The sequence below is a fragment of the Telopea speciosissima genome, chromosome 6 (genome assembly GCF_018873765.1).
Source record: "Telopea speciosissima isolate NSW1024214 ecotype Mountain lineage chromosome 6, Tspe_v1, whole genome shotgun sequence".
Lineage (NCBI taxonomy): Eukaryota > Viridiplantae > Streptophyta > Magnoliopsida > Proteales > Proteaceae > Telopea > Telopea speciosissima.
Window position 1 is genome coordinate 13300927 of NC_057921.1, and position 72089 is coordinate 13373015.

Sequence of the window (72089 nt, forward strand, 5' to 3'; positions counted from 1 at the left end):
TTGCATGGGTAGATAATTGAGCCATATTTGGAAACTCAATATATCATAACCATGTGAGCTTGTTTTTGGGATTTTGTGAGATGCTAATATATAATTAGTGGGATTGCAAAATCATACAATAAGGGACACCAAAAACCCAAAAACGTTGAGCTCTCCCTCCTCTCCAAAAACCGTTCTCCCCTCTCTCTCTTCTTTGGTGCTTGATCCTAGAAGAAGATCACTTGGTGGTGTGATCCTTGGTATTATGGAGGAGATACACAGCTTGACCGTGGGAATGCAAAGCTTACCTGGTGCGTGGAACGATCGAGAAAGGGCTATCATCGATTAGAGGTCTTGTACTTGTGAGGTTTAGGTAATAATCGATCCCTACTTCGTTCTGTTATTGAATTACTTCTACCATCGATATTGTGATCTTGTTTATGCTTCCGTTGTGATCGCACGTGCGATGCCTTCAGTGGTATCAGAGCCTTTTTATCGATGGGGTTGTTTTCAATTTATTTTTTTTTCTATTATTATGTGATGCTCATAAAAATTTTATTCAGCTTTTTATTTATTAAAAAAAAAAAATTGGGATGAGATGCATGCGACCAAGGGGCCACGGGTTGGCTGCCTGCGCGTGCCCCACCTGGTGCATGCACCCCAGCCCCATGCCGTGCCATACCCCCCTTGTTTGCGTACCTGGCTGCCTACCGCGTGGGTGTGTGGCTGGCTGTTGCGTGCGTGCGTGGGCAGCCTTGTTGCGTGCGGTGCTGCCTTATGCCTTTGTGCACTTGGTTTCATGATTTTCCCTTTCTTTTGCTATATTTTGTGTAGTAGTTTTTTATTTTTTTTTTAAAAAAATTCTGTTTTACTTGTTGAAGGGAATTTCATTAGAAAAGATGGGTGGAGAGATTCCTCCCTTCACCTACCTTTCCTAATAGGCATAATGGCTTATTATAATTTTATGGTTATTAATTTTATTTTAAGCATGTATGTGATAGCTTTGTGGGGGTATGTGTCATAACCATTATGACATAAGTTGTCATGGTAATGGCTATGTGATGTACATGATCATAGTGACATTGGATTGTCATGGTAATGGTCATGTAATGCACATAACCATTATGATATAAGTTATCATGGTAATGGTTGCATGATGGATGCATTGGATGTATATGATCATAATGACTTGGATTGTCATGGTAATGATGATTTTATGTGTTTTTGGGCAATTTTCACATAAAATATTGGAATATTATTTTAGAGCATCATATATGTAATGAGAACCATGGTTATGGGATTTAAAAATTACATGCATTAGATGTAAGTGTGTGCTAGGCATGGCATGGATGTGATTTTATATGTAATTTCCTTCTTTTCTCTAGGTAGTCCAATTTTGGTGGACTAGTTTCCTGTTATGTAATTTTAATTATTTGGAAAGAATTGTAATATTTTTGGAATTAATTTAAATTTATTCATTGTAACCCCTTGGAGACCATTGTGGATTATGGATCGTGGATCATGGATCGTGGATCGTGGACCATGGATCGTGGATCATGGATCTTGTCGGTTCATTGGAGAGAAGATTGAAGGATGGACTTGCTCACTTGGAGTGTCCAAATTTATTACAGTTTTGGAATTTTCCTGTAATAGTTAGTTGCATATGCATTATCACACTAATTTTGCCATGTGTGGGAGTAACATATGAGGCTATGATTGCTCCCATCCATCTTTTAATCAAAGTGAGTTTGTCTTGGATATGAACTCATGTTGATTAAAGATGTTATCCCATAACCATTGGTGTTTATATGTGTATAGTTTTTCTTGGATGGATGTGCTATTGTGTTTATACATTGGATGTATGGTTGTGGATTATATACGTTCCCATTTTTCCTCATTTTCAATACAAGTGTGATATGAAAAACCCTGGTTGGTGGGATTTTCATGGCCTCCCTTAGTTGGTGAGTGTAGAATTTTCATTGATCCACCCTTGTAGATGCCGATAGGATAATATTTGGGTGAATTGCTGAAATTGTCTGCACTCATCTCACATGTGATAGGTAAAGAAAGTGGTCAGTGGTATATGTACTATGATAATAGGCATTAACCCACAAATACCATAGTTTCCTCCAAAATTAAGGGTAAACACTTGACTTGAGTGTGTGTCAGCCAATAGGAATGGGCATGACACTCAGGTGGCCAAATTACATTGGAAGTCTAAGTGACAGAAAGAATAGTCCACCCAACCAAGATGCGAATGATGAACTCCGATAGGCTAAGTCAGGAGCATGAGGGTTGCTCGTTTCCAATTCGTGCCCTATAAGCTAGAGGGAAGCTTAGGGTATGATTGACCATTGATTGTTCTTACCCCATTTATTTCAATGGTTGTAGATCATGCTAATTATTAATTTTTATACATCATGTAAATTTTAAAAATGTCAACCCAAATGAACTATGCCGCCCTTATCAAAAATCATATTTTGATCTGCCCAAACTATGTTGACTGGAGGAGGAACATCAAGTTACTCCTATCTGCAGAAGGTCTAATGTCTATCCTAGATGAAGAAGAGCCTGAATTCCCTAATGAGGAGAACCCTGATTCTAAGCCAGCCTATGAGTTGTTTTGACAGAAAAACTCTAAGGTAAAACTTCTCGTGTTGAGTTCTCTGGAGAAGACCATCGATGATTCGGTCAAGGGTCTGTACTTGACCAAGGACATGATGGAGGAGTTGAAGGAGATGTATGGGAGAGAAGAAAGACATGCCCATCGTCAACTGGTGACACTCCATAGCACGAAGATGGCTCAAGGTACTCTGGTTATTGACCATGGCATGAAAATGTGGAACTTGTTCCAAGAACTAGAGAACCTTGGGACGTCCTTCAAGCTGAATTATAAAACGGATGTCATCATCTACTCTTTGCCTCAGGAGATCTACGGATCGTTTATTGTTAATTATAACATGAATAAACTTTCTGTGGAACTCCCTGAGCTGGGCAACATGTTGCAAGAAGTGGAACCTGCATCCAAGAAGCAGAAAGTGGAGGTCTTGACTATAGAGGACAAGTCTTCCTCCTCAAAGCCCAAGGGCAAGAAGAAGAAGAAGAAGGCTGACAAAGGCAAAAACCCTAAGGTTGGCAACAAGGGAATTCAGAATAACAAGGGCAAGGGGACTTTTTTCTATTGTAAGAAGGACGGACATTGGAAGAAGGAATGTCGTGCTTTCTTGGCTGCTCAGAAAAAGAAACAGGAGAAACAAAAAGAAGGTATTTCTGAAACCTTAGTCCTTTATGAGTCTAATTTGTCAGAGGAACCTACTAACACATGGTTGGTGGACTTGGGGTCTACCGCCCATATTTGTAACTTGTTGTAGGGGTTCAAGCTGACAAGAAGACTGAGTAAGGATGAAGTTCGTTTGCGAACGGGTACGGGTGCTGAGGCCGTTGGAGATTTTACTTTAGTTTTTGATAATAGTACTTTAATTTTGAGAGATTGTTTTTATGTTTCTCATTTTAGGAGGAACATTATTTCTGTTAGTAGGCTTGTTTTGGATGGTTACACTTTCCTTTTTGGTAATGAGTTAACTATTCAGCTTAATAATTCATTTATTACTTCTGGCCTACTAGATAACGGATTATATCTCTTAAAACTGGTACTAGAGGTTAATGGGATCTCTAATAATTCTTTGAAAAGAAAATCAGCCCAAGATAATTCAACATATCTTTGGCACTTGAGGTTAGGTCATATTAGAGTAGAAAGGATAAACAGGCTGGTGAAGGATGGGCCTTTGGAATCATTAAAGGTAGAACCTTATCCAACCTGTGAGTCATGTCTATAAGGAAAGATGACCAAGAAACCCTTCTCTAACAAGGGAAGAAGAGCCGAAGCTGTGCTAGAATTGATACACTCAGATGTATGTGGACCCATCAACGTTCAGGCGAGGTATGGTTACGAATACTTCATAACCTTCACTGATGACTACTCTCATTATGGTTATATATACTTGATACACCACAAGTCAGAAACCTTTGAGAAATTCAAGGAATTCCGAGCAGAGGTTGAAAAACCAGTTGGGTAATAGCATCAAGTGCCTCCGATCTGATTGAGGAGGAAAGTACTTATCAGATGAGTTCAGGGATTATTTGAAGGAAGCTAGGATTATAACTCAGTTGACTGCCCTAGGAACACCTCAACAGAACAAAGTTTCAGAAAGGAGGAACCGAACCTTGTTGGACATGGTTCGGTCCATGTTGAGTTATTCAGAATTGTCATTGAGTTTTTGGGGTTTCACACTAGAAACTGCCATCTATATACTGAACAGGGTGCCAACAAAGTCTGTGACCAAAAAACCTTTTGAGTTGTGATATCGGCATAAGCCTAGTCTTCAACATCTTAAGGTGTGGGGTTGCATAGCACATGTAAGGAAACAACAAACAGATAAGTTGGAATCCTGAATAGATAGATGCTATTTCTTGGGATACCCTAGGACTACAATAGGCTACTACTTCTATGACCCTGTCAATCAGAAAGTCATAGTTAGTAAGCATACGACGTTTCTTGAGGATGATATGATCTCACCAAGATCAGATCCAGTGGTCATTAAAGAAATAACTGATGACCAAGTACCCTCTGCATCGACAGAGGTTCCAGTTGACGTACCCACAGTTGAGCAACAACCTCAAGAGCCTAGGAGGAGTGGAAGGTATATCAGGCCACCAACTCGTTTGAACCTTCTCACAAAGGAGGATCACAAGGTGGAAGAATTCCACATGGTGTCTGATTGTTCGGACACAGATCCTTATACTTACACTGAGGCTCTTAAGAACTTAACTAGGTGAAATGGCAGGAAGCTATGCGCAGTGAAATAGATTCTATGATTCTAACCATGTCTGGACTCTTGAAGATCTGCCAGAAGGGGTAAACCCCATTGGCTGTAAATGGATCTACAAGAGGAAGAAAGGTGTGGATTGAAAGGTGGAACGTTTCAAGCCAAGACTGGTGGCAAAGGGATACACTCAGAAAGAAGGTGTTGACTATGATGAAACCTTCTCACCGGTAGTGATGATTAAATCCATTCGGATTCTATTGTCGATTGTTGCATACCATGATTATGAGATCGGGTAGATGGATGGACAGACCGCTTTCCTCAATGGTTATCTTGATGAGGTCATATACATGAATCAGCTAGAGGGTTTTATCTTCCCAGGGGAGGAAAACAAAGTATGTAGGTTGTTGAGGTCCATTTATGGACTAAAACAAGCTTTCAGATCATAGAACATCTGTTTTGATCAAACTATCAAGGAATTTGAGTTTGAACAAAACATTGATGAACCATGTGTGTATAAGAAAATCTGTGGGGGTACCATCTGTTTCCTTGTCCTTTATGTGGATGATATACTGCTCATTGGGAATGATGTGGAGTTACTTTCATCTGTAAAGATGTGGTTATCCAAAACATTCTCAATGAAAGATTTGGGTGAAGCCAGCTACATCCTAGGAATTAAGCTTGTGAGAGATCGCAAGAAGAGGATGTTGGGATTGTCACAATCTACCTACATTGACAAAGTGCTTGAGAGGTTCAACATGCAGGATTCTAAGAGAGGTAATGTACCTCTTAGACATGGAATCGGTTTATCCAAGTCACAATGTCCTCAAACTCCTAAGGAAATTGAGACTATGAAAAGAGTTCCTTATGCTTCGGCAGTAGGAAGTCTGATGTACGTCATGTTGTGTACCAGGCCAGATATTTGTCATGTTGTAGGGATTGTGAGTCGATATCAATCCAATCCAGGACAAGAACACTGGACAGCTATCAAGGGGATCCTCAAGTATCTAAGGAGGACCAAAGATTACTTCCTTGTTTATGGTTGTGATCAGTTGTCAGTGGTTGGATATACGGATTTGGATTTTCAAACTGACAAGGATGACAGAAAGTCTACCTCTGGGATGGTTTTTGTGATTGGTAGGGGTGCAATGATTTGGAGGAGTACCAAACAGAAGTCAACAGCTGATTCCATGATAGAAGCTGAGTACTTGGCAGCTAGTGAAGCAGCCAAGGAAGGTGTCTGGCTCAAGAAATTCTTGATAGACCTAGGGATGGTCCCTGAGCTAGTGGAGTGACCCATACAACTGTTATGTGACAACAGGGGAGCTATAGCACAAGCGAAGGAGCCAAGGGCTCATCAGAGGAACAAGCATGTGGAGCGAAAATATCACTTGATTCGTGAGATTATTGAGCGTGGTGATGTAGCCATAGCTAAGGTTGACACTGCAGATAATCTATCGGACCCCATGACTAAGGCATTGCCTCCTAGTGTTTTTGAGAAACATGTTGGGAATATGGGGGTGAAGTCCATGGGTGACTGGCACTGAGGTACAAAACTCCTTCTATTGAATTAATGAATTTTGTTTTTGATTAGCATGATCAGTTGTTGAGCTCAGTTATTGTCCTTAGGTATTCATACCTAAAACTGTTCACCACTGGGGATGGGACTGGACATCCCATCCGGCATGGTGGTCACATTGTGTGTGCTTAGGGAGGATATTTTCCCAAGACACAAGTGTGAGTGTACATTTGGTGTGTACATTGGACTGGATCACTTGAGAATTTCACATGTGGTGTACTGTCAGTTTATAAAGAAAATGAGATTCTCTTAAGTAGTTCATGATTGGTCCCTTGACCTGAGGGGTCCTTATCGACGCATTCATATGTTGAGAGTTTTGGTGTACTAATGGTTGATGTCTTTCTCTGACTATATATCGATGCACTAGATTCTCAATGTCTGACAGTATTCGAAAGAGATGCCCAACATGAAACCCACAGCCCATACATTGGGAGTATGTTGAGGAGAGTATTCTATATAGGATTGGACCCAAATCCGGATCCGACAGCATCTTCAAAATGTTTTTAAAATATTTTAGTTATACGTATAAAAAATAATCTATTTTCTTAAACATTTTATTTGAAATGTTTTCTCTCAGTCCAATCAAGGTAATTGAATCTCTCGATCGGTGTATCGGTTCATTGAGGATTGACAATCTTGTACACATGCCTTATATTGAACCATGCAACATTATTTTGTGGGGGAATGATGTGTGTTTTAACTACTTACCTTGGGCATAGGTTATTACATCTGCTTAGCATCTTCAATGTTGCATTTCTTAGAAGCTGAGTGGAATCTCATTACGATCCTACCCCTTTCCTTTCGGTTCCATTCATCTACGCTATAATGGTTGATCATGGTTTCCTTTTCATGATCCTCTTGTAAGATTGGATCTTATAGTAGGATGGAGGAGATTGTTAGAAAAGGAAAGCCAATGGGGGAATAGTGGATATTCCACCCAAGATCGGATTCTTCTAGCAATGTAAATCTTTCTTCATTGAGGAAGATTGCATGGGTAGATAATTGAGCCATATTTGGAAACTCAATATATCATAACCATGTGAGCTAGTTTTTGGGATTTTGTGAGATGCTACTATATAATTAGTGGGATTACAAAATCACACAATAAGGGACACCAAAAACCCAAAAACGTTGAGCTCTCCCTCCTCTCCAAAAACCGTTCTCCCCTCTCTCTCTTCTTTGGTGTTTGATCCTAGAAGAAGATCACTTGGTGGTGTGATCCTTGGTGTTGTGGAGGAGATACACAGCTTGACCGTGGGAACGCAAAGCTTGCATGGTGCGTGGAACGATCAAGAAAGGGCTATCATCGATTGGAGGTCTTGCACTTGGGAGGCTTAGGTAATAATCGATCCCTGCTTCGTTTTGTTATTGAATTTCTTCTCCCATCGATATTGTGATCTTGTTTACGCTTCCGTTGCGATCACACGTGCGATGCTTTCACCCTAGTTGCACTTATACAAGGGGCATTTCACCCTTTGTTCCAACAACTACAACATCAAATACCATCCCATGCCCAACCTCAAACCCAATCATCACTTCCTCCCCCTCAACTACTTCAAATGATCCAAGTTCTCTTCAATCAATTAATCTGGTTGTTGATTTACCAATTGCAGAACCAACAGGAAATCAACATCCCATAGCAACTCGCACAAAGGAAGGCACTCGAAACCCCAAAACCTTTCTTACACTTACCAAACCAGTTAACCCTAACACCACTGAAGCTACAAACTTTGCCCAAGCAAATCGTTATGCCCATTGGCGTCAGGCTATGGATTCTGAATTCAATGCCCTTATCAAAAATGGGACTTGGACTCTTGTTCCATTCTTTCCATCTCGAAATGTAGTAGGTTGCAAATGGATCTTTCGAATCAAGCATAAGGCTGATGGAAGTATAGACCGCTAAAAAGCCTGACTTGTGGCCAAAGGCTACAATAAAAAAGAAGGGCTTGATTACAATGAGACATTTAGCCGTGTCGTAGAGCCCACAGTGATTCGTCTGATTCTATCCATTGCTCTCACAAGATCTTTGCCTATTCGACAACTAGACATCCAGAATGCCTTCCTACATGGCATTCTAAATGAGGAAGTCTTCACGACTCAACCATCTGGTTTTACTAATTCAAATTTTCCTTCCCATGTTTGCAGGTTACATAAATCTCTCTATGGCCTAAAATAGGCTCCAAGGGCTTGTTTTGATAGACTCAATTCCTTCTTTCTTGAAAATGATTTTGTGAGTTCAAAGATAGATACTTCTTTATTCATTTACCACACAAATGAAGGAACAATATACATTCTAATTCATGTAGATGACATCATCTTAACCGGTACAAGTGATGCTATTCTAAAAAATTTTCTATCAAAAATAGGCAGCGCATTTGCTATCAAAGATATGGTCCCTTTACATTACATCCTTGGTATAAGTGTTGAACAAATGGTTACTAGTATGCATCTTTCACAATGACAGTATGTCTTAGATCTATTAGCAAGAGTGACAATGGCCGACTGTAAGCCAATTTCAACACCAATGTCCCCCTCAACAAAGCTCACCAAACTCTCAGGGACACCAATGGAATACCCTACATTATGTCGAAGTACTATGGATGCCCTACAATATGCAACACTTACAAGACTGGATATTCAGTATGCTGCCAACAAAGTTTTCCAATATATGCATAACCCAACAATAGATCATTGGATAGCCATAAAGAGAATACTTCGCTATTTAAAAGGCACTGTATCTCATGGACTAATGCTCTACATGTGCTCTAACTTAGCCTTTTTTGCTTATTCTGACGCTGATTGGGCTGAGTGCCCCGATGATCAAAAATTGACAGGACGGTTTTCCATATTCATTGGTAAAACTTTAATTTTATGGAGCTCACGCAAACAAGTAATGATTTCAAGGTCAAGCACACAATCCGAATATCGAGCCATTGCAAATTCAACGACAGAACAAACATGGCTCCACTCTCTGCTCAAATAACTTTGCATATTCATTCCGTCTATTCTAACCTTGTGGTGTGACAATGTGGGTGCAACTTATCTTATTGTCAATCCAGTATTTCATGTGCGCACCAAACATGTTGAGATAGATTTTCATTTCGTCAGAGACAAGGTGGCCAAAGGACTTCTTGATGTGCGGTTCATCTCTACCAAAGATCATTTGGTAGATATTTTTACAAAGCCTCTATCAACTCAACGGTTCAACACCTTACTCACCAACCTCAATGTGACTGCAGCCCCCTTGAGATTGACGGGGAGTATAAGGGAGAACCTTTCTCCAACGTTTCTCTCTACCAACCACCAGCTGGAAGATAAGAGCCTTGCTCTAACGGCTATCTTAGCCAACCTAGAAGATAGGAATCCAATCAAGGAAACCCAATATAGTAGGTGGATAATACCTTACTCCAAGGAAATCAATCCTAATCTCACTCAATATCAAATTACCTTGTATAGAGGGATTATTACCTCAATCACTCCACCTATTCCTAAGGGATTATTGAAAGTTTCTCCGAGCCATGGTTTGAGATGTCGGTATCGTATCGCCCAGTACCGGTTTTGCAAGTGACTGATCCTGATACTGTGTCGATACCGCATCGGTGACATAGTATGGCAAAGGGTAAAATGGTAAAAAGAACCTATTTTTATAGGAGAATTAGGGGCAAATTTGTCCAATACGGCTAATCAGTGCTGATACCAATCCGATACCATATCGGTTTCTAGATTGACTGATACCCGTTCCGATACCATGCACTAAAACCATGCTTGGAGCAGATATATGAGAGGACAGAAATTGAGGTTTCTAATATTGTGGAGGGGTAAAATTGGTATAGGAAGATGTGGACGACCATACAATGAACGGTTCTTATGGTTCCTCCCATATTCACAAGAGAAATGAATGCTTTTTAGCTACTAGAACTAGTTGGTTGGATCGATGTCATCTTTGTCTAACTTTAGAAACTTGGATAATGAAGTTATAATTTATAGCTAGAAACCCATTGGATTGGATTTCATCTTTGTCTAAACTTAGATATTTCTAGTTTGAGTTAGTCCTACAAATTATGTTTCTTAGAATGCAAAGCATATCGAAAGCTTTTTAAAGAATAATAATGGGTTCGTGTTGGAGAGATATGCTACTTGTTTTAGGTTTAACCCTCTTCAGCCTTTCACCTTCACGGGCAACTGAAGTTTCTTATGACAAGGGTCAGCTTCTGATCAATGGAGAGCCAAGAATTCTGCTTTCTGGGTCAATCCATTATCCACGCAGCACGGTGGAGGTAAAGTGATTGATTGATGGGGTTGTTTTCTTATTATTAATTTGTGAGAAAAAAAACTTTGTTCGGGAGTGCGCCCTACACCAGCACTCCCATAAGTTTATCTCTCTCTTCCCTATATGAATAAACACCTTTACCTATTGTTTTGAGGAAGAGAGAGATTGACACGAGAGTGGTGGCGTGGATAGGAAACTACTTCCCTTAATTTGTTGTTCAAATCATACTTTTCGCCATAAGAAGCAAGTTACAAATCCATCTCTTTCAATGGTTCAGATGTGGCCAGATCTAATTCAGAAGGCCAAGGAAGGTGGACTTGATACCATTGAGACTTACGTGTTTTGGAATGCCCATGAGCCCCATCGTCGCGAGGTTTTCATCACTCACTCAAAACTATAATTAATTAGTATATCTTAAATAATGTACACAACCTTACCCTTGCTTTTGTGGAGAGGCTGTTTTCTGACCTAATCAGTATATCTTCTTCTATTAAAAATGCTAACCATTTTCTTCTTCTCTGTGTCCTTCTTAATTAATTGTTTCTACACAGTACAATTTCAAAGGGAACCTAGATCTCGTCAGATTTTTGAAGACAGTCCAGGAAGCAGGCCTCTACGCAATTTTATGCATCGGTCCTTATGCGTGTGCTGAATGGAACTACGGGTAATTATTACATATATGTATTTGTAAGTGAATGTCTGAATGACATTTTATAGCTTATAGGTGCGTTTAGAACTTGACACCTTTTAATTGCTCCTTATCTTATTCCCAAAAATTCTTTAAGGAAATGGTATAAAAGGATTTTCAAAAATTATTTGAAAGTGACATATAGTTGTCATTATTAAAAGGTGTTATTTCACATATTTCAAGTACAAATGTGAAATGAAAATATTTATCCTTGTTGAAAAAATAGTGTGGACTAAAAGGACAAAAAAAAAAGTAAAGTTACAAATTATTTGACACCTTGATAGGTGTCGAAAAGAAAATCCCATTCACCAAGGGGCACGATGGGAATGGATATTTTGGAACATACTAAAACCCTAGGAGGGGTTTGTGAACCCTAAGATGGGTGGAAGAAAACTTTGTCCTTTCTATTATTCCAAAAGTTTCATCCAAACATCAGAACCCAAGAGTGGAGAGATTACTAAATTAAAGAATCACCAAAAGCTTAAGGCCTCCAAAAAGAGACAAGGAAAGAATGATGAAATTCATATAAAATTCAGATAACCCAACAAAATTTGATATATAACAAATCCAAGGAGCTGGTGGCTCAATCCAGGCTACCCATCCTCCCATGCCAAACAACACAATTAAGAAATTTAACCTTTAACATTTACCCTTCCATTGTTTAGCCTTTCAAGTATACTAATTAGATCCCATTTTTCTTGCCAGAGGATTCCCTGTGTGGTTGCACAATCTACCAGGAGTCAAGTTCAGGACAGATAATCAAGTGTTCAAGGTTCAGATATGCATTTTTTTTTTTTGTTTCCTTAAATCACTGTCACTGTTTTTCTATGTGGAGTTGATGATATTAAAACAACCTTTTTTTTCCCCTTCTTAATTACAGGATGAGATACAAAACTTCACTACCTTAATAGTTGATATGATTAAAAAGGAGAAGCTCCTTGCCCCTCAAGGAGGACCCATAATCCTTACACAGGTCTGTCTATACTACTACTATTTTTTTTTTGCTAACGAGAAAACCCATGAACCAGCTTGGCTTTACGGTTCAAGCCTTAGGATAAACCCCGATTACACGAAGCCTCCCCCCACACCGTGTAATACTTCATTCGAGGAGATTTGAACCTGAGACCCCATGACTGAAGCACATCGTCCTAAACCAGTCAACTTATTATGATATTTCTTTGTTTCACAACAGATTGAGAACAAATATGGCAATATAATGGGCCCCTATGGAGAAGAAGGGCAAAGATACATCCAATGGTGTGCAAAAATGGCTGAATCCCAAAATACTGGCATCCCATGGCTCATGTGTCAACAAGGAAATGCACCACAACCAATGGTATATATATTAGAAACTATTTTTATGAACATATAAATCTATCTATTTATATATATATTTTTCAATTCTTGCTTCTGATCATAGTACATAAACTTCTTCAGTTCTTATTCTTTTTCTTCTGATCATGGCTGATTGCTCATTAATCTTTCAGATTAACACGTGCAATGGATTTTATTGTGACTGGAATTTCAAGCCAAATAACCCAAAGAGTCCCAAAATGTGGACTGAGAATTGGACTGGGTGGTGAGTATACTTCATTCCAAACAATATAGACTGAAAGAAGAAAGAAAAGCTTGGAAAATTAAAGGGAAGCAAATTGAAATTAAATCAAAACTAAAATAGAAACTTTTGTAATAACTACTTAACATGATTGTCTAAATAACATTAAATCATTCCAAATATAGCTATTACATTTTACTTTACTCTGCAATCAAATCCCTTGGATTTCACTTCCCTTCACTTCCTTGGAATCAAACCTTCTGATATTTCTTCCCTGTATATAGTCTGAAGCTAAATGGACATTCTTTCAGGTTCATTGGTTGGGGTCTCCCATTCCACCAGAGAGTGGCTGAAGATGTGGCCTTCGCTGTTGCCCGTTTCTTCCATAGCGGTGGTGTTCTTCAAAACTATTACATGGTTAGTTTCCACTCTTGAAACCACAGAGAAAGATTCTTTAGAAACAAAATATATGTAGGAGAAGACACTGATATTTTCATGACTTGGTTTCAGTACCATGGAGGAACCAATTTTGGTTGTACATCAGGTGGCCCATATATCACAACATCTTATGATTATGATGCACCACTTGATGAATAGGGTAATCTTTAATTTTATGTTAAGATTAAATGTCAAATTGCACAGTCATTATATGTACAAATTTGATTAGTTCCATCTCCTTTACTTAATAAATCTAACTCTTCAGGGCTTTTGAATCAACCTAAGTGGGGACATCTGAAGAGACTCCATGAAGTCATTAAATCGGCTGAAAGGATTCTTGTCCAACAGTTAGTGACACACAAAGACATTGGAAGCAATGTGGTGGTTAGTTGCAATATGTCCTTCCAATTCTTGTAACCTTTGGCAAATCATTAAAATTGAAAGTAAATGGAGGTGATGATTTGAAATCTTTTTTGTTATAGTTATCTACATTTATCAACAACTCTACTGGAAATTCAATTTGCTTATTGAGCAATGTAACCAATAACAAAGATGTGATTGTTGACTTGCAAAACAATGGCAAGTACTTCTTGCCTGCTTGGTCTGTTAGTATTCTTGTTAATTGCAACAAGGAAGTCTACAACACTGCTAAGGTAAAAGGAGAGTAATTGAAATTGTTGCATATTTAAACTGATCTTCTCAATAGATTAAAGCATATAATTAGTTTATTTTTTATGCTTGCAGGTCAGCACCCAGATATCCTTGAAGACAAAGAAACCAAGTAATGTTGAACTCAGTTGGGTTTGGAAGGCAGAGCCTTTGAAAGATGCCCTAAAAGGAAAGGGCACCTTTACTGCAAACAAGCGTCTTGAACAAAAGGCAACAACTATTGATGCTAGTGACTACCTGTGGTACATGACTAGGTATATATAGTTTTCTATTCCTTTAATTTCTTCATTTTCATAGGATGTTGTCTCTAATTTGTTAGGACCTTGGGTAGAACTCATCTTCAAAAGCTAGTCGTTAAAGAGAGGGTGCCCAAGTACCTATAACCCCCATATATATATATATATATATATATATATATATATATATATATATATATATATATATATATATATATATATATCCGATGTGGGACTATTTTTTCCGTCTTCCGCATGGAATCCAACATAATTATCATCTTAATTTAACAAAACTCACTATTTTATATTGTTGCCATGGTCTTCTAGGGTGGACGTCGATGCATCCTTCCCTAAAAATGCAACTCTGCGTGTGAATACAACAGGCCATGTCCTTCATGCTTATGTTAATAAGAAGCGCATTGGTAATTTAAACTTGAGCATACACTATATTCCACCTATATGTTTTTAGCATTCATCTAAATATGTAATATTTGAAATTAATTTTCTGAATTTGGTGGAATTAATAACAGGATCTGATTGGCGTAGTGGAGGTGGTTTCGTGTTTGAGAAACCAGTTAATTTGAAAAAAGGGGTTAACCTAATATCTTACTTAGCGTCACTATTGGACTACCGGTACTTAATTTGTTTTCCTCAATTACCATTTGGATTAACTACTTACTTTTCATGCTTACAATACTAATTAACATCTGTAGACGCTGATTTTTTGTCACCCCCTAATTGGCGATGATGACAACGGGACATGGACGATGGACGACGCACTCTCCCTCTTTTCAGACCCAAAGATACCTGACCCATAAGACCAAGAACCATACTGAGCACAAAATGGCCCATTTTAGGCCCAAAAATAAGGAAAAAGGGCACTGCGCTCCCACGGCGCCGTGGACTCTTCCCACGGCACCGTGGACGCCTTCCCACAGCACTGTGGGCAACTTCCCACGGCACCGTGGGGATGTGTACCAGATTTCCACGGCGCCATGAGGGGGTGTGACATCAGCCTACTGACATCACCCATGGCGCAGTGGAAAAGTCCCCCACGGTGCCGTGGACATCTCCACGGCGCCGTGGAGGACTTATTCGGCCAGGAGAGAGAAGGGGTCCCTCCCTATAAATAGGAGGGTCCCCTCCCACATTTTCCAAGGAATTTTGGGTAGAGAGACCCTCCCCAAGTGATTCCTAGCCTCTTTTCCTCCCTTTTCACCCTCATTTCTCCTCCTTCTCTCATGAGTGTGTGACTGCTTGAAGTTTTCTTGTGGCGGACAGATCCTTCGACTGTCCCTCTGAGTATAGAGCGCTTTGGCTCCTAGGCGTTGGTATCCCGTCTGTGCACGGATAACCATCGAAATTCCTTTATTACAGACGTTATTCTGTCTGTTTACTCCATTCCAAATCACTCGAAAGAGCCGTTACTCTGCCGAGAAAGAAGCAGCGTCGGTCCATTCGTCTATCTCCCCTGAGCCAGGGGAATACAACCATACAGGTATAATTATTGTATTTTTGCTGATCCAATGTAGTCCTTTCACATTTTATTGTTTTAGTCTGCATTTTTCATATATATAATGTAGTTTATTATGCTTTAGTTCAATTCATAGCATCTGAATGTAGTTCATAATATCCCCCATCCTCGTAATAAAAGAGAAAGAACATTCATCCTTATGTAGCATCTAACACAGAGAGACCGGCTTCGGCAGGGCGAGGTGGGTGCCTAACACCTTCCCATACTCGTAACCTGACCCCTTACCCGAACCTTTGGTCGGACCATATGGAGTCACGTAGCCCGATTCCGCTCACCACGGGTAGGGCTACACTTAATGGGTCCTAGGCCCTAACCCTAGGTGGCGACTTCTCATTATATTAGCATATTTTAATGCATGATCCCAATCCCCTATTTATCGATATTATACATTGACAATGTTATCCACATCCATACACACACACATGTATCTCCCAAAACCCTATGTCGCCATATACCACAAAGGGCTAAGGAAACCTTCGTCCCGAAGGACCGCGGTACTTACAGTGGCGACTCCGCTAGGGATGTGGTGGACAAATGTCCACCCGAGGTCAAACTCTCTAAATAGGTGCTATCAATAAATGACAGAATGTTCTCTCTAAACTTTTATAAAAAAGAAAAATAAAAAATAATAATAAAAGAATATAATAAAAAAAATATATATACAAAACAAAATACAAAAAAAAAAAAATAAATGAATAAATAAATACCATAATATGTTTATCTGGCTAACCCTTGTGTGTACTAACCGCATCATGCATAGTGCTCGAAGTGAAATCAAACGGCGAGGGTACTCCCTGTCATGCCTTTACCCTCGGGGAGGTGAGGCACGTCATACTAAGTACTCTGAGACCGGATGATAGACGCTTCCTGTACCACTTTCTTGCACACATACACTGCATGGGAACCCCTCTTACCCCCGTAGTTAGTCGTTGGACCCCATGAGTAGTCATGGGTAATTCGCGGCGAAGCTACAGCCCTTGATATTTACTGTACGAGTTTAGAATCACCAGCGAGGGTATTCACTAGTGTGTTGTGGAGTGCTTTGCCACTCAAAAAAGGCACTAGCTCGATTACTCTGAGTTTGTGTGACCTATTCTCCAGGTATATCAAAAGAACCACGTGCCTACAATTCGCGACCACGAGCGATAGGTATATCGGTTCTGTCAATGGTGGCCTTGTTCTGTCCTATGGAAGCCTACCCCTTACATGCATCATGTAGGAAAATAGACCACATATGATTAGGGTACGACACAAACTAACCTTTGTTAGCTGTAAGAAAGACCGAGTTTAGGGTCATTTGACGATTAACCTGGTTTTGATATGAGATGCCACCAAAGATAAGGAATTCCATAGTCCCACGATGGTCCCTCAAAGAAAAATGGAAGTCCACTTCCAACCTTACATGTTCCTCGAAAAAAAAAAAAGAAGGCATCTCATCTTGACTCCAGACATAATCATCAATAACCCGGTAACGAGGATCTTTCTTTTGTTTATTTTTTTTTTGTATTCGAAAATGCTTGGGCAATGACAACATTCAAGTCCGGTCTCGAAGAGTCTTGAAACTCAAGACCACTCCGATTACTTGAGTCGAATAAAATAATAAAATGATATGAAACAAATGTCATAAAATACAAAAAAAAAAAACCATAAAAAAAAAAAAACTCAAAAAGAAAAAATGACAAAAATAAAATAAAATTCTTCTTTAGCCTTCTTAGGGTCTAAACTAGGTATTCTTCTCTCTTTCGTAGAAGCACGATTTCGTCCTTATCCATCTGGGTCCGACGCGACAGAAGGTTGACCCGAGCCAGCCCACCATTCTCCTCAAGATCCCTGATTCCTTCTCATTCTTCTAGTTCATCTTCTGAGATATCACTTGTGAGTAACATGAATCCTCCGGAGGATCACCTGTCTGAAAGTCACGTCGAAGATCGAGTGGATAGGCTGCAAGTAGACATGACCGAAATGCGGCAACTCATGGCACAACTAGTTCAGTCGGTCAATGAACTATCTAGGGGCGGATCCATAGCTAGACCAGCAGAGCAAGAAGCCCGGAAAACTAACCCAGCAACCATCAAGACTCCAATCATCATACCAGTAGAAGAAGGGGAAGATAGCCACCCTATGGACCCTCCTGAGACTGAAAGGGAGAAGAAAATGAGAGAAAAAGTAGCCGAGTTGGAATTGGTTGTCAAGGGAAAAGTCAAAGAAAAAGATGAAGAAGACTTGGTATTCTTTCCCGAAGGGAAAATCCCTGAAGATTTCAAGTGGAAATTGGATAAGTTCGACGGATCGGGAGATCCTAGGGCTCATCTCAAGATTTTTGCCACCATTGCCAGATCATGGGGGCTTTCTGAAAACCAAATGGGACAGGCGTTCTTACATTCTTTGGCCGGATCTGCTTTGAGGTGGTTAACCCAGCTTGATCACACTCAAACCCAGTCATGGGCCTCTGTGGTTAAAGCCTTCACTAAGCAATATTCATACAACACCGAGATGGATATTACTCGAAGAGAATTGGAAACCTTGAGGCAAGAACCAAGTGAAGAGTTCTCAAACTACGTCATGCGGTTTAGGGAGAAGGCCGCAAAAATGTGGAACAGCCCTACTGAGGAGGAGCAGGTCGAGATAGTGTTAAAAAATTTGTATGGGGAGTACCGTGAGAAGATATACTACCAGCACATCAAAACATTTGATGCTCTTATGACAATTGGGAAGAAGATTGAAGATAAGATCTTTAAAGAAAGGCAGAATCAGGGTATGACCCGTGAAGCATCAGGAAGCTATTCGGCAAGGAAAAGCCCAAGAGCCAAAGGAGGAATGCTGTAGGAACAAGCAGCCAGGCGGTAGAAGTCCAGGTGGTAGCCACAGGATCCACCCCTCTTATGATCCAAACTGAATCTGAAGCATCCAGGAGGAATTTCAACTTTGAAGGAATGACACCCTCATTGTTATTCACCAAGCTCAAGAAATAGGGAATGATCAATTCAGTTCCTCCTAAGCCTATGGATTTGAATAATCCACCTACCTGGTATAAGCCCAATCTGTACTGTCATTACCACGACCAACAAGGCCATCATACGGATAGATGCCTAGCTCTTAAGCATGTGATCCAGGACTTGATTGACAAGAGCAAAATTGAACTTCAGAAGAAGCAGCCGCCAAATGTCACCACAAATCCTCTTCCTAACCATGGAGTAAATATGCTTCAAGAGGATGCCGGGCAAGAAGATCCTACCACCTTGATTCATCCAGTCGGGAAGAGGAAGCTAATGAAGGCACACATCTATATAGCAATGTTGACCAAGAAACTTAAGGAGGAAAAAGAACCACAGATTCGACAAGAGGTGTCTCAGGAAGTGGATCAGCCCGATTCCCCTTTCTATCATCCAAAGTTAGAAGGTGCCACATGGGTAGAATACCAGATACCTGCATGGAAAATCTCACAACCACTGGTGAAGGGGACCTATTCCCCAAAGTCATCTACAGGATCAGTAAACATGCTGCAGGAAGAGACACCATTCCAAGATCCTACTACATTGATCCAGCCCATCCCGTGGTATTCAGGAAGAGATGAGTAGTCACGGCAAGCACAGGCAGAAAGGATACAGGTTTGCATTTATTACGCCCAAACCAACTGTGATGGGAATACCCGAACCAACTGTGATGGGAATACCCGAACAGGTGGGCAACCATGTGACCAAGGCAGAGGTATAGCATCCATCAACCGGCTTAAAAAATTGGATTTCTTGGAGTATGGATTAGAGGGTCTCGAGATAATGACACCATTGTGCAAGTATGGTTTCTCATCATCCGAAATATGTCACCTGGTTCTTGAAGAAGAGGAAGGGATTGAAATCACCAGAGTCACACCTCAGCTCGTTAAAGCAGTCTCAGCACTAGCTATTGGATAGGCTCTGACCAAAGAAGTCTCTCTTGTCCATATAGGGGGGGATACTGACAATAGCTTAGATGAGGAAGGAGACCAAGAAATCCACGAGGGATGGATAGAGTATGCTGAGCAAAGTCCAACGATGGAGGATGAAGGAGTAGAAGCGATGGATTGGGTAAATAACATCGGAAGCGATGATAATAATGACCCTACCAGCCTTATTCAAACCGTATCATCAGATGAGTATGAAAGTAGAGATGATGAGGAGATATCATCTCCAGAGGTTCCCAGAGGCGATTGGATGGTGTCCAGAGAAGATTTTAAGCGTTGGAGCATGAGCGCCTTTTACCAGGTTGCAGATATACTCGATGTTTCCACCAATACTCAAGAGATCCTGTACAAGGCTACTTCTCTATTTCCAGATCTGGTGTGTAGTAACCTCGCAGGACGTTGTGAGAGCTTGGTGATGCCAAATGAGAGCGATGTACTCGCTCGAACCCTCCATGAGATGAAAAACATGACTTGGTTAGTCAATGCTTTGACCTGTGATCTGTTCGGAACTCCTCCAGAAGACCTGGTCTTGTATTCAGATTCATTCTCCTTTCTGGATCCACCCCGAAGAAGTGAAACATGGGACGCATGGATCAATGATATCAGCCTCGGGGAATTTCAGATTGACCCCACCAGAGGTATCTTTCCTATGCACATCGATGATGAAGGGGAAGAGCCGTTGGAAGAAGAACAATCATCTGAAGAAGATGAAAGTGAGCAAGAATCTGCATCAGAGGAATCCAATGATGAAGTGTCCGAAGGGGAAGAAGAAACAGAGGATGAGGAACCTTGGCAACCAAGGACGCGTCTGGAGAAGTATCAGAACATTTACGGACCCGCACCATGGGAATTATCATTCCGGGTGAACAAGATCCACCGGGATGTAGATAAAATCCAGGAAACACTCATGAGAATGGTGGTCTTGGATGATAAGTACCAGGAAGAGCTTCAACAGTTGGAACCTGTTAGAGAATAGTGGGCGCTCCCTCAAGCAATTCACCATTTGGAAAACTCTGTAAAGCTAACTTTGGCCTTGGCACAAGACCTATGTGGGACTCCTCCCCCATCTCCGTATCAGGGTAACAGAGAATACCATGCGTGGGCAAGAGTACATGATGATTTCTATATGTGTCATGTCAATGAGGGAGAAGCAGTAAATGATCGAATAGGGAATATCCACCCAGTTATTTCAACCCCAGAAAAGAGGTCCGAAAGTTTAGTTTCTCAAGGAGAAAAGAAGGATCGCAGCTTCTACAAGTCATTGGCGGAAGCAAGAAAGATGTACCAAGCGGCTTCGGAAGCCTTTCATGCCATTGGCCAATTGATACCAGAAGAATCCCATACAATCCAACAGGTTGCTGAAAAGCGAGAAACCCTGTTAGGAATCCTAAATCAAGCCCAGAAGTCTATCATGGCCTTGTCTGATGAAGGATGTAAAACCCGAATTTGTCCCAAGGGTCCTCTTATCATCACTGATAGTGACGAAGAAGATGGGGACTTTTGCCCAGTCCGGTTGGTCATTAAAGAAAGAGAGTCAGATGTGGCGGAAACCAGGAGTGGCCGAAACTTCAAGAATAAAGAGTTGACAGTGGAAAAATATCGGTCTAGCCAATCAACAACAGTTGTTGAGCCAGAAAACCGAGTACTAGACCAATTGAAGAAAGCCCAAGCCAACATCTCAATCTGGGGATTATTAATGGCGTCGCCAACCCACCGAGAAGCTGTTTTGAAAGCTCTTACCAAGGTTCAAGTGCCCATAGAAATGGGGCCTGAGGAATTATCTCACATAGTGGGAGCCACTTACGCCATTCAGTCACTCTTTTTCTCAGAAGAGGATTTACCCCCAGGAGGAAAGAATCACAACCGGGCGCTTTACATTACGGTGGAATGTAACAAGAATCAGGTCCCCCAGGTTCTGATAGACAATGGGTCCACCCTCAATGTGATGCTCCTCAAAGTAGCCAGATGCATGGGTTTATCTCTAGACAAAATGAAGTCGTCCAGTCAAACCATCAGGGCATACGACAATTCCAGAAGGGAGGTAATTGGGATTCTTACCACCAGTGTCAAGATTGAACCAGCCTGCTTTACCATAGACTTCCAAGTCATCGACATTCAAGCATCCTTCAATATGTTGCTTGGAAGACCATGGCTGCATTCAACGGGAGCCCTAGCATCAAGTCTTCATCAAAAGCTGAAATTCATATATGACCAGAAAGTAATTACCATCTTTGGAGACCCAGAAATGGTACACACTTTGGCCAACATTGAAGTAGGTGGTTCATCTTCATAGGAAGTGCAGCTGGGGGGTTTGAAATTGGCCACATTTGTACTACCTCTGCAAGTGAAGAAGACCAGAGTCTAGGGAAATTCCTGACAATGTGGAGCGAGGCCTCTGTAAAGATTATGAGAAAGATGAAATATTTCCCTGGATTAGGATTGGGAAAAAACCAACAGGGGGTACCGGCGTTCCCGGAGATACCAGCCAATGCCAACCGTTGTGGATTAGGGTTTAACCTGAAGAACCCAAGGAAGAAAGCCACAGGATAGAAGAATAGTACGGCAAATGGTGAGCCATATTTCAAGACTCTGAATGGGTACTTTGTGAAAGAGGGAGAAGACTTCCCTTACTGTGAAAATCCAGAACCATGGTTCAATCAAGAGCAGGGCGAACGTCTACCAGGACTTGAAATATTCTTTAAGAACGAAGTAGACTGGATAGCCATGGAATTGGATCAAGGCAGCAAGAAGGAAGTCACAGGGGATCAATGGATCGGCGAATTGTTCGAAGTAGCGGTGATCATTGAAGAAGAAGAAGAAGGACCGGCACCATATCTTCTCATACAACCTCTCCAAGGATCCATAGCGAATTGGGCAAGAATGATGGAAGATTTCCATATTAATGAGTCGAAGTTGTAACCAGCTCTAGCATAGTCCTGTCTAAGTCTATCTCGAGTCAGATTCGAGTCCGGTGGAAATGTCCAGTCCATTGGGTCTGTCTGTACTCTTCCCCTTATCATGAATGAAATTACTGATTCTGAGTATGTTTCTTCTTCTTCTTCCTATTCTTCTGATGATGATAATGTCTTAGAACATCATAATCTATTAGAACGATTGGAGCAAAGAAGAGCTCAACCCGTCCGAGAGGATACCCACCCCGTAAATATAGGGACCGATCAATGCCCTCGAATAATCAAAATTGGTGCTTCTCTCAACAATAACGAAACATCCCAAATGATCTCTCTCCTCAAGGAATTTGAGGAAGTCTTCGCCTGGTCCTACAACGATAGTCCCGGCATCGATCCAAAGATTGTGCAACATGAATTACCAACATATCCGGAGGCTCGCCCAGTCAAGCAGAAGTTAAGAAGGATGCGGCCGGAATGGAGTGAGAAGATCAGGGAAGAAGTAATCAAACAATGGAATGCAGGATTTCTTCAAGTAACCTAGTACCCTCAATGGTTGTCCAATATTGTCCCAGTCCCTAAGAAAGATGGGAAGGTCAGAATGTGTGTGGATTTTCGTGACCTAAACAGGGTCAGCTCGAAGGATGATTTTCCGTTACCCCACATTGACATTTTAGTAGACAACACTGCAGGCCATGCTCTACTGTCCTTCATGGATGGTTTCTTAGGATATAACCAAATTAGTATGTGCCTGGAGGACAGGGAGAAAACTGCCTTCACGACACCCTGGGGTACGTTTTGTTACAAAGTAATGCCTTTTGGGTTGAAAAATGCTGGGACAACATATCAAAGAGCGGCCAGGCTATCCTACACGACATGATACACAAAGAAGTAGAGGTATATGTCGATGATATGATAGTCAAATCTATTGACCAACAAGGCCATTTTGCAGCTCTCAGAAAGTTTTTTGAAAGAATCAAAGAATACAAGCTAAGGCTGAACCCTCAGAAGTGTGTGTTTGGGGCCAAAGCAGGAAAATTACTGGGATTTCTTGTCAGCGAAAGAGGGATAGAAGTGGACCCTGACAAGATAAAAGCCATCACGGAAATGCCACCACCCCGGACAAAAAAAGAGGTACGAGGGTTTTTGGGCCGCATTCAGTACATCAGCAGATTCATATCTTGGTTGACATCCACTTGTGAACCTATCTTCAAGCTCCTAAAGAAGAAAGAACCGAAAGAATGGAACGAGAAATGCCAAGATGCCTTTATGAAAATCAAAGAGTATCTACTTTCTCCTCCTATACTTGTCCCTCTAGTGTTCGGTGAACCTTTGCTCCTATATTTGTCAGTAGGAGAAACAGCGGTCGGATCAATAATGGCCCAAGTTGCCAAGGCGGATGGAGAAGAGCATACAATCTACTATGTAAGCAGGAAACTCATCGAGTATGAAACTCGATATGCCCCAGTAGAAAAGACATGTACATCTCTGGTTTGGGTAACTAAGCGCCTGAGGCACTACATGGTGTCACATCCTGTCAGGTTGATCTCTCGGATGGATCCAATTAAGTACCTCTTCAAGAAACCAGCATTGACAGGGAGGATGGCTAGGTGGTTGTTGCTATTATCAGAATTTGACATAACTTATGTCAGTCAAAAGTCTGTGAAAGGGCGAGCAATCTCTGACCATCTAGCAACATTTTCCTCAGAGGATGATTTCCGAGCAACAGAGGACCTCTTCCCAGATGAAGATTTACACTCCGTAGAAGCCGGACCAACTAGGGGGTGGCAACTATACTTTGATGGAGCCGCCAATCAAAAAGGATTTGGCACAGGGGTGTTATTGATAACCCCAGAGGACTTTTACTTGCCAATGGCCTTCAGATTGGAATTTAGTTGTACCAATAACATAGCAGAGTATGAAGCTTGTGCTATTGGGTTAGAAATGGCTCTGTCTGTAGGAGTTGACAAAATTAAAGTTTACGGAGATTCCTCTGTGGTGATCTGTCAAACACAAGGTGGAAGACTAAGGATGAGAAGTTAAAGCCCTACCAAGTTTATCTGGAACAACTGACGCAATGCTTCAAGGAAGTTTCTTTTGAATATCTGCCCAGGGATAGCAATCGGTTCGTCGATGCTTTAGCCACTTTGGCGTCCATGGTAGAATGTGATACTCGGGACAAGATCCAGCCCTTCCTAATAGAAAGAAGGACCCACCGAGCATATGGAGAACCAGTCAATACACTCACCGAGGATGGAAGGCCTTGGTATGCTCTAGTGGTCAACTACATCAAAGAAAGGAGATATCCTGAAGAGTTTTCAGAAAGAGAGAAGAGGCATTTACGAAAATATGCTACTCAATTCATCCTCCAAGGAAACTTGTTGTATAGAGGTTTTATGATGGTATCCAACTATTATGTGTAGATAAGGATCAGGCTCAAATCATTATGGAAGAAATCCATCAAGGAATATGTGGACCACACATGAATGCAAGGATGCTGGCCAAGAAAATTCTCAGGATGGGATACTATTGGGTCACTATGGAAGCGAGTGTGTCGCCTTCGTAAGGCGATGTCATAAATGCCAGATATTTGCCAACATCATTCATATTCCTCCGACAGAGTTGCACTCATTAAATGCCCCTTGGCCATTTTCTACCTGGGGAATTGATGTAGTTGGTAAAATAACTCCAAAGGCTTCAAATGGACATCAATTCGTGTTAGTCGCCATCGACTATTTCACAAAATGGATAGAGGCTCAATCTTATGCAGTTCTAACTTCCGCCAAGGTGGCAAAGTTCATAAAAGAGAATCTCATCTATAGATACGGTGTGCCGCAACAGTTGATTTCAGATCAAGGCCTGCATTTCAGGAAAAAAGTGGAAGAACTCTGTAGCCAATTTGGCATTAAGAGGCATAAGTCTACTACTTACCGGCCACAGACTAATGGAGCAGTAGAAACAGCCAACAAGAATATGAAGGTCATATTGCAAAAGATGGCAGATACACACAATGACTGGGCAGAGAAACTGTCACTAGCCTTATGGGCATATCGGACATCCATCCGAACCTCTACCAGAGCTACCCCGTATTCTCTGGTATATGGGATGGAAGCCGTATTGCCGGTAGAAATTTAGGTCCCTTCTCTTCGAGTCTTACTCGATAGTCAATTGCCAGAAGGGGAATGGGTAAGGGCCAGATACGAAGAGCTCAATCTCCTGGATGAGAAAAGGATGAAGGCCATGGACAATCTCAAGAAATATCAGCAAAGAATGGCTAGGGCATTCAATAAGGGTATCTGCACTCGGAGCATTGAAGAAGGAGATTTGGTCCTTAGAGAGCAGCGAGCTCCAATCCACGACCCAAGAGGAAAGTTCTGACCCAATTGGAGTAGACCCTACAAAGTCAAGACCATATTGCCAGGACAGGCAGTCCAACTCTCTGATCTTGACGGAGAAGATCTTCGGGGATTGGTCAATATGGACCGGCTAAAGAAGTATTTTGTCTGAGATATGTGAAGCAATTTGAACTACGTTTGACCTGATTCCTCTGAAGGGATACGTAGGCAACTCGATGTATTCGGGTACGGTCTCAAAAAAATATATATATAAAAAAAAAGAAAAAGAGAGAGGGCATTGTATTGGTTTCCTCCCATAAATTTCGCCAGCCGGCGTCCCTTGCACATATGAGTAAATCTCACCATTTGGCCTTCCATTCCTTGACCTAGCTTAGGAGTAAAGTCATCTAGAGCTGGTTATTAACAAAGGATTTATTCATTCTGTGTCGTAAAATGCTAACCCAATCCTTGATACAGGTAGTATGAGAGGACCAAAGAAAGAAGGACTCGACGAACAGTTGCATCAGTGGACTCTCCGAATGAATGTGGACGAGCCTACACTTCTAGAGGATCACCATCTGATAGTATTGGGAAGGATCGGTTGCTTCAAGCTCCATCATGATTTACTAAGGGAAGTGTCGAAGTGCTGGAACCCCCAATTGAACGCGTTTCGTTTCAGAAAAGTCTGGCTGGCTCCGACCATTGAAGAATTCTGGGCTTGCATGATGTCACCCCCTCGAGGAAAGTTGTTCCTCCCAACTATGAAGAAAGAACAGCTCTTCAAAAATTTGGGAGATTTCTTTGCCTTGAATAAGGAGTAAAAGCAAGTTCTCAATTATGACAAGGTGGATGCGTTGAAAGTTGCGAAGATCTTCAACAACAATGGATTTGAAGAAGAAAGATAGATCCGACGCAGAAAGTGGGCTTACTTATTCTGTATGATTGGGAGGTATTTGTTAGCATCTCTGGGAAAAGGCATGTCTCCAATAATTGCAGAAGTGGTTAGGCAAATTGAAGAAGGATGCGACATCGCTCCTACCATTTTAGCATAAACATTCAAAGGGTTTGATACCATGAGTCAGTCTCAGAAATATGGAACAGACTTCCTTCATGGATCTCCGGCGGTGTTCCAAATGTAGTTGATGGAAAAACTAAAATTGGTCACACCAATTCCGTGTCCTCACCTCCGGCCTATGCATTATCAAATACAAAGGGAAAAGTCAGAATTCCACAAGGTCCAAGACTGGAAGAAATATTTGGAGGAGAGAGATGTCCAAGAAATCCAATGGAACTGCCCTTGGATGAAGGCCGAGATAGAAAAATCAGAAACATCAGGGTACAATTATGTGAGATTCATGGGTTTAACTGACACCCGTTTTTATATCCCTTCCTTAGTATCTCCAAGACGGGAATGACCTACGATGGAGAATTTCAGAATCCTAGAGATGTGACACAAGAAGTGGTGATTCTACCTAAGATGGAGAATTTCAGAACCCCAGAAATGTGACACAAGAAGTGGTGATTCTGTTATCCGAAAAATATTACAAATAAGTGATATCAATTTGATGTTCCTATCTTTACTTGTTTGTCTGTCCTTTCTCAATTTCTCTGTCCTTTCTCATGTAATGAAACCATTTACCAATGGAATTTGTGCTTCTAAGGAAAGGGATGGAGTCTCATGTGCATTTCAAAGAAAGAAATATCCAATGAATTCATAAACAATTCGATTATGTGTACAAAAAAGAAGAAGGGAAGGAAAATAAATGTACATAGTTGTAACAATACTTCCAAATAATAAAAAAAAAAAAAAAGAGGAGCGGTCATGACTCAGGGGAGTAATCGTCAACATCCAAGCCTTCCCCCTCTCCGCTTTGGGACGCTATCAGGGCATCCCTCTCGACCTCAACCCGTGTAAGGTTGAACTGCAGCTGCTCATTTGCAAGCCTGAGTCTCTCAATCTCTCTCTGGCAATGGTCGAGCTCAACCCTCTAAACAAAAAAAAAAGAAAGAGAAAGAGAGGAAAATCAAAAGATAAGCAAGAAAAAAAAAATAATAAAAAATTGAAATAAGAACAAAAAAAAAAAAGAAAAGAGGGGGGGGGGGGAAGAGACGAAGCATTACCATCCTATGGCCCGCGTCCACACGCGAGATGATCGTCTCATCCATGCTCTCCATCATGCGCCTCATGTCGGTGTATCGGCTCGCATCCACCTAAACATGATAATCATCCAAGATGTCAAGAATTTGAAAAATAACGGATGAAGTTAGGAAAGTTGGATGTGCTTACCCCATCATAAGGAAGAGGGAGGCCTAGGTCAATGTCTGCAGCCCGAGGAGGTGGTAAGATGACCTCAACCATCCCAGGCTCGTGGTGGCGAATAAACCACGAACGATGCCCTGGAATGTGGTCATCTGGATCAGCAATCCGCAGGGCTGGAACCTCTCCAGAAAGCCCAACACCTGACTCCACCTCCCCTACTCGGGAGGCGCGAGAAGAGCTCCCACCACCACAGACCCCTGAAATCATGGGGCGACCTGGAAACTGTCAAGAAGAGAAACACATCAGAATAAAAGCTAGATTAACAATCTGAGGAGAAGAGGGGAAAATGGAGAAGATCTTACCTGTGGTCCCTCGCGGGTGAGGGGGACGCAGACTGTCTCTCGGAGAAGGAAGTCGGTATAGTTCGTCTCAGCTAGCGCCAGCCCAGTCGCAGGCTCACCAACCCTCCAGTGCCTGATCTCATCCCGATCCATCAAGGCTGGCTGATGGACCCGAGCAGGAGGAGGGCAGGGCACCAAGCGAGCCTCAGACCACTGCAGGGACACTCGCACTCCCAAGTAAAAGGCAAACCCCCATGGGCCCTCAAAAAGGACCCTGCGAGTGGAGAGAGCTGAGGCCCTGTCAAACATGTCCGGCTCTAAAATCACCTCCCCAAATAAGGACGGAGAGAAGCCTGTCAAGTAAGAGTCAAGATCAATGCCAAAAAAAAAAAAAAAAAAAGAAGAGAAGAAAAGAGAAAATAAGATAAACAACCACTTTAAATTTACCTCGATAGGCTGCAGCTCGTTCAGGAGGCCGCGAATGGACCCAAGGTCCTTATGGCAACCGCTCCTGAGCAAGTGGGACTTACGCCATTGCGTAGTTCGAGGAAAGGTGGTTCCGGGGTCATCCCAAGGTCTGAAAGTAGGGACCCGGAACCGAAGGATCTCATAGCTCCACGTCTGCAATAGGCAATCATAAATGAGCTCAAAAAAGTAAGAATAAGATAAAAATAAAAAAGGAAAGAGAAAAAGGGAAAAGTTGAGAGAACTAACCCATAGGACATAGCAGCATCCGATCAGGTTCGGCGACCCCACAACCAAATAGTCTAACATATCCAAGAAGTAGGCGTACGTCGAGCCCCCCCAATCGTAGCCCGCAGCCACGTCAAAGTGCTCAAAAAAGCAAACATATGCGGCATCGACTGTCACCGTACCCGTCATATTGCTAAAGATCACCTCTGCTAGCAAAAAGAGGAGGAAGCATCGAGCTTGCTGATCTTGAAGCACGAACAGTGACTGGTCTGTAACGACCCTCTCATCCCAGCTACCCCTTAGGACCGACGCAGGGATCTCTCTCCCTGTAACGGCAATCCCCAACTGCTACCTGTAATACTCTAGGTGCTCTGATGGCTCTGCCGAGGCTATAATCCTCTCCTCCGGAGTCAGTGTCACGGGTAACCCACCAAAGGGTAATCCCGTAATCATGTAGAAATCTAGGGGGTTGACCGTCGCCTCACCAAAGGGAAGGTGAAACGTATGGGTGCTAGGCCACCACCTCTCTATCAGAGCCCTCGTAGTCGGACTGTCCAACTCGCGAGCTAGGGACGAGGCGATGTGTCCCAGCCCAGTCTGAACTACCCGCGACTGTACCACCTGGCAAAGTATGCGGTACCACTCTGAAACAGCCTCCAGCCCACAATACTTCTTGGGCGAAGGAAGGGAGCTGCCCTGCAAAGAAAAATAAGGCAAATGGTTAGCCAAAATAATGGGGACAACAATTAAATAAATAAAAAAAAAAAGAGAAAGAGGGAGAGACTGTAAAAAGGGGCATTACCTCGAGTTGAACGCCAAAAAGACATTTAGGGTAGTGTCTGATGGCCTCACTTTGATTTGCGTGCCACTAGGTGCCTAGGATGGTATCTAGAGGCGTTACCTAGATTTGCATGCCAAAAGATACTTAGGGTAGTGTTTGATGGCCTCGCTTTGATTTGTATGCCACTAGGTGCTTAGGAAGGTATCTAGGGGCATTACCTGGATTTACGTGCCATTAGGTGCTTGGGGTAGAATCTAGGGACATTACCTCTAATCTATGTGGTGAGGTATGAAGCTAATATAAATAAAATGCATAAATTGAAAGGGAAAGAGTAAGAATACTGACCTGGCCCCATATGGAGCGGCAACCATGGCGGGCAGTGTCAGCCAGGGTAACCCCTGAAAGATACCATGCAGCTCGTGCATCGCAAGCAGTAGTACCGAGTAGTGGCTCCCGGTGAGACTGGCATCCTCGTCGGCTAAAAGACATGGTGTGAGTGGATAAAAAGGGGGTTGAAGTCAAAAATAAAAAATAGCAGAGCTTCGCAGTAGAAATGAGAGTGAAGAAATGAGGGAGGGAGCCCTCTATTTATAAATTCTCTATCGCTCCCACGGCGCCGTGGAATTCTCCACGGTCCCATGGAACAGCGGCCCACAGCGCCGTGGAGGTTTACCCACGGAGCCGTGAAGTCTGGCACAGCCGTGCACACAGGGCCGTGCAAGCACGGTGCCGCCCATACACGGGACCTTGCCGACCCCCTCACGGCGTCGTGGACCAAAAAAAAAAAAAAAAAAATCCCCAGTGAATTCCCTCAATACTGACTTTCGGTCGAGTGGTGCCTTATCACCCTCCAAACTTGATGGTTTCGGTTGAGTGGTACCTTATAACCACCCAAGTTTGACTTTTGGTTGAGTGGTGCCTTATCACCCTCAAATTGGATCTTCGGGCCGAGTGGTGCCTCATCTAGATCTTCGATCGAGTGGTGCCTTATCACCCTCCAAACTTGATGGTTTCGGTCGAGTGGAACCTCATAACCATCCAAGTTTGACTTTTGGTTGAGTGGTGCCTTATCACCCTCAAATTGGATCTTTGGGCCGAGTGGTGCCTTATCTAGGTCTTTGGTCGAGCGGTGCCTTATCACCCTAAAAAATTGTTTGAGTAATGCTCACAAGATAAAGATTTGGTTCTTCCGAGTTTTTCTTTTGAGGATTATCGAAAGATTTCATTGCGATTAACCTCCTATTTTTAGCAACTCTGCCGCCTTTGAGCAAAGCGTCAGCAGTACATGCTCTTGGTGACAAAATTAGTTGGTCTTTTGTCTTTACCCTTCGGCTGTTGGCACAGGCCTCGGCCAAAGAGGGGCAAACTGTAGACGCTGATTTTTTATCACCCCCTAATTGGCAATGATGACAACGGGACATGGACGATGGACGATGCACTCTCCCTCTTTTCAGACCCAAAGATACCTGACCCATAAGACCAAGAACCATACTGAGCACAAAATGGCCCATTTTAGGCCCAAAAATAAGGAAAAAGGGCACTGCGCTCCCACGGCGCCGTGGACTCTTCCCACGGCACCGTGGGGATGTGTACCGGATTTCCACGGCGTCATGAGGGGGTGTGACATCAGCCTGCTGACGTTACCCACGACGCCGTGGTGATGCCGTGGAGGACTTATCCGGCCAGGAGAGAGAAGGGGTCCCTCCCTATAAATAGGAGGGTCCCCTCCCACATTTCCCAAGGAATTTTGGGTAGAGAGACCCTCCCCAAGTGATTCATAGCCTCTTTTCCTCCCTTTTCACACTCATTTCTCCTCCTTCTCTCATGAGTGTGTGAGTGCTTGAAGTTTTCTTATGATGGACAGATCCTTCGATTGTCCCTCTAAGTATAGAGCGCTTTGGCTCCTGGGCGTTGGTATCCCGTCTATGCACGGATAACCATCAAAATTCCTTTGTTACAGACGTTATTTTATCTGTTTACTCCTTTCCTAATCACTCGAAAGAGCCGTTACTCTGCCGAGAAAGAAGCAGCGCCGGTCTATTCGTCTATCTCCCCTGAGCCAGGGGAATACAACCATACAGGTATAATTATTGCATTTTTGTTGATCCAATGTAGTCCTTTCACATTTTATTGTTTTAGTCCGCATTTTTCATATATATAATGTAGTTTATTATGCTTTAGTTCAATTCATAGCATCTGAATGTAGTTCATAATATCCCCCATCCCCGTAATAAAAGAGAGAGAACATTCGTCCTTATATAGCATCTAACATAGAGAGACCGGCTTCGACCGGGCGAGGTGGATGCCTAACACCTTCCCACACTCGTAACCTGACCCCTTACCCGAACCTTTGGTCAGACCATATGGAGTCACGTAGCCCGATTCCGCTCACCATGGGTAGGGCTACACTTAATGGGTCCTAGGCCCTAACCCTAGGTGGCGACTTCTCATTATATTAGCATATTTTAATGCATGATCCCAATCCCCTATTTATCGATATTATACATTGACAATGTTATCCACATCCATACACACACACATGTATCTCCCAAAACCCTATGTCGCCATATACCACAAAGGGCTGAGGAAACCTTCGTCCCGAAGGACCGCGGTACTTACAACATCTTTTTTTGTTTTGTTTAGAACTATGGCTCATTTTTCGACTTGGTTCCAAGTGGAATAGTTGGTGGTCCAGTTTTGTTGATAGGAAGTGGTAATGTTACTAAGGATATATCATTAAACGAGTGGTCCTATAAGGTAGTATCATTAATTGTAATTTTAAATACTAATCATACAAATATTTCCTACTAGTGGTTAAAAATCATATGATCTGACTTCCCATTTCTCGCTCTTTCGGTTGCAGATTGGATTAAACGGTGAGAACAAGCAATTTTATGACGATAATTTGTCACTCAAAAATAAATGGACATCAGAAGGACTTCCCATCAACAGGCCCATGACCTGGTATAAGGTCTCTCTCCCCTCTCTCTCTCTCTCTCTCTCTCTCTCTCTCTCTCTCTCTCTCTCTCTCTCTCTCTCTCTCTCTCTCCATTTGTTATCCAACATAGAAATGGTTAATTTGAAAGTATTCGATGGCAGACAACCTTCAAGGCTCCAGTGAGTAGAAATCCTGTGGTGATAGAAATCTAGGGTATGAGCAAAGGACATGCCTGAATTAATGGACATAGCCTTGGGAGATTTTGGTCTACCATGATTGGTCAAGCCCCTAAAGGATATTCCTGTTCTGATACATGTGATTATCGTGGAAATTACCATGATCACAAATGCTTCTCTAATTTTGGTAATCCTTCACAAAGATGGTAAGTGAAAATTTTATTTATCCAATTCCTTTCATGTATTAGAGGTAAGCTTATTTACATTTTCAAACTAAATCTTATTGGGTTTGTTCTACTAGGTACCATGTTCCACGATCATTCCTGAATGATGAGGATAACACATTGATCTTATTCGAAGAAATGGGTAAAAACCCAACTCAAGTTAGTTTCCAAACAATCGCAGTGCGGAAGGCATGTGGCAATGCATATGAGGGGAACACATTGGAATTATCATCCCAAGATGGGCAGACCATTTTCGCAATTGAATTTGCCAGCTTCGGAGATCCCCAAGGCAAATGTGGTTCATTCAAGAAAGGCAGTTGTGATGCTACTAACACACTATCTGTGTTGGAGATGGCATGTGTTGGAAAGGAGTCTTGTTCGATCAATGTATTGGAAGCAAATTATGGATCCAATAGCTGCAGCCTCAACACCCCTAAGAGGTTAGCTGTGCAAGCTATTTGCTAAGATCTTTGTTATGTGTTTTCAATCTAAGCTCTTAGGTTAAGAGTTGAGACCCATCAAAGAGACCCTCCATACTATAGCTATGGAGCTCTAAGATGTTGTTGTTACATGTGCTAAAAGCTTTGTTCAATGAGAATGTAATATTGTGAAATAAAAAGAATGATTTATTTTTAAGTCAAAAGAAATTTCTAATTACTAATTTCCTCCATGATCTTCTGAATGTTAATGGCCTAAGTTGATTTCATCACTAGTTGATACTTTTTTTTCACTAAAAGGATCATTTTTATTAGAAAAAAAAAAGGAAGAATGTACAAGAATAAACACATAGCCACTAACAAGAAGCCAGGGCAAAAACTACGAGAATCCCCAAAAAAAAAAAAATCCGAGCCAGCCTCTCCCACCTTCGGCAATGCTATCAATAGGATGGGACTACCTCGCTATATTAAATAAGAGTTGAAAGAAAAATCTTAGCACACGCAAGGTTTATCCCATGCGCAATTTGTTCTAGTTCAATCTATTGAACAATCAAGGGACGCTCCTTCATGTTGGATTCTTTATTTGTCTTTAATATTAAAGATTCAAAATATTTACAGGATTATGTCGATTTCTTAATAGGCACCAATAGACACTTAAATGACGAATATGTGTGACTATTGGACTACTTGTTTGAATGGTCAACAAACAAGTATTTTGGGAAAAGGCATGATGTTAGAGTATGTCTCTTGGAGATACCCCTTAGTGGTATCTCTTCCTCTCCTATATATAAAGAGGGGGTGTTGCCCATTTCTCTAAGGTTTTTTAAGTGGAGACAATCTCACTATTTTTATTTTTTCAGCAGCATTAAAATGAGTTTTTCAAAATCTTCTAGTGAGACCAGCCTTTCTCTCCTTTATAACCAAAGTCCTTGTGCATAAGACCAAGGTTCGGTGGTTGTTTTATCTTGGAGGTAAAATGCAAGGAACCCCAGTTGCACTTATACAGGGGGTGTTTCACACCTTAAGGAGATTGTCTTCATTGATACGACTCAACTACAATTGCTAGTTCGTGATTGGTTCATGGCTATCAATAACAACGAGTTCGTGACTGTCAACAACATCTCAGTCTTATTTTCTCAAACCAGGTACTTGTTGCTAACACTTTATCTCCTTCTATTCAAGGAGTGCTACAATTGGAAGGTGCAATCGTGTGTACCAATCTGCCTGCTAGCTCAAGAAGGCCTCCATCCAAAGATTCTCTCCGTTTGAACTCAAATACTGAAGAGGTGGGTCGAGCTATGCCCCAAGAGTTGGGTGGGTCGGTCTATGGAGCTGCTAGTTTTAAAAGGGACCAATCTGGATCGGGCCACAACAAAAATAATGGGTCTTCATCTGGGACAGAGGAAAGTGACCATGGCTATTCTGCATGTGAGACTAGTGATGGTGTTTCATCAAGTGAGGAGGAAGGGGCAAGTGGATAGTGTTTCTACTGATGTTGATATTGGTCTAGGCTCGCTTCATGAGTCTCTGGTCTGTACGAGACCTTTAGATGAGATCTATGACTGCTCGGCAGGTGCAACTAGGTTATGATCTAAGCAACAGAAGAGGCTCTATGATACTAGAAATGGTAAGCGACATGGTGGGGGTAGAGGGTCTTAAGTCCCTAGCCGAGGTGGTAGAGGAGTTATCTTTTGGGGTGGCAAAGTGGCAGGTAGTCATGTGCATAGTGCCCCCTCTAAAATTGGTGATGTTGACGAGGAGAAAAGAATCAGGGAGCAGCAGGTACAAGATCGTTCTTCTCATGTTTCAAAAAATAAGTTTGGCGGTTAGGCGAATAAGTCTGACAAACCTTCTAAATCCCGCAAGTGATTTATGAAGTCTCTCTTCTGGAATATCAGAGGAGTTGGGAAGGCCGCTAGTAGAAGGGCCTTGAGTTTAATCTTGAAGGAGCACTCACTAGATGTGGTGTGCTTGGTTGAACCAAAAGAGGTGGTGCACAAGTTCCCACCATTTTTCAACAAAAGGTGGTACATGACTGAGGTCATTCACAACTCAAGGGGTGATAAGGTTCCAAACTTTTGGGTAATTTGGAAGCTTTAGTTGCAGCATCTTGTGATCGCCGCGGAGTCTGATCAACAGATCACAGTTTCAGTTAACTGGATGAGGCAGAATTTGCAGATATCTTTTATACATGCTAGTTGCTTTTGGGCCAAAAGGCATGACTCATGAGGTGTATTTGGACCTTGCTTCTGCCTCCCTCTCGCCCTCCCCCTGGTTGGTTGTTGGCGAATTTAATGCCACTTTGGCGTCCAAAGAGAAACATCGCTCTGGTAGATTTAATTTGGGATCGGCGGTGGACATTCAAGCAATGATTGATTATTTCTTTTTGATTGGGATTCAAGCTCAAGGAATAGATCTTTGCTTGGATAAATAATAGAAGGTTAGATAATGTGGCAGCAAAGCTCGATAGAGGCTTTTGCAATGATAGATGATGTCCTTTTATCAGGGCTGTGTGATTCAAGTTCTTTAACGGATAGCCTCAAACCACGCCCCTTTGTGGATCAGATTTGATTCTTTCCCGAAACCTAATAAATTTTTTTTAACCCGAACTTATCTGGGACCCGGGCCGGCCCCTAGGATTTTATTACGAAAATGATCAATGAATAAAGAATACAAGGGGGGACATTCCCGCCTTACCCCAACCCGAATAAAAAATAGATTGCTCAAAGACTCAACAAGAGAGCTCACTCCCATACAGAACCCCAACAACAAGACTCACCTATTTTCTAAGCATTGGAAACCCAAGTGCATCCTCCCTTGTGATTCGAAGCAACCCCAGAGGGATATGCTATTCACCATAAAACTCCAAGTCAAGCTGAGGAATAGGCAAACTTCGCCAAGTAATCTGTAGCTCTATTCCCTTCATGATACGTAAAGGTAATCATCGGTCTGAGGGAATCAATCAGCCTTAAAATCTCCTGGAACCAGTACCACCCTTCCCAAAACCCGCACTTTCTTTTTGCTATGCATAACGCAATGGCTGCCGAGTTGGATTTGACATGAGAATCTCTGAAACCCAGCTTTGCACACAGCTTTAATCCATCTCTTAATGCACAGATTTTAGCCAAAGAATTGGTGCATGGCCCATAGAACTTAGCAACCGCAGGAATTACCTTCCCCTCCTTGTTTCTAATAATACCTCCTCCCCCCTTATACCAGGGTTACCTTTACACGCACCATCCACATTAAGCATAACTAAGGAGAAGGGGGGGCACCAGTAGACAGGGATTGGTGGCTTGTGGATAATCGGAGGGTGTGAAATGCCAAAAAATTGCAGCAATAGAGATTCCTTGAACGAAGGGGCTTTTTTTTTTAAATTGGTCGCATAAGGAATCTCCTTGATCCAGAGCTTAATTACCTCAATGATACGGCTGGCTAGGCGAGCTCGCTCTCCATGTCTGCGATTACTACGTTCCTTCCATAGTTCTCAAATAATGAATGATGGGAGCAAACTGGTAATCATGCCACCGAGGCTCTACACTTTGGCGTGCCTGTGCCAGAACACGATTCTGCTTCTAACATCTTGCCCCAGCACCATCTCCACTTCGCATAAAGAGGAGAAAAAAGCCCAAACTTTCCACGCCGTCCCACCTGCAATCAACACATGGTATGCTGATTCACTTTTTGGCTGCCCACAACATGTGCATTTTGAAGCTAGAGGACCCTCCCCTTCTCATGATGGCGTCATCAATAGGCACTCCCCCATATAGCACCTGCCACGTAAAGAAACCTATCTTGAAGGGAATCGAACGGTTTCAGCACCAGTTGGCAGAGGGAAATTTGGGGGAAGAGGTTCTTATCTCATTCCAAACTGATTTGCAAACATAATTCCATCTCTCGCCAGGGTACATACCACGCAATCCTCTTTATTAGAGTTAGCAAAACTGCTTGTTGCCAAGCTGTCTCTAACCGGATTAGAGTCAATCTTCGCCAGAACCTTTTGATTCCACTCCCCATCTGTGTTGAGCACCTCCTTGTTGGGGACAGTTAAGTCAAGGTGAATCACCCCATCTACATAGTCCACCAGGGCGCCCCAACTTGACCAATAATTGTCCATTTCATTTTCATAAATTTTGGATGGATCATTCGGATTTTTTGCAAGTGGTGTCTTAGTCTTGTAACAATTTCAATTATTTTTGACACTATAAATAGCTTAAACTTTGGGCTATTTTATTCGTTTTAGTTGTGTTGCATTATGCCAATAAGATGGATATAGGTATTTTATTGCATGAAACTAGCCACAAGGTATTATAACATCGTAGATCAAGTCACTATCTTAGCAAGATCATACCCTCTTTATTTTTTTGGAATATAGAAAATATATATTTAGGCATTTTTGCCATCACTACGAGTTATCTTTTTAAAAATTTTATCCTATCAAGAAAAAGGATAATCATTTCTTTATCACAAGTCATTCTACCGACTAAATACAAATATCAATAAACGACATGATGATGTGGCATTCTATCTATTGGATAGATAAATCAATTTCAAATCAACTTCGCATCAGGTTTCATAATTTGGATTTTCTATTTATAGCCACTTGGCCAACTTGGCCAACTTTGTATAGGCTGAAAATTAATGTGTGGGAGAAGGGACCTTTTGTTTAGGTTTATTTATGGGATCTTTGAATTGACGTGTCCATGAAAAGTTGAATAAGGGGACCTTTGTGTCTACTTCTCCCTCAATTGACATGTCCATGAATTTTTCATGATCATTTTATTGGAATTAGAGAGGATGATTGAAGGGGCCACGACAATAAACCCATAAGGGGTTCATATAGGACAAAACACTTATTCTAGAAAAGACCTGACTTATCGCAAGCGATAGGGGAAGAAGGGTCTCAAACTCGAGATCAACATACCTCAAACACCACTACAATCATTGGTCCCAACCGTCAGTCCAAGACCAATGTTCCTAGTGGGCCCCTTATGGGTCACCCCTAGTGGGCTAAATTCTAGCACCCAAAAAAAAAGATTGCTCTTCAAATCTTAGATGTTTAGAGTATTTTGTGCCAAAAAACCTTGTAAGGTGGGCAAAATGTTGAGAATCGTAGGATTGGAATATTTTCTCTTTTGTTTAGGGTTTTATTTATTTAGCCTTTAGGCTTGTAATCATTATAAATAAAGTGGATCTCTGTCATTAGAGACAAGTCAATTCATTCTTCAAACTTTGATCTTGAACTTGGTATCAGAGCACAAAACCCTAGGAAGATTTTTCTTGGTTTTTGCATTGTCCCTTCTCCGCCGCCACCACCTCTCCTGGAGGCTCCGCCTCCTCATATAGTATCGTAGATGGCTCTCACACCATGCACCCTTGAATTACTATCCACCGCACCTGCTCCTTGCGCTATCATTTCTGTTAGTACTATTGCTACCTATTGTCCGCCGGCCCTTCTCTCTCCCGGCGTCATCCTTGCAGCTGCCTCCTCTATCTGCAACGACATTCACGTTGCCCCACCAAATCCACAGGTCCCTGTATTGCCAATGCTGCCCCACCGTAACCCACCATTGTTGCACCATCTCCGCCTGACCCTCCTCTTGTATGCGTGTCCTTGCTGCGACCTTTATCATTCCTCTTACCGGGGTGCTCTTGCCGTGACATCATCGTCGCACCACATCCACTGGCCCTTTTCTTGCCAACATGCCCTTACCAAGACACCATCCCCGCCCCACATCCGCCGGCCCTCCTTGTTGGTGTTGCCATTGTCATGATCCATTGATCACCGCACCTCTCCGCCGATCTCTCCATGGTTAGTGTTAATGCCTTCTCCTTGCACTACTTTTGTATCCTATTCTCTGTGGTTCTCATGGGGATGAGAATACCAATACCGTTTCTTTTAGAAATTCTATAGGGCAAATTATTGGTCAATCTAGCACCAATGGGCATCCCTCTCTCCAGCCTGGAGCTATTAAACTCGATGGCCAGAACTATCTCACTTGGTCCCAACCATTTCTTCTCACACTCCGAGGATACAATACTTTCTCACAGGGGACACTCCCAAATCAGTTGACCCTATTGCTCTGACTACTTGGCTATCCAATGATGCACTGGTCATGTCATTCCTGTTGAACTCGATGGAGCCCTCTATAAGCCCCAGCTTTGTGTTACTTAATTCGGCCAAGGAATTATGTGATGTTGTTCGCCAACTCTATTCCTTGGCAGGAAAATATGACTAGATTTATGAGATACGATGCCAGGTTTGTAATACCACTCAGAAGGAGCTCACTCTTACGACATACTATTCTATCATGACTACTCTCTAGCAACAACTAGACTTCTACCATCTAGTTCCTATGGTATGCCCTGATGATGCTGGTACCTTTTAGAAGGAACGAGAAATGGAGTGTGTACACAATTTCTTAACTGGTCTCAATCCTGAATATGACCAGGCTAGGGTACAAATTTTGGGACATGACACCTTTCCCACTCTCCTTCAGGCTTATAATTTGATTGAATCTGAGGAGCACCTCGGACTGTTATGATGCCTGTCGTTCCTCCTATTAGGTCTGCCCTGCTGACTACGTCGGCCTCATCTACTCTGGCTTCTACGGACATATCCAAAACTTTCAGTACTACACATGCACCTGCTATGTGTAATTATTGTGGTCGCCCCCGTCACACTCGGGAAATATGTTAGAAGCTGCAGGAGCGTCCTAAAAATGGGCGTAACCCTAAACTAGATGGTAATCATTCCCAGGCACATCTCATTGAGACTTCTGATGCTACACCTCCTATTGTCGGCACCCTTCTCTCCAGATCAAATGGCTGCTATCCAAAAATTGGTGACACACTTAACCTCTACTTCTACCTCATCCCCTGCATCCAATCTGGCTCAATCAGGTATTTTCCTTGTTCCCTTTGTGGTTGATTGACTCTGGTGCTATAGATCATATGACTAGTAACTCTGAGGTATTCCGTACCTACACCCTAATCCTGGGCGGGATAAGGTATGTGTTGCCGATGGGTCTGTCTTCTGTATCTGGTAAAGGTTCTACTTCATGTTCTCCTAATCTTTCCCATTCATCTGTCTTTCATGTTCCCAAGTTATGTGCGAATTTATTATCAATTTATCGCCTTACTACTGAATTGAATTGTTCTGTTCATTTTTTACCCATTGTATGTTTCAAGATCTGGTGAAGGGCACAATGATTGGGTATGGTCGGGTCTGTGATGGTCTGTACTACATGGATTCTCCTCCATCTGCACCCCTTCCATCCGCTACTCACACCCTATGGTCTGATTGTGCCTTGACCAAGCTTCAACACTGGCATCGTCACTTAGGACACCCTGGCTTTCATATTTTGCATTCTTTATTTTTGGACTTGGTTAAAATTTGTGGTTTGGAACAACTTCATTGTGGTGTGTGAATTTGCAAAGCACACTAGAGATTCTTACCCTGTTAGTGATATTAAATATAAAATTCCTTTTTCTACTATTCATCTGATGTGTGGGGTCCCTCTAGGACTGTTGATCGTAATGGATTTCGTTGGTTTGTTACTTTTATTAATAATTGCACACGTCTCACTTGGGTTTATCTTTTGCATAATAAATCTGATGTCTTTGATTGCTTTCAATCGTTTCATGCCATCCTTTGTATCCAATTTAATACCACTGTTTGGGTTCTTCGAAGTGACAATGGAACTGAATATCTTGAGGGTGATTTCCAACAATACCTTCTCTCCTATGGCATTCTCTCTCAAACCTCCTGTTTCCGTACTCTCGAACAAAATGGCATTCCTGAAAGGAAAAAACCGTCAACTTTTAGATGTTACCTGGGCCTTGATGTTCACTATGGGGGTTTTGAAATCCTATTATGGTGATTCTGTTCTTATAGCCGCTTACCTTATTATTCCGGTTCCCTCTAGTGTTCTTAATTTTAAAACTCCCATCTCTTTTCTCCCAGATACAACTATTGCTTCCTCTTTACCTCCAAAAATATTTGGGTGTGTCTTCCTTGCTCATAACTCGTCTCCCTCCAGATCCAAATTGGATCCCCATGCTATCCGGTGTATTTTTTTTGGAGTATTCGGCCTCTCAAAAGGATATAAATGTTAACATCCACCTTTCCGCAGACTTTATAATACCCTTGATGTTACTTTCCATGAGCCTGAACCGTATTATACGACACCTCTTCAGGGGAGAGTCTTGAGGAAGAAGAGTTGTTTATACCTTCACTTATTGTTGGAAGTCTTCCTATTCCTGTTCTTGTTCCAGTTATTTCTACTCGGGGGGAGAAATCCTTTGTCCCTATCCCAAATATGATCACTTATACTAGGAACAAATCCAAGTGAAAGGATACCATGGTTGATCCGCAACCATTACCCATTGTGGTGTCTTCACCAGATCCACCCTCTCCATCAAGTAACATCTTTCCAACTACTCCTATTATTGATTCTGCTCCTATTTCTACTACTACCCTTTATGACCAGCCCATTGCCCATAGGAAGGGAGTCCGCTCATGCACCCGACATCCTATTAATCATTTTGTCTCATATAATTCTTTATCTCCCTCCTATCAAGCATTTGTCTCTTCCCTGTCTTCTGTGTCTATTCTACAGGATTGGAAGGAAGCCATCAAAGATCCCAAATGGAAGGCTGCCATGGTCGAGGAAATGCAAGCCTTGGAAAAAAATGGCACTTGGGAACTTAATCCTTGTCCCACAGGGAAGAAGTTAGTAGGCTGGAAGTGGGATTTCACAGTAAAACAGAAAGCTGATGGTACTATTGATACAAAGCACGCCTGGTTACAAAAGGTTTCACACAAACCTATGAGATTGATTATCAGGAAACCTCTGCCCTCGTAGCAAAGATGAACACGGTTAAGGCACTACTATCTTGTGCTGCCAACTTAGGTTAGAATCTCCAACAATTAGATGTCAAGAATGCCTTCTTGAATGGTGATCTTGAAGAAGAGGTTTACATGGATCTACCTCCTAGATTCTCATTTCCTTCTACTGCTAATCAAGTTTGTAGATTGAGAAAATCCTTATATGGCCTCAAACAATCCCCCTAGGCCTGGTTTAGTTAGTTTTTGAAAGCAATGCAGAAGCTCAAACATCATCATAGTTAGGCTGATCATACTTTGTTTGTGAAGAAGAATGGAACCACGATTACTACCCTCATTGTTTATGTTGATGACATAGTGATTACAACAAAATGATAATGAGGAAATCTCCCATTTGAAGTCCTTGCTTGCCGGAGAGTTTGAAACCAAGGATTTGGGTTCTCTTCTCGATTTTCTTGGAATTGAAGTGGCTAGATCTGCTAAGGGCATCTTTATTTCTCAGAGAAAGTATGTCTTAGACCTTCTCCAAGACACTAGCATGCTAGGGTGTAAACCTGCCGATTCCTCTATTGAGTAAATCATCAACTGTATAGTGGTATGGGTAATCCAGTAGATAAAGAACAATACCAGAGACTTGTTGGTTGGTTGATTTATTTGTCCCATACTAGACCTGACATTGCTTATGCTGTGGAGATTGTCAGTCGTTTCCTTCGTTATCCCAGGACAGTTCACCTTGAAGCAATCAACCGCATATTGCGATATTTGAAATCTTCCCCTGGGAAGGGACTCCTTTTTTCTAGTAATCGACATCTCCGCCTTAAGATATTCATTGATGCTGACTAGGTAGGCTCCATTGATGATAAGCAATCTACCTCTGGGTATTGTTCCTTTCTTGGTGGCAATCTTGTCACATAGCGAAGTAAAAAACAGTCTGTTGTCTCTCGCTCAAGTGCAGAGGCTGAGTTTCATGCTATGGCTATCTGCGAATTGATGTAGCTTAAAGGAATTATGGGTGATTTGGGAGTTGTTACTGAAGATCCCATGCACCTTTATTGTGATAACAAGGCAGCCATCAGTATTTCACATAATCCTGTCCAGCACGACCGCACCAAACATGTTGATATTGATAGACACTTCATTAAGGAGAAGCTTGAAGGAGTGATCTACATTCCTTTTGCTATTACAGAGAATCAGATAGCTGATGTTTTTACCAAGGGCCTAAACTGTAAGATATTCTATCCATTAGTCTCCAAGTTGGTCATGTTTGATAAATTCGCACCTGTTGGACTACTGAAGTAAAGGTTGTCATTGTTGGAAACTACAGTTGATTCTGGTTCTCAATGGTTCAAGGTGAAATGGTTCAATTGCTCATGGTTCAAGTGGGCTGGTTCTCAATGGTTCAAGGTATGCATTATATAAGTTGCTAATTTTATATTGGAGTCTTGATCTCACACGTGGACAGCAGGCTGTTGGGCTTGATATTGTAAAGCAACAGCCTTGTTAATTAATATTATACAGCTCATGAGATGGGAATATAGTTGCTGCCACATGTCAATGCTGGTATTCTTAGAGAGCTGCCACATGTTATTGAAGTAAGCTGGGATTCTTTTTTAAGGTGGACAGTAAGTCATGGTGGTTGGGTGAAAGCCAGCTGTGCATTCTATATTGCAGCAATGTGATTCAAGTTTGATTTTATTTTAATCCTAAAGGAGATTTTGTGGCTGAGATTGCATCTCTTGTTGATCGTGGCTTGAGTAGTTGAGTTCAATTAGAACTCTTTTGGCTGATTTGTTACTATATCAAAAGAATATTAGGATCCTAATATAAAAGGAAAGCTATCTATATGCGATTAGCTTGGGAATCCGAAGATTGCTGAATCTGAGTTGGTTATTGCGTGGATTGAAAATAATCTACTGTGAGAAATAAAAAAAAAGGAAAAAGTAGAGAGAGTTCTCTTGGGGTTGCAGTAGAGGTGATTGGTGAGTCTTAGTTGCTGGCCGAAGATGTTCTATTGATCTTCATTGGGATGATTTGCTGAACCAAGAGTACTCTGGTGAGAGAAATCAGAGAGACAAGCAGCAGAACCGAGTAAGGTGTCTCTCTCTCTCTATATATATTTTTATTGCTGTTGTAATGAAAAGCTATTGCTGCAACTGGTTGTGAAGTGAAGGTTTAAAAGAGTCACTGGTTTTTGAAATTCGTGAGTTGCTGCCTCGATGCATCATTTAAAGAAAACGATATAGAGTTGAGGTTTGGGTTCATACACTTGCTACTGCGTTTGTGAATAGAGTATTACCAAAAAAGAAAAAAAAAAGGGAAGTTCAAGGCTGGAGAATGATGTCCAAGGCTGCTACTATTGAAGATTGTTAAGTTCTTCCTTAATTGGACCACGTTGTGAGGTAATCCTATATCGAATCCCTATTTTGATGTTCTAGGTTTTTTTGGTTGCTTCATGTTAAATCTAGATTGATGCTGTAAAAGGGGGAATTCGCTATTTTATTATTACATCATTCTATGGGCTATCAGGTGGGTGCTTGATATATATTTTCTTTTGGGATTGCTGCCCTAGTCTCTTGTATTATCAAGAACAGAAGCAGGATATTATCCTGAACTGTTGTAGCGGTTGAAAAGTGTTGCGTATTGAGTAAATAAGAAACCCTGATTGGGTATTGCTTCATGGATGTAGGCAAATTGCCGAACCACGTACATCTTGTGTCTTTGTGGTTGATTGGATATTAGAAGTGCGTGTGTGCTTGCAGAGTGGGTGTGCACATCCTGGTAGGCCTGACCATTCTTGGTTGCGAGGCAGGAGTGCATACGACTGTGTTTTAGGTACCGTCAGAATTAAAAAAAAAAGAAAGGGGAGAGAAAATTTAATTAACACTGATTCACCCCCCTCTCAGTGTTGAAGCCAGTTCAATAAGTTGTATCAGAGCAGGTTCAGTGACAGGGAAACCAACAACTGAGAGATCCCTAGGACAGTCATGGCTTCAGGAGAAGGATATTCATTTGGTAAGGTACCAAAATTTGATGGCACAAATTTTATCTTTTGGAGGAAAAGAATGGAATTTTATCTGGGTTCCTTAGGTCTGGAAGTTTGGGAGTCTGTGACAAATGGGTACACTGCACCATCAACACCCTCAACTGATACTGAAGAAAAAAAAATGTGAGTAATCAGAAGGCACTCAATGCAATCTTTGGTGCAATGCTGGACAGCGAGATGGCTAAATTGATGACATGTACTACAGCCAAGCAGATGTGGGATAAATTGATAAGTATTCATGAAGGGGATCCCAAGATTAAGAAGGCTAAACTACAAATTCACAGAGCACAGTTTGAAAGCCTAAAGATGACATCTGATGAAGACATTGCAGGTTATATGCTCAAGGTGAATGAGGTCATTAATGCAATCAGAGGTTTGGGAGCGACACTGTCTGATTCGGCAGATGTTCAGAAGATCCTCAGATCACTGCTTCTAAGGTTTGATTCAAAAGTCTCGGCAATAGAAGAAGCAAAGGATCTTGATACAGTTACACTCGATGAGATCCATGGAATACTTATTGCATATGAGATGAGGATTGGTAAAGGCAAAGGCAAATCAGATGACAAGGAGGCAGCATTCAAAGCACTCAAGAAACTTGATATTAATGAAACCTCAAATGTGGAGATTAGCAGTAATGATGAAGGGGCAGACAACTTTGTCAGAAAACTTACCAGAGGTAAAGGAAAATATAAAGGGAAACTCCCCTTCAAGTGTTTCAATTGTGGTGCAGTTGGACACTTTGCTTCCAAGTGTCCTCACAGAAAGAACAATGTTAGTGATGATGAGGAGGAACCAAAAGAGAATAAAATATTCAAAAAGAAGAAAACCACCAACCTGAGGAACAGACTAAAGAAAAGGAGTTTGATTTCTAGGAAAGGCAGTGATTCTTCAGAGATTGACACTGATGATGAATCAGATAGTGCTTACAGCGAAGGTGTGTTCATGGTGTATGAGACCAAGGACAAAGAAAAGAAGGTCAGAGTTAGTGAAGCTAAAACTGAAAAGGAGGATGAGAAAGAAGCTAAAATCAATCTACAAGCTGAGTTAGAGTCCACTTTGGATGATCTTGATGAAGAGAGAAGGAAAAACAAGAAAATTACCAAACTCCTCAAAGAAAGAAATGAACAGGTGAAGTCACTCAAGGAGAAGTTTGAAGAAACTCATCAGGCTGCAGATGAGATGGAGAAACAACTATCTCTAAAAGTGATTGAGTGTAAGAAACTGATAGAAGAAAATACAGTTCTCAAAGCACAATTAGAGGAGCAAGCTACTGCCATGTCTGCTTACTCTGATGGAAAAAGAGCTAACTATGTTGAAAGAAAAAGCTGAAGAAATGGTTAGGACAGAAAGCTCATCCCCTATTGTGAGCAGTCAGACATCTCAAGTACAGAATAGCAAAATCTTGGATGAGATACTCAGTGTACAGAGACCACCTGGTGTTAGATTTGGATTGGGTTTTGAACCATGTGAAACACCCACACAGGGTAAAAATAAACAGAGTGACACAACTTCAAGTCAAGTGATGGTTACTGAGAAAACAAGAAGTGCTCCAGCTCAGAAGAAAGCTAGTAGACAAGAAAAAGGAAAGCAGGTTGTATCTGCTCAGACAGTAGTTAGAAGAAACAAAAGGGAATACAACTTTAATTCGGTTAGACAACAAAGGTCAGTCAAAGTTGATCCTTATGGTGGATACTACAGATGGCAGAGATCTCCAGTGGGGCATAGCAACTTCTTTCCAGGATACTATTTCAGGTGTAACTCCTATGGCCATAAAATAGTTTCCTGCAAGTATTTAAAGCAGATGAGTTTTATTAGCAACAATTCATTTGCACCATTGATGGAAAATGAGGTGGAATGCTACAGATGTGGCTATTTTGGTCATATTTCCAGAGAGTGTATGACAGTCATTCCTCTGCAGATGCAACAACTCAGAGATGTCAAATAGATGGTTATCCCAATGCAAAGCAAAAAGAAAGCAAGAAAGGCACCAAAGAAACAATCTAAGAAGAAATCCCAAGGTGTGAGGAAGAAAGTTTGGGTAGAGAAGGGAAGAGATGACACTGAAGACACTTCCCTTGTGGTTCAGACAGCTTTCAAGGCTCAAGACAAGTATGTTCCATGGATTTTAGATAGTGGTTGTTCCAGTCATATGACAGGTGACAAGAGGAAGTTCATCAAGTTGAATCAATATGAAGGAGGGACAGTGAAATTTGGCAACAGTGAGTGTGCCAAAATTATGGGGAAAGGCATTGTCAATTTGGACAATGGCAGAGTAAAAACAACTGATGTCTAGTATGTTACTGGGTTGAAGCACAATCTACTAAGTGTCAGTCAAATATGTGATAAGGGACACAATGTAATCTTCAACAAATCTGGTTGTGAAGTTAGACATGTATGCAATGGGAAACTAATTGCAGCCGGTACAAGGACATCAGGCAACTTGTATACTTTGACAGAAAGTATTGAAGGATCATGTTTGATGGGACAGGAGGAAGGACAATGCTTGTGGCATAGAAGATTGGGTCATATTGGTTTTGATAACCTAGTCAAAATCACATCCAAGAAAGTAGTCAGAGATGTTCCCCAACTAAAGAAGCCGTCAAGTTCTACTTGTGCATCTTGTCAGAAGGGTAAACAAACCAGAGTCACTCACAAAGCGAAGGAACACTACTCAAGAAGGCCACTGGAGTTAGTCCATACAGATCTATGTGGACCAACTAGAACTCAAAGCATCAATGGTGAAAGGTATTTCATTCTTTTTATTGATGATTATACAAGGATGACTTGGGTTCAATTCATGAAGCACAAATCTGAGGCACTTGACAGATTCAAGGTTTTCAAGAACCAAGTTGAGAATGAGACAGGAAGGAAACTGAAGTGTCTGAGATCAGATAAAGGAGGTGAGTACACATGGTCTGAGTTTGATAATTATTGTTTTGAGCATGGCATTAGAAGACAAACATCAACTACAAAAACACCTCAACAAAACGGTGTTGCAGAAAGGAAAAACAGAACAGTACAAGAGATGGCTAGAACTATGTTAATAGAGAGTGGCTTGAGTAAAAGGTTCTGGAAAGAAGTTGTACACACAGCAGTACATATACAAAATCGGTGCATGTTCATACCACATGAAGACAAAACTCCATATGAGTTGTGGTTCAAAAGAAAGGCAACTGCAAAGTACTTCAGAATCTTTGGCAGTAAATGCTACATCAGAAGGACTGATCAAAATTTGGGTAAGTTTGATGACAGAGTCGATGAAGGTATCTTGGTGGGCTACTCTGTTTGTAGTAAAGCCTACAAGTGCTACAACAAAAGGCTAGGAAAGATTGTTGAAAGTTCTGATGTGACATTTGATGAAAAGAGCTATAGCCCAAGAGATGTGAATGTTGAATATCAGTTTGATGAAGACCTCACAGATGATAATGCTAAAAGTGAGGATGAGCAACATGATGAAAAGGAGCCTAAGCAGCATGATGGAAAGGTTCTTGAACAACATGAGTTGGACTCTGAGGAACAAGAAGAGAGAAGACATAGACCAAGTAGAACAGAGAAGAATCATCCTCCCAGTCAAATCCTAGGTGATCCCAATGTAATAATGCAGACAAGAAGGATGAAGACTAATGCTTATTCTCTTCTGTTACACATAGAGCCTACATCAGTTGAAGAAGCATGTAAGGATACCAACTGGGTCAAAGCCATGGAGGAGGAAATTGACCAAATAGAGAAGAACAAGACATGGGACTTAGTGTCAAGGCCAACAGACAAGAATGTCATAGGCACTAAATGGGTCTTTAGAAATAAGTTGAATGAAGATGGCAAGATTGTCAGAAACAAAGCAAGGTTGGTATGTAAAGGGTATGCACAGGTTGACGGTGTTGATTTTGAAGAGACCTTCGCACCAGTTGCAAGACTAGAAGCAATACACATATTCTTAGCATTGGCAGTATATAGAGGCTTCAAGATTTATCAAATGGATGTCAAATCAGCGTTCTTGAATGGAACACTGGAAGAAGAAGTCTACATTGAGCAGCCAGATGGATTTCAATTGAGTGAGGATCCTACCATGGTATGCAGGTTGACAAAGGTACCATATGGGCTGAAGCAAGCACCTCGAGCTTGGTACTCAAGACTGGATGCCTACTTGAATCAACTAGGCTTCACAAAGGGCATGGTTGATAGCAATCTTTACATCAGGGTAGTGGAAGACAATCAAATAATTGTGGTGGTGTATGTTGACGATATCATATTTGGAAGCCACAAAGATGAATTATGCAGAGATTTTACTGATAGGATGCAAAGAGAATTTGAGATGAGTATGCTACGAGAACTTACTTTCTTTCTTGGTCTCCATATCAGTCAATTGAAGGAAGGGATATTTATCTCACAGGCCAAATACGTGAAGGAGATGTTAAAAAGGTTCTCTATGGAAGATTGTAAACCAATGTGTACCCCTATGATGACAAGTTGCAAGCTGAGTAAGGAAAATAATTCACCATCAGTAGACCACACTTTGTATCGGTCCATGATTGGCAGCCTCTTATACTTGACAGCATCAAGACCAGATATACTGCAGGCTGTGTGCATGGTAGCAAGATTTCAGGCTGATCCCAAGCAAAGTCATGTTGCTGCAGTAAAGCGAATATTCCGATATCTTAGAGGTACTGTAGAGCATGGGTTATGGTATCCAAACAACAAGTCTGTTGACTTGAAGACCTACTCAGATGCAGATTGGGTAGGCTGCGTTGATGAGAGGAAGAGCACCAGTGGCGGTGCATTCTACTTGGGTAATAGCTTGGTTGCATGGCATAGCAAGAAGCAAGAGTCCATTTCACTATCTACAGCTGAGGTAGAGTATATTGCAGCATCGACATGTTGTACACAGATCCTCTGGATGAAACAGATGATGAAGGACTTGAACATTGAGCAGAAGCAACCAATTGCAGTGTATTGTGACAACACTAGTGCTATAAATATTTCCAAGAATCAGGTGATGCACTCAAGAACGAAGCACATTGCTATACGTTATCACTTCTTACGAGAGAAGGTTAGTACTGGTGAGATAAGATTGGAATTTATTCCCACAGCTGAGCAGATTGCAGATATATTTATGAAACCATTACCTAGCGAGACCTTTGAAAGACTTCGTCAGAAGATGGGTGTGGTTACACTTTCTAAGCATTGAAATACATCGACAGGGGGAGCTTCCTTGCAGGGGGAGCTGAGACACCCTTTGTTCTTGTTGTCAAAGGGGGAGAAGAGCTTAGTAGTTGCCAACAATTCCAAAGGGGGAGATTGTTGGACTACTGAAGTAAAGGTTGTCATTGTTGGCAACTACAGTTGATTCTGGTTTTCAATGGTTCAAGGTGAAATGGTTCAATTGTTCATGGTTCAGGTGGGCTGGTTCTCAATGGTTCAAGGTATGCATTATATAAGTTGCTAATTTTATATTGGAGTCTTGATCTCATACGTGGACAGCAGGCTGTTGGGCTTGATATTGTAAAGCAATAGCCTTGTTAATTAATATTTTACAGCTCATGTGATGGGAATATAGTTGCTGCCACATGTCAATGCTGGTATTCTTAGAGAGCTGCCACATGTTATTGAAGTAAGCTGGGATGCTTTTTTAAGGTGGACAGCAAGTCATGGTGGTTGGTTGAAAGCCAGCTGTGCATTCTATATTGCAGCAATGTGATTCAAGTTTGATTTTATTTTAATCCTAAAGGAGATTTTGTGGCTGAGATTGCATCTCTTGTTGATCTTGGCTTGAGTAGTTGAGTTCAATTAGAACTATTTTGGCTGATTTGTTACTATATCAAAAGAATATTAGGATCCTAATATAAAAGGAAAGCTATCTATATGCGATTAGCTTGGGAATCCTAAGATTGCTGAATCTGAGTTGGCTATTGCATGGATTGAAAATAATCTACTGTGAGAAATAAAAGAAAGAAAAAAGTAGAGAGAGTTCTCTTGGGGTTGCAGTAGAGGTGATTGGCGAGTCTTAGTTGCTGGCCGAAGATGTTCTATTGATCTTCAGTGAGATGATTTGCTGAACCAAGAGTACTCTCGTGAGAGAAATCAGAGAGACAGGCAGCAGAACAAAGTAAGGTGTCTCTCTCTCTCTCTATATATATTTTTATTGCTGCTGTAATGAAGAGCTGTTGCTGCCACTGGTTGTGAAGTGAAGGTTTAAAAGAGTCACTGGTTTCTGAAATTCGTGAGTTGCTGCCTTGATGCTTCATTTAAAGAAAACGATATAGAGTGGAGGTTTGGGTTCATACACTTGCTACAGCATTTGTGAATAGAGTATTACCATTCAAGGTTGGAGAATGATGTCCAAGGCTGCTACTGTTGAAGATTGTTAAGTTCTTCCTTAATTGGACCACGTTGTGAGGTAATCCTATATCGAATCCCTGTTTTGATGTTCTAGGTTTTTTTGTTGCTTGATGTTAAATCTAGATTGATGCTGTAAAAGGGGGAATTCGCTATTTTATTATTACATCATTGTATGGGCTATCAGGTGGGTGCTTGATAGGAATTTTCTTTTGGGGTTGCTACCCTAGTCTCTTGTATTATCAAGAATAGAAGCAGGATATTATCCTGAACCGTTGTAGCGGTTGAAAAGTGTTGCGTATCCAGTAAATACAAAACCCCGATTGGGTATTGCTCCGTGGATGTAGGCAAATTGCCGAACCATGTACATCTTGTGTCTCTGTGGTTGATTGGATATTAGAAGTGCGTGTGTGCTTGCAGAGTGGGTGTGCACATCCTGGTAGGCCTGACCATTCTTGGTTGCGAGGCGGGAGTGCATACGACTGTGTTACAGGTACCGTCAGAATTAAAAAAAAGAAAGGGGAGAGAAAATTTAATTAACACTGATTCACCCCCCCCCCTCTCAGTGTTGAAGCCAGTTCAACAGCACCAACTTGAGGGCGAGTTTTGAGAACCATAGGATTGGAATATTTTCTCTTTTGTTTAGGGTTTTATTTATTTATCCCTCCTTACTATTTTACCTTTGGGCTTGTAATCATTATAAATAAAGTGAACCTCTGTCATTAGAGAAAAGTCAATTCATTCTTCAAACACTGATCTTGAACTCAAAACAAAGAATTTTCTTCGCTTTTTTGGATTTTTGGTGATCGAAGGAAGAGTATAACAATTAGAAAGTGATATTTTTCTGTACTTTTAGATTTATACATTTTTTTTTCAAAAGGTTATATGTACAGTCACACGTATAATGTGCAATGGAGACATAAAGGTATCGAAATGACCCAAAATCCTCCACCCCCAATATGACGAAGGGTTCGATCGTCTTATGCAATTGTCCATGAAATCTATCCCTTGCTTTTTTCTTTTTGATATAACAATTAAAAAATGAGATTTGTTTTTACCTTTCTCACTTGTATAATTTTTTTTATGAGAAAAACAAAATTATATTCATCAAAACAAGAAAGAATCTAAAGTAGATAATACAGTATCATTTTAGCTTCTCTTTACTAACCCGAGAAGATAGATAAATCAGCTCTTATACAGAATCAGCCTAAATCAGAATCTTGTGATGGAAGTTTTAAAACAATTTACCATATTTTATTTCTTCTTTCTTCAATGAGAAGGCCTTGTCAATTTCGTGTAAACGGTAGACAATCTTCTACTGGAAAATAAAAAAATAGAAATCCTTTTCTTATTGTTCTGTTCTCTCCTCCCTATGCTCTGATACTAGAAAGTTGATATCTTCTTTTACTTTCCTTCATTAAATAACAAATAGCAGTTTCATAATTGAGAAAAAAGAAACTCTTATGTGTCTATCTCTCTCCTCCTCAAAATAAGGGACAGATGTGTCTTTTCATATGGGAAGGAGAGAGATACTCATGGAAGTGCTGGCGTAGGCCACGCTCCCACCATAGTTCATTTTTCCTTGTAAATAGTAGTTTCTTAGTTGCGAAAAAAGGGGGAATAAAATCAACCAGTTTATAATTGTTAACACAAAAACACAATTCCTCTAAATCAAAAACTTGGCACGAGTCATGAATGTTGGGTAATTATATTTTTTAAAATCCCTTTTTTTTTTTGTTTTTTATAAAAAGAAATTTATTGAATAAAACCTCAAGAAAAGTAAGTACAACAAGCATCAAAAAGTAAATTAAACAACAAAAAGGACGGTCTACTAAATAGTTAAGCCCACTTGAATTAACACCAACCGCAGCTAGAGCGTCTGCCAAAAATTGCTCTCCCTTAGCATATGAGTGAAGGAGACTTGTTGAATATGAGACACTAGCATATTGCAATCAATCGTCAGATGCTGGATGTGCCAGGAAATAGAGTGATATTACCCTTTTGAAACTGTTGATAACCATTAAGTTATCACTTTCAATAATAATATTTTGATAATCTCTCAAGACAACTCTGATCAGGGGGAAAAATATCACCTCAATGTTCCTGCCCGTCAATTTCCTCAATTTCTTCTAATAGAGATGGACCCTATTTTGGGTAGTGTGTTCGGGCAAAGGATAAGGTGATCATTTTTACCCTCCTATTAGATGGAATTGAGGAAATTGAGGGACAGGCAAATTGAGAGGATAAAGATCCCCCTTTTCCCCTCCGTTTTTATATATATATTCATCGCTAGAAACAGAAGCCATCAAATCAACAATTTGATTCATAATTCATTAATTAGAGAGAACGAATTATCAGGAGTCCTATTTGAAGAAAATTTGGAATCCAATCAGTGTCATTAACAAGTCCAGCGCTTGACTTCTTTGCATCATCTTCCCAATCTGGATGTGTGGTCCAGATTGGGGCATGTAGGAAGAATGGATGGGCTGGGAAGGTGCAGGGATCCATGATTACTCTTCTCACATCAATCCTTAATATTTATCCAAAAAGAAAAAAAACATCAAGCCTTAATCTGATCAAATTAATCTTCTACTAGGCTTATTATTAATGCTTTCAATCCATGCTCATCGATCATCATGGGAGGATTAATCCCAGCCGTCAATATTGTAATATTTGCTAAAGCTGAGTGGGTTGAGTGATCCAATCAGAGCAGAATGACGTTGGGTTTGTGTATATAGATGTGGTACACAATAGCAATCACAACCTTCTTTGTACATGTTATATTAAAGAGAATAAAATTTCTAGAGAAGCCCACTTTGAGGCTTTGCCACTTGGAGCAAGTCTCGATAATCCAGGCCTTGCATGGATTGGTGGTGTGGGGAAATATCAGTTTGGAAATTTCATCTTTAGTTTTTCTGCCGGAATTGGTGAAGCTCACTTGATATGAGACAAGCCCGGAAAAGGGTAAGGGAAGAGTAGAGGGACGTGGAGACCTTATCCACAAGTACCAGGTTAGCAATGGACTTAAATTGTTTGGCTTTCTCAACTCTATCCTTTTTCCGTTTTTTCTCATGAAACTTTATCTGGACAATGATTTTGTCCAAAAGACTAATCCTTCGGTTTGTGTTTCATGGTTAACTTGAAGACATTCCATGACACCTGTAACTTTTCAATGAGAGCTTCGGCCACAAATTCAAATAGAAACACCATACTTTCTTTTGTAAGCTTCTCAACAAGAACCTGAAACTGATCAATTTGGGCAGAAATACTCTGCTCTGTTACTGCTCTTTTTTTTTTTCTTTTTTTTTGAATAAGAAGATTTATTAACGAGGGAACACAGTTTCAGAAGAGTCCGCATACAAAGGAAAGAAAATACAAAAAGGAGGAGAGCGGTGCCAAACAAAGTGATGCTGGGAACTAGATCCCTAAGAAGCTAAGCTATTTGCAACTGCATTTGGCCTCACGAAGCGTGTGAAGGAAGATGATTCTGTCAAACTTGAGAGAGAGTTCCCAACAGTCCGAAATGATGGAAGAGATTCTCCATGGGATTGACTTTGAGACTTTGTTAAGGATGTTGATACCTAATAGATTGTCTGCTTCAATGATCAGGTTCATTATGTGCAAGCTAATTGCTATAGAGAGAGCGAATCTGATAGACATCGTTTCTGCTACTAATTAGGCATAGTTCCAACCAATACCCATCGAGAAACATGAGATAAATGATGCATTGGAAGATCTGCAAACTCCACCCATTGTTGCCTTCCCTGGATTACCAAGACTTGCACCATCCACATTGAATTTAATAAAGCTACTAGGGGGAGGGTTCCACTTAACAAGACGACGTCTAGGAGCACTCGATTGAATGAATCCTTGAACATGATCTCTTGCCGAGGCCATAGCTCTGAGAATAATCGCATTGTAGCTAAACCTGGCTCGCCTAAAAGTCATATCCCAATAGTTGTTCCAGATGTGCCATATGACATTACAGAAAAAGGAAACCCATAGCCTTTCTTCTCGACTGCTGGCATGTTCTGCATTAATGAAGAAGTGATACCAGAAATCAGATCATTGCTTGAGAAGTTGTTGAGTAGCCCAACTTGTTTGCACAAGTCTTGAATAATCGTACAATCCAGAAATAAATGATTGGCAGATTGATGGAAAATGTGGCAAATATTGCAAAGAGGGTTAAGGTTGAATCCCCTAGATAAGGTGTTGGATTTTTGAGGTAGTTGGAAGGTATCAAACCTTAAACCAGATGGGGTCAGAAGGAAGCAAACAGACATTAATAGCCAAATTAGAAGCTGAGGCCACAGAGAATACTCCAGTAGAAGTAGGGCCCCACACAAAGCGGTCATCGCGAGGGAAAATAAGCAGAGAGATAGAAAGGATAATGAACGTGATGTCTAGAGGCCACCAGTGAAAGACCTCTTCTCTACGCCATAACAACGCTTGGGGGTCAATGAAGTGAGCAACTGAGCTTGGAGCATCGGAAGGCAAGGGGAAAGGAGTTGCAAGGGGTGATTTGGAATCCAATAATCTAGCCATGGGTTGATGGATCTACCATTTCCAACTTGAAAGAAAATGCCTTTACGTAATAGATTTCTTGAAGAACAAATAGATTTCCAGCCCCAATAGGAAGTAGTGGGACATTTCGCTTGAAGGAAAGATAAAGAGGGGAAGTATTTAGCTTTCATGAGTTTAGACCAAAGAGATAGGGGAGAGTGGAGGAGTTCCCAACCTTTTTTAGCAAGAAGAGCTTGGTACATCGAGGCAGAAAGTTTTAACATTCAAACCTCCACTTCTCTTAGGAAGGTAGATGGTGCTCCAAGAGATGGTCAGTACTAGAGATTGGTTACCACTAGACCAGAAGAAGGATCTGCTTAAAGAATCCAAGGCTTTTTGAACATAGACTGGGATCCTAAAACAAGACATGGTATATAAGGGCATAGAGGAGAGACTAGATTGGACAAGAATGATCTTACCCGTTGGGCTAAGAAATTGGGATTTCCAGTGCTGCAACCTGGAGTTAACTCTATTGATGAGGTTGTTGCAATGATTTTTGGACAGTTTGCCTCCAGTATAAGGAATACCCAAGTAAGTGTCTAAGCTGAAGTAGGGGTTATCTGAAAGTAATCTCTGAGTGATCTTTTGATTGAGGACTCCACTTTAGGGCTGAATTGAGCTTTTGATTTATTCTGGTTGATAGCTTGACCTGAAAATTTGTAGTAGGAATCTAGAACTTCATTGACAGCTCTAGCTTCGGACATTGAGGCATCCCTGAACAAAATCAAGTCATCCGCAAGAGCCATATGGGTAATCCTTTTGCCTCCTCTATTAAGTTGAATCCCTTTAATTTGTCTTTCTTGTAAAACAATAACCAGCTTTGTAAATAGAACCTCAGCACAGAGCACAAAAAGATATGAGCATAATGGGTCACCCTGCCCTAGCCCTCTAGAGTGCTTGAAGAAAGGAAGGGGTGAACCATTGAGAAGTACTCCCATCTGAGTGTTTTCAACACAAAACACTACCCTTCGAATCCAAATACTATCAAATCCCATATTGGAGAGAGTACCTATTAAGAAAGCACATTCAAGTCTATCTTAAGCTTTATTCATATCCAACTTGGGTGAAAAGAAGCCTTTATTTCCTCTCTTGGTGCTCTTGGTCTTATGTAGAAGTTCATGACAGATAAGAACATTATCCTGGATTTGTCTACCTTTGATAAACCCATTTTGGTTAAAGGAAATGATGCGGTTAAGAATAGGATGAAGGCAATTAACAATGATACGAGAGATGATCTTGTAGATGAAATTGCAGAGGCTTATAGGTCTATACTCAGAGATGGAAGAAGGATGGTCAACCTAGGGAACTAAGGCTATGAAGGTGTGGTTCAAAGATAGACTGAAGGAACCAATGATAAAGAAGTTTTTGATGCAAAGAGAGACCTCTTGACCAATGATATCCCAAGATTTTTGAAAGCACATTCCTGAAAAGCCATCAGAGCCAGGAGCTTTGTTAGAAGGCATAGACTTCACAGTACTCCAGATTTCATCATCCGTAATCGGGCTAGTCAAGGTGGCGTAATCTTCAGTAGAGACCCTCCCTCAAACTTGAATAAACTAAGAATCATCTATATTAGGAGTGCTAGTTTGATAGAGATCCTTATAGAAGTCCACAATCACCCTGCCCATATCATGATCGTCAGAGTAAGTGATCCCATTAGCATTAATGAACCTGATCATGTTTCTAGCTCTTCTTTTTAGAGTAGAGAGGTGGAAGAATTTGGTATTCCGATCTCCCTCCATATACCACATGGCCCTTGATTTCTGCTTCCATAATACTTCCTCCTGATGAGCTAATCTTCTCAAAATCGTAATGTGATATTTTTCTGATAGAAACCAGTTGTCATCTCTCAAAGACGGTTAAATGTCATAAAGAGTGGAGAGGAATTCTTTTTCTGATTCAATCCTTTGAAAGATATTCCCAACATAATACTTGTTCCAATATTTAAGAGAACTCTGAAGATTTTTGAGTTTGTTGCATACTTTGAAGGTGGAAGAGCCTCAATATAAAGAAGAGGACCAAGACGTAGAAACAACCTCAAGGAAACCAGGATCTTGTAACCAAAAAGCTTTAAACCTGAAAGGCCTAGCTTTCCAATTGGAGTTCAGATCTTTAAGAAGGATAATGGCCCTGTGATCAGAAGAGGCAACCGAAACGGTTATGACTGAAGCATTAGGATGAAGATTAAACCAATCAAAGCTTGAAGAAATCTATCAAGTTTAGCTTCGATTCTTCTTGCTCCAAATTGCCTGTTATTCCAAGTGAAATGGTGACCAATTTGATTGATTTCAGAGATGCAGGCTTGATTACTAAAGTCTCTAAAAGGTATGACTTGAGAACACCGAATCTGCGTTCCCCCCAGCTTGTCATCGTCAACAAGATAATCATTCCAGTCCCCAGCGATAATCCACGGATGATTGATAAAAGGAACCAAGTTGAGAACGGAGTTAAATTAAACTTTCCTAATATTCTCATTGCAACTCAAATAAACAAAGGAAACAATCCATATTTTATTCGAATTAGGGAAGAAGGCTTCAACATGGATGCACCAATCACTACTCCATAAGACATTGCACTAAACATTGACAGACCGCATAAGCAAAATACCGCCAACCCCACGAACGGCTAGGGAACATACACACTGATTGAAAGAGACAGAGACCTACAAACATTGAGTTGATTTGGGCTGGAGTTCTTCGGCTCAGATAAAAAGAAAAAGACAAGTCTATGCTTTGTGATAAGCTGTCGGATTTCCCGCTTCGTAGAGGGGTGACCAATCCCTCGACACTTGAGAGCTAAGAGCTTCATTTACCCTTGGGTGACTGTTCCCAGCCAGTTACCAACGCCTCAGAATCTAAGGGAGTCAACAAGCTAAAAATGGAGAACTAAAGAATGGATCTTGCTTGAAGCAAAGGTTGTTCAGAAACAACGACAGATGGGACTTGCATGTCAAGGAGATCAAGCTTCAAAGAGTACTCGACTGTCAACTGCTCCGCAAAAGCTATAGAGGCAAGACTTTTAGTGAAGGCAAAGGAAGAAAGAGAGGAAATGTTTGGTTGAGAAGCCATGGGGAATAAGGAATTTTCGCACGACTTTACCACAGGAGTGACCACAGGAACAAGGATTGCTACGGGAAAATGGAAGGCTTAACAAGTATTCTTCCATCACCAAACAAGAAAAAACTAGAACTAGAGAGAGAAAGCCAAGACACTAATGGTTTCATGGATCAGCAAGCGTAGGGTTCATGAAGGGAAAGAAGGGGGAAAGGATGTGAATACTTGTGCCATGCAAGAATCGAGGTCTGAAAGAGTCTTAGATCATCCAATAAATTTCAATAGGAGAGGATGAACGGTCGAAGATAATAAATACTAAACCAAAAGATTTAATCGAAGGAGATAATAGGCAACTGAAGACACTTACTCGTATATCCATGGCCGAATTCAGTTCTTAGATGCTGAATAAGAAAATTTTTCACCCAATCACTAATGTAGAAGAGGAATTATAACAAGCCAGTGTGCCTGGATCTCCATCGTTGATAGCTCTAGAACGACAGAGTTAATGGAGAAGAACTAAGAAACAATGGTGCATCTCTCTCAGACCCAGTGCTAAAGAGAAGCTGAAACAAAAACCAGGAGAAGTAAGGGATAGAGATGAAGGTCGAGCAGCAGGAAACGAACAAGATGCCTTAGAATCAAAAGATTCAGGCCAAGGAGAACGGCTATTTCTGAAAGCCTTGGAAACTCCGCAGGGAACCTAGGTTCTTCCGCCCTTTACCGCCTTCCCTTAAAACCTTGTGTTATACCAGCACCCTAGATACTAATAATATAATCTTATTCTATGCCACTCAGATGGAGCGGAGGTCTATGCCGGTGAGCTGTTCTCTTTGGTCATCAAGCTAAGCCATAAGATTATTGACCAATTTATGGGGTTGACTATACCACTTAAATGTCACACTCCTGCCTGGTTTATAAGGGCCAATGTGTGACTGGATGTCTCTGATATCCAACCAACCCACTAGGATCGCAAGTGCAGTACCCCATTTACAATCATTATCACAAATACAGAATTTAAATACAACGGAAGTAATTTAAATATAGAATTAAGACAGTAATAAGGAAAGCTAGTGATAAAGTTGTTATATATATATAAGTGAAGTTGAGTTACAAAGGCAGTTCTCATTTAGTAACCCAAATCCGAAAAGACTTATTTACAGTAGTTTATATACAAAAGTGTTATAACAAAAAGAGAAGGAAGTAACCTGTTTGTCAGGCAGCTCAAGAGAACGCGCAGTCATCACACGAGCACGAAGCATCGTGCACCACCATAAGAGGAGTATCAACTCCAAGAGCTGAAGGAGTGTCCTAAGCAGAAGAGACTCCCATAGAACCAGCAACAATATCATCTGAAAAATATGAGGATCCACAGGGGTGAGCTCCACTGAGCCCCAGTAAGGAAAAACATGCAAACACATATAAATAGTCCATGATGAATGTCCTAAAATAAGCATGCTCCTAACATGGATACTAGGTCACATGAGGTATAAGTACTACTGTAATAAAATGCTAGCTTCAGTCCCGGAAACACATAACCAGATGTCGGTCACCCGAGCGAAACCATTCTACTACGGTGGAAACCCGACAGCTCAGGCATCAAACATTTGACGCTAACGGACCCTCAGTGACTAACCCTACTATTTATTCCTACACTTGTAGTGTTCTTCGGTAATGGGATAGTGAATGGCATTCTGGAATCATCCCTTCGGACCTACCATGGGTTATCCAACACCTCTCCCCTGTTGGTAAGGGACGTAGTACTGGGCAATGTAAATCCTAACCATCTGCAGTCTAACATGATGGCATATGTATCAAATAGAGTAATTGTAAGATAACCAGTACATCATCATCATTCATACAGTTTCAAGTAAAGTGTCAATGTAGTGCAACATGCCAATGCATCCTAATTCACATGCAACTAATGCAAAGAATTAAAAGTTATAAAACTACATGATCTGAATTATATTCATGATGCATGACATGGCATACTTAGTCAATAAACACACAAAATTAAGTCCGAACTTCCCTTACCTGACATAGTTGGTAATCTAGCCAATTAGAAACCCCAAAGTACAAGTAGTCCTCACCAAAAACAGAGTAAAACAACCCTAATTAGACATTAAAACATCACATATTAGTTAGGGTAGTAATCTAGGCCAAAACCCTCAAATTATTCATGGTTTTTAGTATTAAACTGTGAAATTATGTTGACCCACCTTAGATTAGGATCAAAACCTAAAATTGGGTCCATGCATGTGAGGATCCATGCATTTGGAACAAATTAAAAGCCCCAATTCTAACTTAGCAGCCGGATGGAGTTGCAGGCCAAGACAGATTCCTCAACCAAGAGTGGAAAAAATTCATCGATGATGACTTCACGGACTTTCCTCCTAGGACGAGTCCCAAGAGCAAGGAGTATCGGAAGGCGCATCTAGTGTCATGTCACCCAAACACTTCATGCCCTAGTGAAGTCAGTGTTGAAATATGGATGCTCTTCAGACGGAGGACACACCATGATGGTCGAGGGGTAAGTTACTAACCTTAAGTTATACTTGTGCATCCTCCCCTCTATGACCTTGAAGTGTGGGCCAAGGCCCCAGAGACTTGTCTTTTGCTGTTCAGCCTTTTTAGCAAGAACGGATCCATGAGCGGGACCCACTGCTGGTGAGTCCATCCGAGAATCCGTTCATGCTATTTGATGCTTGTGTGTGTTTTCCTGTGTGGGGCCTATGTACCCGTGTTCCGGACATGATGGCTATGTCCCCGGACATGGTGGACCCCACCCTCAGACTCTCTTACATTGTTGGACCTTGTTTGTGGGCCCATAAAGCCTAAATCTGATTTTAATTAGAAACTTGTCTTTTGAACCTAAATCAAACAGACCCTAAGTGGACCCCTTCCTATAAATAACACTCCTTAAGACCCTATAATGACTATTTGTTGGACCATAATCCACCACCCAAAGCTTTAAAGACCTCCTTTGAGCAACCCTAGTTGTTGTTCTAAGGTCCCATTATCGTAACCCTATGCAATCAACCCTAGAGGAGCCCAATCCTTGAATTCTTAAGATCAATGCTTAGGTTAGGTCATTGTGATCTTAATGAACCTTGTGATGGGCCTCCCTAAGCCCTAAAAAACATAATACACATAGAAGTTTAGGTTGGGAAATGATAACTTAAGGAATCCATATTCTGGCTAGAACGGATTCACGATCGGACCCAAGTATCGGGACCCCGTTCGAGAATCCGTTCAAGTTATAAAAGGTTAAATTGAACATTTGGCATGAACGAGTCCTCGACTGAACCCACGAGCCTGCCTCCGTTCGAGGTTCAGTTCGAAAAGTAGAAGCTACTGCTTCTCTTAATTGAACATTTACATTGTATTTTACCTCCCGTAAACAAACATTGGAAAATGTTTAAATATGAAAATTTTACATGTAAATATTTTCATGTAAAATTTTATCTATGAAAATTTTATATGGAAAATTTTATGTCCAAACAAACAGAGCATTAATTAAATTAGGTTTGATGAATATACAAATCCAACGCTCATCTGTTCGCTACCTTCTTCCCCAAATGCTCAAAAGCCTTGTCATGACAAATCAAAAGAGGGGAGAATTTTTTTATTTTGAGGCGACGGGAAGTAAGTCAATATGAGAAATTACATCAAAATCGAGACCTTACAAGTACAATCATTCTGGTTATGAGCAATTTTGCCCTTTTTGTTTAATTGAACTCTAAGCTTTTATCAAGGGCAATCAATCTGATGAACTCCACTGCAACATTGAACGCATTAAAAGCCGCTAAAGAAATGAAGCTTGTGGACGACAAATTGCCTCCTCCTCCTGATAAATCTGATACCCCTCTGAACACAATACACGGCACTCCAGCTGACATTGCTGTCTGCTTATAAATGACCAACCACCCAAACCATTTATATATATTACAAGTACCTTCTTGATCCATAACATAACTCATTGTATTATATGATAATGATAATACTTATTAGGGCAGTGTGGTCCCTGCGCCAGCATGAGGCCAATAGGAGCACGCAGAAACAATAAAGGGGTGAGATTTTCGTCTTTCATGGGGCCAGGCCAAGGTTGGACGATTATTTCACCCCATGTTATGTCTGGGCACAGGGGCTGAAATCCCGGATAGAATTCTTTTTCCCTAATTAATATTATTAGGGATAAAGAACGCTACTTAGTTGTGTGGCCCCCTGGAAACAAGTGGGTGCAAAATCATCATCCAACCCACATGGAAAGACAGAAATCCCGCTTTCTATGATGCTAACGCACGTGCTTCTATTGGCCCCCATGTTAAAACTGGGCCACATGACTAGTTAACGTTCTCTTGCCCTATCTATTATTATGCTAACGCACGTGCTTCTATTGGCCCCCATGTTAAAACTAGGCCACATGACTAGTTAACGTTCTCTTGCCCTATCTATTATTAGTAAGGCCAAGAGATCTCTGTGGAGCTGGATTTTCGTCTTTTTAAGGGGGTAGAACGGTACTTTCACGTGTTTCTATGTCTACGCACAAGAACCATGCAGCAACCAGGTAGCGTTTTTTTTCTTTCCATATTAATAAATAACAAATAAATAATTTAAATTTTAAAGTCTAAAATCTAAATAAAGTTGGAAATGAATTAAACTGACCTTAACAACAGCGTCACTCTCTTCGTCAACAGTTGAAATCCCAAATTCGTGGAAAAGAAACTCACGGTATGCAGCATTGTCAAGGAATATGTCAGCGGTTGAACCTCTCAAGTGGAGTATGTGGCAGGCAGTATGTTTCATTCACACATCCTTGCAACTCCATCTCCTATAAATAATAATAATAATAATAATTTTATTTAATTAATTAAAAGAATCGAAACTAGATTTTAATTAGTATTTCTGGGTAAAATTTTCATTTCATTAGTTGCTCTTATTCACCTGAAGCATTCCCGCAATGTTGAACCATGTTGGGTCAATCTCAAGCCAGAAAACCTCTTCCATTGGATGCCCAACAGAGTAGAATTGTTCCTTCTGGAACTCCACCTTCGCCAATAGATTCTTTCCCTTCGCTGGAAAATTGTAGGCTCCAAACCTCAATTCCGGTGACTCCCCTTTTTCAGACATAAATTCCTGAAGAGGGAAAAAAAAATTGGGATTGTAGAAAATTAATCACCAATTAATGTCACTATGTGATCGTATATATATCCAAAAGAATTAGTAGATCTTGGTGCTTATGTATGTAACCACCAAAGTCATTAAGTAAGGCCTTATTATAATTAATTCAGGTAATTTAGTTAGTTTTGGAGGGTTTTTACCTACCATCCATTTCCAAGAACTAGTAGTATAGGCTACGTATTTAAGAACGCCCACATCGCCAAACGATAGCGAATCATTGGCACTTCCGGCAATCCTGTAATGTACAATTCCTCTAATCTCAAAAACGTCGACAAGTATTTGCACCGTAACACCTGCATTCAACTGCACATTCCATAGAAACCATACAAGGTTTAATTATTGGTGTACATGTGTCCCTCTCATTTTATTTAGAACAACCATTTTTAACCATTGTGACCAAGTGGACGTGGGTTTGAGTCTGGAAACAACTTCTCTGGAAAACAGGGGTAAGACTGCGGGCGTACATTATGACTTTCCCCAAACACTAGAGTGCCAAGAGCCTTGTGCACTGAATACACCCTTTATTTTTTTTTAACTATTTTTAACAATGTTTTCCTTTCAATAGATCAGCCATGATGAAAAAAATACTAGACTATTGACTGATTATACAAATTAGAATTAGCCAATTAATAGGAGTGAGTATATTGGTGGATAATATCACCAAAAACATAAATGATATTTTGGGATTTGGATTGGGCTAGGCCTAGGTTTGAGGGCTGATTAGATGTGAGCTATTATTCTTAGGAATTGGGACAGAATAAGCACAATTCCTACACGCGCGGTTTGGGCCTATGACCTTTGGCGTTATTTCAATCTAACAAGAATGATAGAATAACTACTGATAAAGAGAAAGGAAATATGATTTTTACCCTTTGCTCCCCAGACATTACGTAAATCACATCTATGCCGTGAATGCTCCCAACATTGAATCTCCTCCCTACGCAGCCATTGCAACAGTAAATGAAACAAACTTAGTATTGAGTACGTACGGAGGAAAATGGGAATAAAAATTAGAATAAGAGTATGTACTATGTAGAGGGAGAACACCAGAAATGTGAGATTTCCAATGGAAAACTAGTGATAGGGCTTATTTCTTTGGTGTTTTCCGTTGAAAGATTTTATATTCTCACCATACCTTTGAAGAGGATTAGAGCGGTTTGAGCTCTATAGTTTGTATGAAAAAGACTTGGTTTTGGTTGAGCCCAACCCAAGAGGTCAAGACTTGTCAACATACTTTAGCTTTAATAGTTTAAGGGAAATTGATACATGCTCTGTCACAATCTTTGACATATTCTCTCCTACATGATTATGTGGGTCTTGTATATATGAATCGTAATGTACTATTCTCTCTTTTGCGTCTATTGGCTTGGGATATGAAATATGTCAATATATATTATATATTGATGGCATTCAATCTTCCATCATAGTTTAATTTGTAAATAGGAAAAGGTTCTACATGTTGCCAATGTGCAATAACGTTGACATAAATAGTTAATGGGAGCAGGGGAGGGGGCTCATAGCATCTAATCGAGTAGTCAATGGGAGGGGATGTTGTGTAGTGCATATATATATATATATATATATATATATATAGAGAGAGAGAGAGAGAGAGAGAGAGAGAGAGAGAGAGAGAGAGAGAGAAACGCACAAGTCAAAGAGGAGAGAGAATGTCAAAAGAAAAGAGAGCTTCTTTTCCTGATTTTATATGAAAGCATGAAAGGATAAACTATGATGTGAAATGTGATATGATCTCGTATATCTCATCCCATTGAGATAATAGTAACAAGGCCCTCTTTGTTTAGAGGGGAAAGTGGGATGGAATTGTTGGGGAGATGGAATCCACATGTTAGTGGGGGGGGGGGGGGTTATCACCTCCAATTTGCAGTACCTCCAATTCCTCTAATAGAGGGGAATGGATCCCACTTTGGGTAGTGTTTTCGGGCAGGGGTAGGGTGGTTATTTCCACCCCCATGTGAGGAATTGGAGTAATTGGACGGGATAACGATTCAGTTTTGTAAGTTTCACATCAGCATTTTCTTACCCCACCTAAGTCCCCTCTAAACAAATGGGGGCCAAGGAAAAAGGTTTTTAGTGGGGGAGTGTATGCTTTGCGTTAAACATTGAGGGGGAGGGGGTGCAAAATGATTGCCTTGCCTCTCATGAATGACATTAACGTTCGGCCTGTTGATGCTGTCGTGCGCTCTCCATTGGCCCTCATGCACGCGCAGAGGCCACTCTCCCCACTGAGAACTCTTACCCAAATAATAATGAGGTATCAATATCAAAGGGTGTTTTGGTCAATTGGCTGAGAGAGAATTACCGGAGAAGTCAACCCAAGGGACGTCGGAGTTGGGGATGAAGTGGCCAGAGGAGAGAAGGGCGTCTTCTTCATCAGGGAAAGTCATTAAGAGACCCAAATAGGGTCCACCATCTTGGTTCACTCTATCCATCACTCCATGTAAAGGATGCTTCAACCGCAGCTGCGTCGATTGCTCCACCGCCAGAAACGTAAACAGCAAGAAGATAAACAGCCTCTCTATCATTCTCCCTCTCCCCATCACAAATATCTGAAGATCATCCAGATCCACCAATCCCCACCGTCTCATCGGAATATTCCGAACCCCACTCATCCAGATTTCCAAAGTCTCTCTTCCGCTATGGCGATTCACTTATAACGTAAGCTATGCTATTGCTGTTGCTACTGCTATGTATGGTCCGTATTTATTTGACCAAAACAGAGTACGGCGAATGGGTAGGTGTGGGCGTGGGGATGTTCTACTGTACATCTCATCTGAACTTTTACCATCTTTTTCCCAATGTTTCCTTTTCAATCATTGATTTTATGAAGTGAAAAAGACTGAGACGTGTAAGGCTGCGTTTGGTTGCTCTCATCATTTAGATTTGCTATTTTTTAAATGGATCCGGTTCCTCTCTAGGGAGCTCTACACCCAGGGTATGCCCAGGGGGCATCCAAGAGTTGGGCTGTGCCGCACACATCTCGGAGTATGCTTAGGGATGTGTGCAGCACAACCCAATGGCTGGATGCTCCCTTTGCATGCGGGGCTGCTCCCTGAAGAGGAGCTCAATCCCATAGGGGTTGGAAGTTGGAATATAACAACATCCCTCAAATTTGGCCCCGATTCACTTCTTTATTCAGATGCCAAACGCGGTGTGTTACATCCGTATCTCATGTTTTCTCTTCTCTTGAGTTGTGCTTGATATGCATTTTTAGAATAGATTCTGAGTTTAGATTGCTTCTTGACATTCAATATGCATTCTAGAAATAGATTATGGGTCTAGAACGCGTCTTAAAACGAATCTCGATTGAGTTAAAGGTATGTGAGTCTGAAAGGACTCAAATGGTTGAGCTAGGTTAGTGATACTATCTAACTAGAAGAACTGCCCGGGTCAGCCTGACTCAAAAAGTTTGGTTGCCCGGGTCGAACCTCGTGCTTTCGATCTCCTATTTGCGCGAAAAACTCGAAAATGCTCTCCAAAGGGCAGCAAGATAGGAGGGCTTTGCTGCTACGAATCATGCTTTTCAAATGAAGATGAGATTGATCAAAAGCCTGTCTTGAAACCCAATATGTATTCTAGGAATAGATTTTGGGTCTAGAAACCCTGTTCTTTTCTATTCTCAATTCAGAATGCAAATTTAGACCCAAACAATACTCTAAGAATGCATAACAAACACAGCCTTCAATTCTTATGAAAGACTTTTGAGGTTTTTTTTTCATGGAGAACATGGATTTCTCAAATCAAATCTCTTGGAGTGAAATTTGCTTGAGTTCTCATACCAGAGGTCAGTTTTTTAAGTTTTCCTGCATCAACTCCAATTTTCTCTAGCTTTTCAAATTAGGGGTTTTGAAATTTTTTTACAATGTATTCCAAGGATATCTCTCTCTCTCTCTCTCTCTCTCTTAATTTCTCCACTTGGAGTTGCGTCTGCATTGCCTTGCATAGTTATATCCTCTAAGGCATCCTAAATTATTTTCCTGCTATGAATTTGTGTCTGTCCTGGTCTAATCAGAAGCAAGTTCCCTTAACCATTTTTTAACCCAGATGGAGGAGCCATCATTCTTCGACCAGATGATTAATTGCCTCCGCGCTACAAGCAAGTAACAATTCATTCTTATGTCTTTCTTTCATGCTCATTTAGTTACAGGTTTTTTTCCCCCTCTTTAGCACCATTCTAATGTTGGCTTTTAGTCCACCTCCTCTGTATTTCTTAATTTTTTGCTAGCTGATTAATAAGGATACCAAAGAAAGATACTGTCTGATCCATTTTTAATAGCACCTGAAAGATTCACTCAGGTCAGAAAATGGGATTTCTTGTCATGCTTCCATAACATTATCTGAATTATATCTTAACACTACTCTGCTATTGAGAAGACCTTTTGCTTTTCTTTTCTTTTTTTATTTCCTTTCTCTTGACAATGTCCTCCCTGAAAATCTTAGGTATTACACTGGTTACCCTACGGGTTATTCACTTCACATCAGAACGCGAGTTTGTGCATCTCATGCCTGAAGGTCATCCCGTGGTTGTTGCATTTACTATCAGTTAGTAGCACCCTTTTCCATTCCTATTTTGCACATATTGATATGTCACAGACACTCATCTCAACTGCTTTGGTCGGTCTACTTGTGTTCATGTTATTTGCAAGTGTGCCTATACAAAGCATCTTGATAAAGTAATAGAGGAAGCTGCCACTGAGTTTTATCTCCAAATAAAATTTGTGCAAAATTTGTAAGGCATGTTGTTGGATAATCATGTTGTGAACAAAAGTGTTTCTTGTGTTCTTACATAGTACATTGATATATTTTTATGGGAAAATTACAAGATTAATCAAAATTGAGTTTCAACTTACCCATCCAATCTTATTTTTAACCAAACTACTCAAAAATAAGATTAGATATTGCAAAGCTACCTTATATAAACAATTTCTCATTATCCAATCCTGTGAGGACACGTGAAAAGAAGGAATCAAGAAAGGAATGATAAACAGAAGAATGGGGTAAAAGATCTACTACAACGAAGGGTAGGTAAGCCCAAGAGTAGGGAATCAAGATTCTGGAAGGGGCATTCTTGGAAATACATTATGAAAACTGGAATAAGGGAGAAGACTATAAATAGGAGGAAAGGGGACTGGAATGAAAAATTCTCCCGCTCCTCCAAAGCATTTAGATCTGTCTTCTCTCTCCCACTCACTCTCACACCTCCATGAATGTCTGGATCTTGTTTCTCTTCATTCACCTTTGTATATTCCAATTCTGATTCAAACGAATTAATTTGATTGAGATCTCTGGATCCTCGATCCTTGAATTGAAGTGTTGTCAAAGGATTCTTGCAATTTACGTTGTACAACATTTTTGGCGTCGTCTGTGGAAAACGAAGTTCGATCTACGAAGATCCACAATGACAAATACTCGAAATCAATCGAAGACTGCAAAGGTGACCAATGCAGCTATCACAACGGCAATCGCACAAGATCCGCCAATCGAGAGAGTTCGTGAGGAACGAGAGGATGATGTAATCTCAGAGGAGAACAATTCAGAGAAAGGAAACTCACAGAGAAGGACCACCGAAGATCCACCACGTTATGTTACAGTGGAACAGTTCGAGGCGATACAAGTACGATGGAAAGATCATATGGAAGAAATGATGAATTTGCAGCGCACAATCTTACAAGGTATCCCTCAAAAGATGCCTCAATTAGAGCAGGAACGAGAACGGATCGCGTCTCCGGAACACAGCGAGAATCACAGTAATGCTAACTATGTATGTGAAAGAGCAAAAGACATACAAGATGGTAACAAGAAACTTGGATCGCAGATGACGAAGGGAGAGCAGGCTCTGAATGAGAGGGTAATAGAGCTACAGGAACAAATGCAAGAAGTTTTGAAGAAAGGTTCTAGATCGGGTCAAGAAATACAGTTCACGACAGATCTGGCCTTTGTAGATGAGATCAGATTGGAGCGATTACCGAAAGGTTTCAAAATGTCTCCAATAGAGCAGTATGACGGGATGGTGGATCCAGAAGATCACCTGGAGACTTTCAAATCTCTGATGTATCTGCAAGGAGCCTCTGACACAATCATGTGCAGAGCGTTTCCATCAACATTGAAAGGATCAGCGAGGCAATGGTTCTCGCACCTTAAGCCACGATCCCTTTCTAGTTTTGTAGATCTGGGAAGAGCTTTCTTCACCAACTTTATGAGCAGTAGGACCCATAAAAAGACTGCAGCAAACTTGTTGGCCATCAAACAACAAACTGGAGAGTCAATCAGGGAATTCCTCTCCAAATTCAATAAGGAGGCTTTGGAAGTGCGAGATCTGGATCCAATGGTGAAGTTCCAAGCTCTCAGTAGTGGAACCAGAGATAGCAAGCTGAAAGAGTTTTTGATCATGGAAGAACCGACAGACATGTGTGATCTTTATTCACACTATGAGAAACACAACAACTTGGTAGAGGTTCTCGCTGCAGAGTAAGAAAAAGAGTCAAGGAACGAAAGGAAAGGTCAAGAAAGAAAGGAGCAGGCAGTTAGCTAAAACAAATCAATGGAGAACAGAGAGCAGAGAGAGGGGAAGAGGAAAAGAGATGATTGAGCATGGGTTTCGAGGAGCGATGTGAAGCCAGAACCAGCATACACACCGCTCATGCACAGGCGAGCATACATATTAAATGAAATCAAAGATTGGTTGACCCTATGTTGGTCGACTAAAATGGTGAAGCCTGCTAGCTAATGCAATAAAAGCAAGTATTGTAGGTTTCATCATGATCATGGACACGACATTGAAGAGTGTAGACCGCTAAAAGATGAGATAGAAGCTTTGATCCAAAGAGGTCTATTGAACAAATTTGTAAAGAGAGAGGGAGGAGGCAGCAAGCAAGAGAGCCGAGAGCAAAAGGTGGAAGGCAAAGGAAAATTATCTATCCGGGGAGAAGAGAGTCCGGGCATCCGAACACGACATTTAGAGAATCAACCACTTAAGTAGATTGCGACAATCTTTGGAGGCCCCGGGTTAGGAGGAGAATCCTCAAATTCAAGGAAAAATCATGCACGGATTGTATGTTTGATAGAAGCAGCGAGCAAGAAAAGAAAGGCCCAAGCATCAAATAACTTTTTCAGATGAGGATTTGGCGGACATCTAGTTGTTGCATGATGATGCACTGGTGGTAAAGATGATCGTCGCTAATTGCTCGGTGGCTCGCATCTTGGTGGACAATTGGAGTTCAGTAAACATCTTGTATTTTGATGCCTTCATGA

General features: G+C 41.2%; 1 protein-coding gene and 1 pseudogene across 1 annotated transcript; one reads left to right on the forward strand and one right to left on the reverse strand.

Moving 5' to 3' along the window:
• Positions 1-1135: 1135 nt before the first annotated feature.
• LOC122664953 lies at positions 1136-33830 on the forward strand (annotated as a pseudogene).
• Positions 33831-63367: 29537 nt separating this feature from the next.
• On the reverse strand, positions 63368-67404 carry LOC122665453 (bark storage protein A-like). Its single transcript, XM_043861603.1, is given in 7 exon segments — positions 63368-63544; positions 64305-64416; positions 64418-64470; positions 64584-64775; positions 64965-65123; positions 65690-65757; positions 67141-67404. Coding segments are annotated over 7 exon segments (999 nt in total). The 5' UTR covers positions 67379-67404.
• Positions 67405-72089: the final 4685 nt, after the last annotated feature.